This window comes from Colias croceus, chromosome 24 (genome assembly GCF_905220415.1).
Source record: "Colias croceus chromosome 24, ilColCroc2.1".
NCBI classification, from domain to species: domain Eukaryota; kingdom Metazoa; phylum Arthropoda; class Insecta; order Lepidoptera; family Pieridae; genus Colias; species Colias croceus.
In genome coordinates this window covers 1,577,471-1,649,559 of record NC_059560.1, presented here as the reverse complement: position 1 = coordinate 1,649,559, position 72,089 = coordinate 1,577,471, and the positions used below count along the sequence as shown (strand labels likewise).

Below are 72,089 nucleotides of genomic sequence, written 5' to 3'. Positions count from 1 at the left end.
CACTGATCGATTTTCTTTAAGGACAAGTAGGTGATCAGCCTTCTGTCTCCTGGCAGACCCAGACATTATTTTTTCTTCGTCTCCACCAGTAATCGAACCCAGGACCCATCGGTGCTACGCTCACGCGTCAACCACTGTACCAAGGAGGCGGTCGATTGCTCTTATACGTGGTATAAATCCAACAGACTGTTGAAAGTGGAAAGTTGTTTTTCGTGGGAATTTGAACATTTGATTGCTGAGAGCTAGCTCGCAAGAGCAACTTTTGTCTCCGCAACTATTTTGTCTCTCCCATCAACTCTACGGGCTAGTAAGAAAGTGCGCGCACGTAGCGACGCAACTTCCTATAGAGTTGATGGGAGAGACAAAATAGTTGCGGAGACAAAAGTTGCTCTTGCGCGCTAGCTCTTATGTTCGATGTAAAATCTATTGCAAATTTTAAAAGCTAGCGCGCAAGAGCAACTTTTGTCTCCGCAACTATTTTGTCTCTCCCATCAACTCTATGGGGAGTTGCGTCGCTACGTGCGCGCACTTTCTTACTAGCCCATAGAGGTGATGGGAGAGACAAAATAGTTGCGGAGACAAAAGTTGCTCTTGCGCACTAGCTCTAAGTCAACATCTATACAAATTGTTTAAAGATAAGGCAATCGATCTGTTTGTTTACTCGTCTGTATAGGTGTTATATCACTTCTACCCCAATAAACTATTATCATTATACCCTCAGTAAGAAAAATTAAACTAATCAACAGTCTTAAAAATCGTATTGTATAATTGTTATATATGTATAATATTTTGATTCATTTTTCAATTATTCATTCTGTATGTACTGCATTCTGCTTAAATATACAAAGAATAGGACAAAAATGAAGGATAAGTACTCAAAGATTGCTTTAAATAAAAATGCCACATTAGTTATATTATATTTAATTCACTGTCTTATCGTAATTACAACAGTACAATGTAATTCACGAAGATAGTCATCTACTATCAATAAATAACTTTGATATTTAGAATAGCTCTTAAACTAGCAATTACAAATACAATATGGCAACACTATACAAATTTATTCTAGTCCTTGGGTTGCTAGCGTGGAAAATGTAACCGTCAACGGTTTGGAGACAATTCTTTTTTTAAATAGTTTTATTCGTCTCTATTTTTTTAACGCTAGACGTTTGAAATATTGACATGATATTACAATTTTACAAACGTTAGATGACCACGATACAATGGATTTCGAGTTAAATGTATAGACCATTTTTTTATGCAGTTGGTTGGCAAAAGAACATGTTATTATTTGTGTCTTTACAAATCAGATTTATTTCAATATAGGAGTAAATCACAAAAAGGCCATACGGAATAAATTGACACAATATGAAATATTTGACATAATCGTGACGTCATAATTTTTGACATCTTTCTGATACTTGCCAGTACAAAAAATATGGTTTATACTTTTAAGTGTATCGAAAGCCAAGTTTCAAAACAACATAAAATCAATTATTCACTAAATATTTGGCAAAGCGTAACAGTTAAATATTAGAAATAAGTTATAAATTTAAGCTTAAATATATTATCTTACACGAAAAGCACAGTCATTTCAAATTGCGTCTAATTATTTACAATTGGCTAGCGCTTATGAGGATTAAAAATTGCTATTTACATAATATACAATGTGCAATGACAACGAATTTGTACGTTACATCTTACTACATAGAGACTAAAGTCCGTTAACACTCACAACACGTACGACTAGGCCGTTCTAGAAGTGTCTGGCCGCCGCGTCGCCCCCGCGAGCGGCTTCAAGCGGACACTACACTAGACTGGACAGCGGTGCTCGCGACGTGACCGGCGACGCGGGCAGCGGCTGCAGCTGCTGCGGCGCTTGCGGGGGGAAGTATACGCCGGAGTCGCTCGAGAACTGAGGATGTAGCGGCAAGGGCGTATGCGGCATCGTCGTGGGCCGCGACTCGTGGTACAGAATCGGCACACGGACTAGTCTCTGAGCTGCGTGAGCCATATTTGCTGCTTCTAGTTCAGCAGCCAGCTGCCTCTTCCATTTGTTCCTTCGATTCTGGAACCATATCTTAACCTGTGTTTCAGTGAGATGCAAGCTAGCCGCGAGGCCAGCACGCTCCGAGCTGCTTAAGTATCTCTTCATGTCAAACGTGGACTCCAGCTGGAAGACTTGGGACCTAGAGAATACGGTTCTCGTTTTCTTCTTCCGTTTCCCGAGATTCGCGTTGGGGTCGCGTTTTTCGTCTTTATCGAAATCGTCGCTTTCGTCGATGTCTGGGTCGGAGTCTTGTGGGTCTTGTTGTTGCGGGTAGAGCGCGGGGTGCAGGCGCGGGGAGCGGGGGGATGAGCGCGAAGGGGAGGGGGGTGAGGGGGCACGTGGTGGGCTGCGGGGGCGCGGGGAGCCTCCCGCTGAACCGTCCTCGTTGGTCGTGGAATCTTCTGGAACAAAATGATTTGATGAGTAAAATAAATGTTTGAAAGTAATGGTTTGATGAGTAAAAGAAATATGTCAGGGTTATGGTGTTAAGATGACGTCATTGGTGTAGAGTTTCATAATGCATAGGACGACGTGTTCACACTAGCTTTTGTGAAAGATTTAAGAAAGATTATTGGAATTTCATATGGATAACACGTTGAGTTCCTTTAAATAAATTTATTGGCAAAAATAAACAGCGTTTTATTTATTTGATTATCGTCATTAGCTGCATCAGCTCTATTAAATTCCTCTATGAAGTCTACTAACACCGCACGTGCAGCAAAAACGTATGATAAGCTAAAACAAACAGATACTAATCAGCTTAATAATAAACCTTGGCAAATCCGAGAAATCGTCTCCAATTAATGTTCATTTAGTGGAACTATTACTGGATTACGTTAAAAGGTTTCTAAACAAACGGACACGATTCGTATCCAATTACGATTGGTTTAATACGAAATAAATCTAATTGAAGGATTCCGCGTCTGTAATTAGGCAATTTCGCAGCTTTCATGTGTCGTGTTAGTTTTGAGGTTAGGAAATTGGATCGTGTCTGTCGATTCGAAAGCGATTAGGGATATCTGATAATGCATTTTTTCGTTTTCAGTTTGAGTAGGAATGCTTTTTTTTATTGGTTTTGACAAGGAATTTGGTTCATGTCGTAATCATACCGTTTAATCGGATCAATTTTTTAGTAATAAAAAGTTACTTGGTACTAAATTAGTTCAGTTTAGTTAAGGGCCCTTAGCCCCTTAGTAGGTGAAAGCGCCAAAATGGACTGTTTTCTATGAGCTATAATTGAAAATATTGAAGTTTTTTCGCACTGAAATTTCTAATATGTATTACAGAACGTATGTGTGATGGGATGACTGTTTGACTGAAAGTACTAAATATTTCCATTCAATAGCTGAATTTTCGCTGACCGCCTAACCCCCCTTAAGAAGTTGCGTAGCTTACCCAGAACTATGTTGTAATCTGTGCAGTGTCAAGGTACTGCAATAATTGACAATTTGATGTTAACCTGATAATAATTATCATTTGGATATTAGGATCTAATTGATCTAATAAATCCTTTAATTTTATAGCTTTAAATCCATTTGAAACACTAAACTGAAAAACGATCATGAAGCAGAAAACTGTTTCATTAAGTCCATCCCACTATTCAATTACTTTAAAAGAAGTCGTTATGGGAGTTGGAATGAAGTAACACACCTATATTTAAAGCTCTTAAACTGTAAAATAACTCTTATAAAGAACCTTAAAAAATAGGTTATCCATAAGTAGGTACTAATATTATAAACTCGAAAGTAGCAGCAGCAGTAGCAGTCTGTTTGCCTGTCTATCGGTCTGTTTTTCACGCCTAAATCACTGAACTAAAGTGGATGGAATTTGGTACAAATTTTAGTTTGACAACTAAAAAAGATATAGGATAGACTTTATCCCGGAAATTCCACGAGAACGAGAACTATGTGCGACTAGCAAGGCCGTTCGCGGAAATCTAAATCAATACAATATTACCCCTACTTCAATAAATAACCGTTAATATATTGAGTTAAAATATTAAGGCTATATTCGACAAAATATAACCATGGAGTTAAATTTACGCCATGACGAAGTGACAATGTTCTGATTTATTCAGATATTGAATTTCAAAATTCGAACACGACACGAAGGCGCGAAGCCGAATGTCATCAACGCGGTTGAATCACTACAATCGAACTGGGACGCATCCGCGCTTGACAGACAACAAAGCACTTTAAACCTTATTAACTAAGTCGAAAATCGCTTCTACGATTTGCACAACTTTTAAGACACCGTCCAATATAACTTGACACTTCGCTAATGCGTCAATGCAAGGCTAGGGGGGTCTCGCTAAATAGTCACCGCTAGCACTGATTCGCATTGATTTTAGAAGCCACACCAGGTAATCCTTTGTTACCGTTGGCTTGCTGTTTACACAAACGCTTACTAGTTAAGCAGTTTATGAGTTTATTATGCGTTGAGAATATTATTTAATTGAGTATTTTAACTCGCAAGAAATAATGAGATTAATTGAGCGGAAGAAGTGTTAACACTAAACCGTTTGTTGCTAATTGTGTTTATTGGCGTATATTAATAAAAATGTAAGCGTCAATTATAATTAAAATGAAAGCTCAGCTATGAGGTAAGAGTTTTATGTTACAGAGTTGATGAAAAAAGATTGACCAAGCAGACAGTTCAGTTGCCATAACAATAAAGTTCGATCAGAAAAAAAATAAAAGGCCAACAAATGCAGTGACAGCTATCCGAACAAACCACATTCGAAAATTAAAACAACCGCGACATCACCAAATGCCACATTGCTTTTGGCGCGAATGGCGATTAATGGGACTGGCGCGCGTGCGAGCGGGACGGGTATACGTTTGACAGTTCAGCGTCGCTATACGTATAAATGTTGTAGGACGGCAGAAAAGCATTGTTCGGTCGGTTTGGGCCGCGTGAAATGGCGTTCGCTTTGTTTTCCCCGGAGATGGGTTTTGGAAAATTAAAGCGAAATGAGCGGGGTTGAGAGAGCAGACGGGATGACGATTGCTTGTTTACCATAAATATAGCGCAGCAAAATGTGAGAAGTTACGTTTTGTACTTGAAACAAAAGATCTGTCTTATGTATGTCGGAAATTATTTTGCAAACTTTTTGCAATTGTAACATTTCGTGAAATGACATGGCGCCTCAGTTTTGCAGCTTACGATTGGGCCATTGTTTTAATACATACTTGTAAAGGTGAAGAGGAATTATGTAATCATGACGTTCACTTTATGTACACGACACAAAGGTTTTTGTGGTATTTTTTGCTACTTGTATTTTCCAGACAGATAATCAAAAAGATTTTTAAATAGAAATATGTATCCCTTTCAGTCCTGTGTGGAAGAGTTACTGGCAACATTAGCAATTTTAGCATAGCTGTAAAAAGCAATAATTTCTCTAATTTTCATTTTGCGTTATGGAAGAACATATTATTACGGAAAAGAAGGTAAATATTACATACTAGATTTCCGCCCCCGGCTTCGCCCGCGTTTTCAAAGGAAAACCCGCATAGTTCCCGTTTCCGTGGGATTTCCGAGATAAAATCCTATGTTTTAATCCAAAATACCCTCTATATATATGCTAAATTTCATTACAATCGGTTCAGTAGTATTTGCGTGAAATAGTAACAAACACACACACACACACATCTTCACAAACTTTAAATAAATAAAATAAGTAATATTACACACATAAAATACTACTTTAACCCTTTTTTCAGGTACGTTATTCAAAATAGCGATCGAAAATGTTCAATTCCTTCAAAGATTCCAATTCAAATGCGACCTAGGTATTTATTTATATTTAACTTCTATTACCTACCAAAACTAGAAAGCGCGTTATAAAATCACAACCATCGATTGGCCGAGGCCGTACAAATGCTAATCCGTGTCACTATGACATTCACTATCGTAGTGTTGCCATAATCCTACGTTACATAACTACTTAATACTTTTTAGTGTATTTTAGTTTATGACCTTAATACGAATGATACAATGTAGCGGCTATGGAGTTCTGGAAATTTGCGAATTTGTGTTAAGCCTGGCTTTATGTAAATTATGGAAAATATTTTCAGTATATATTTTGCTTAAGAAAGAGTTATATGATGGTTCTAATAAATATTGTAAGTAGGTACTATATATCCGCCCGCGGATCGCCCGCGTTTTCAAAGAAAAACTTGCATAGTTCCCGTTCTCGTGGAATTTCCCGGATAAAACCTATCCTGTGTGGTAATCCAAGCTATAATGAAATTTAGCACATATATACCCTCTATATATGTGCTAAATTTCATTGTAATCGGTTAAGTAGTATTTGCGTGAAAGAGTAACAAACACACAGACACACATGCTCACAAACATTCAAATGTTTAATATTAGTAGGATGTTAAAGCGAGTTTGATTCAAAAATATCTTCTCAACGAATGTATTATAGCATTTATAGCATAGCTTCATTATAAATCTTCTATGGTCTTTTAAATAAGTTCACAGATATTCTTACATTTTTCATGTAAGTATTATATTTTTGTTAATATTACTATGTAGTAATGTTACTATGTAGTAATATTAACAAAAATACTACTTTGGTATAGGTATGATTGTTATTTAAATATTATCAATAGACTATCGTAGACTAGGTACCTACCCCGATTCTGAAGTGACGCCTGGGATACTAGGAGTGAATTTTTGCAGTTTAGTCGATACATTAATTTTATAGAAACTTTTTATGTATAGGTAAGTACAAATATTAATTAATGGACGTTCGAGTCAGTGGGTCACGTAATGACCACCGCCCGTGGGCACTCATAAAGGATTTTTGTAGCGGTTTGTAAAAAAGGGTAACATTAACTACTGTGTCGATATTGACTGCTAGACTAGCTTCGAATGTTTCCACACGCATAGTTCAAGAATATTCATGGAAAAGAGATGTTTTACTAAGGTAAAAATAGCCTATAACCTATCCATCTCCAGACACAATAATCATAATAATATTATACGATTGCTCCATTCCGTCGAGAAAGTAAGAAGGAAAACGCAAACAATAAACTTATGTATGTTTTTTCTTTACAGGTCAAAAACTGTCTCTATATGCCAAATTCCACCCCAATCGATTCTATAGAGCCTCTGTTACGCGTGAATAAGAAACAGCTAAACGGACAGTCAGTTACTTTCTTTTATATTAATTAAATTTTTATTTAAATAGATTGAGCATAAAGTTCCAATATTTACCTCTAGGTGGAGTTCGTTCATGAGGTCTCTGCCAGTACCATGGCGCAGGCACGAGGCCTCCGTACCGACCGGCAAGCGCGCTCCACTGTGATATTAAGCCCAATCTGTAACAAATATTGATCTTTTGATTAATATATCTTCGAAATCTCTACGTATAAAAACAATAAATGTGCGTGTAAAATATGCTTATTTCGGTTGATTAAATTATTTCGAAAACATTTTCTATGGGAATCAATTCATTGTTATATTTTTCAACTCTAATCTCCAATAGTATTTAATTTCAATTCTTGTTTGGTTCAACTTATGAAAAATTAATTTGAATTACTCTACCTAGTCATAATGTAATAAGCAAAACATTAATTTTATTAAATTTCCCATCATCACTACACTACTAAAATAAAGTCGCTTTCTCTGTCCCTATGTCCCTTTGTATGCTTAAATCTTTAAAACTACGCAGTGGATTTTAATGCTGCTTTTTTAATATATAGAGTGTTTCAAAAGGAAGGTTTTAGTATATAATTTATTAGATTTTAGACAAAGCGGGCGAAGATGCGGGCGGTAACCTAGTTCTTTCATAAAGTGAAAAAAAAAAATTCATTTTTTTTTCTTTCATGAATGATGAGCATCTCACGTTCCGACGGCCAATCTCCGTGATGAGTGATGACATAACTTTAAAGCAACGTACATCAGATAAACCGAAACATGTAGTAAACCGTTATTTAAACTTGTATCATAAACACTACAGGATTATTTGGTTGTAACAATTAATCTCAAAATGTACTCGAACGATAAAAAATACATATACATAATATTTCCACCAGAGAGTAGGTACCTACCATACTCTTGACCACTTTTTTATTATACTACCCAGGCACGTCGTCTATATTTTTTACTAGCTGGTCCGCGCGGTTTCAACCCCGTGGATCCACTCATGTTGGTTTTAGCGTGATGATATATAGCCTATAACCTTCCTCGATAAATGGGCTATCTAACACTGAAAGAATTTTTCAAATCGGACCAGTTGTTACCGAGATTAGCGCGTTCAAAGAAACAAACAAACTCTTCAGCTTTATAATATTAGTACATATAGTATACATATTATACATATATAGATTAATCTTAGTCAGTCTGGACCATGGACAGACCAGGGACAAATGACTATTTAGGTTGTATAACTAACAATCATACATTATGACGATCTATTAACAGAAAATTAAATTACAATGCAATACAATGAAACCCTAACAGCTATCAAGTGATGCTAGTGTTTTGAGAACAATAAAGCTAACCAATCAACTGATAATGAGAGAGGGTCAATTGCCACACAGATACAATTAAATATTAAGCTGGCGACGTGAAATTTTGGTACATTGTAACGGTAGGAAATTCCTGCAATTAATTGATGAGGGTAAGTACTTATAAACTACTATCTATCTGTACACTTATTTTGCCTGCCCAGATTGATAATTTTGTTAGGTAGTTTAATTTTAAAATAACTGGTTTTCATAAATCATCGTCAAATATGAATGTCTAAACTCTAAAGGATATACAATAATTTTCCACTTTTATGATATTTAAAATATGTCTGTATACAAATATGTAGTTCCATAAATACCAATTATACAAAAACTACAACGCATATTAAGATGCAAGCATGTTCAGTGTATAAAACTACAATAGATTAACCCATTCAATCGTCAACTATACCAAAATAAAACACATTTCAAAGCAGTTCCAACATTTGTTCGCAAAAGGCATCAGTGTTGCCAGCCTAACAAATTCGAAAATGGAACAAGTGGTAGAAAAGTAATAAATCACTCCGGGAATAAAATGTAGCCATTTTCTTTTACTTTTTTCTTTTTTTCAAAGCGAATGTTCTCGGTTGTGACACGAACAAGCTTTCTCGCTTACTAGTCGTAGCTAGTCGATCAGATATCGTGGAAATATCGATAGAAACAAAGAGGATTGGAGGCGAGCTCACGGGACTGCTGGCTAGTGATGGAAGCGGTTATCGATGTGTGATCGATAGGTGAATTTGGGTTATTAATAAAAAAAGATTTATGAGTAACTCATTGCTCAAGCTGATTAGACAATTAGAAATATATTCATAATTTCTAATTGTCTAATCTGTTTGATATATTTTATATGCATTTAATAATTATAAAATGAATCCCTGGAGATCTCAATTTTTAGCAAATAATATTGATGTCAAATGGGCATCGACTATTGCATGATAATAAGTCAGATACACGACCAAAATCACGGGCGGGAAGATACTTATTAATTTAATGTCTAATACTTTAACGAATAAAGTACCTATATCATCATATTATATAAAACTGACTTTAATACTACGCAAAATAAACATTAAGCCAGTATATTTTTCACTATTAAACGCTTATCATTTTCCACGAAGATAAACACCACTATTCATAACAAAAAGGCACAACAGTACCATTAAAAAAAACAAAGAAACAATTATTTAAAAGGTAAAAAATTAAAGGCATAACTTGCTACATTCACTTTACGGTCGTAGCACGGCTACGTTGCTACGCGGTCTACGCCGTAGCACGTAGCCATTCTTATATGAAGCTACGACTTATTATCAAGAGCGTAGTCGTGTGTTATAAAGTTGTTTCTTTTTCCAATAATTTAATAAAATTAATATTTTTAATTAAGCAGTGTTTAACTTTTTTAATTTCAATTTTTTTTATTTTAATTTTTTATTCTTGTACGTTTTATCGAAGAATTTTATTCAATTGTTTCTGATAAAAACTTGCTTATATTTTCTTTAAATTTTCACCGTATCTTGCTATTAAAATGATATCACTACAGCTCTATAAAATAAATACCGACCTGCACAATTTTCCAATTTTAATCTCTAACGAAAGTAGAATCAATCTCAAAGATAAATTCTGATAAAACTCGAAAACATCGATAAGATCGCCCATCACTAATACTAACTACCAGTTTATCGATATCTTCGACAATACCGATTGGATGCTTTATCGTCAATAATTCAGCTCTCGATGGAAACACAAATGATTGTGTTGTTATGAGAAACACATTTCTGTTCGATTGCCTGTGAGTAATTAAAACGGAGTAATAAAGGGAATGAACACGTAAATATTATAAAAGAAATGTAGCGGAAACAGTATTCTACCCTTTTTATATTATCTGTTCGTAGAATCGAAGGATTTCTGCATTGTAGTAGGTATACTGTTTTTGTTACATTCATTTCCTAGATTTCAAGAGACAATTGCGAATGCTATATTATATTCGTAGAGGTATTTTACTCGTAGATTCAAAGCTTCTCAAACAATTTGCCTCTTTAAATAGCAATCTGTACCATAATTTAATAATCCCAAAGCCAAATTAAATTTAAAATCTCGCGCTTCTGCATGGAGTCAATAACGAGCTAAAAAAACCGAGTCGACCAATTTGCATTGGTCCCGCATTTAATCCCAGCAGGGAAGTTCCAAACTGAAATTCCATTACACGATAAAGTACTGCTTCCTTTAAAAGCGGAAAGGAAGAAGCCACGCAGTGATTGGTTGGCTCACCGCGCTCTGATTGGCCGTCTCATAACCCCGCCTCCCTCGAGGGGTATAAAAATCGATGCCCGTCACCCGCGCGTTTCTTTTTGCTGCGGCGCGTCTGCCCGACACTCCACACTTGTTACTAATAATAGCGTTTGTACTTTCTTTTATAGCATAAAGTGTTTACTTGTATCTGTTGTCTGTACAAGCGACACGGGAGCCTTTTGTTGGTAGATAGGGAGGTATTCTCGGACGCGTTTAAAAGCTTCTAAGAGATATCTTTTCGCTTATTCCTAGGTTCACGACGACAATAACGTAACGGCTATTCTCTAGAATAGGGCTTTTAACTGCTTAACTGTCAATATAACATAGTATATTATTATTTGCTCGTTTTAAGAGAATTCGAGTTTTAATGGCCGCTATTATGAAATAGTTTTACGAAAAATTTAAACGTTTGTGTTAAACACAAAGTATTGTATAAGCAAAACGTTTTCGGACAATTGTTATTTTGATACAATACGGGTTTATTGTACGCACGCTGTATGAAAATGAGACGATTTCAGTTTACTAATAACCAGACAGTTGTCCGCACTAAAAATACATTCAATTGTTAAAATCATTTCCAGAAAGGCAACCAGAACTCCTGTACCTATATTGAATTATTGCTCAGTTTGTAAAAAGAAATTTATTTATTGAATCTCTCTCACATAGACCCATAAATGTATCTAAAAACTTATTCCAATTAATATGTCAGAAACACTGAATATTTTACATATGTATTATGTATATATTATGTATCATACGCAAAAAAGGGAACATAGTAGTTTTTAACACCAAACTTCTTAAACTGTACATAGACCATACCATAGATCTACACAAGCATGGATTATCCTCCTTGTAAATTACCTCCTAAATGGTCCTCTCAGCTTGAATGTTACAACCTGACAGTAGCTTGGGAAAATGTCTCAAAGACCCTCCAAGGGAAATATAATCGAGAGAGGTGGAATAAAAAGTATGGTTGGTCCCTTTTGTAATGTTCTTACAGGCCTTGTTGGTAATCTTGTTTACAGATACACTAGATAAATAATTATAGACATGTATAGTGTATGTACATAGATAATTTTAACTACTACTTGATGGTAATAAATAATTGTAAAACTGAACATTTTGAATCGTGTTTCGGTACAACTATATTGAATTGTTGTTGAATTTTTATGATTTATGCAATTTCTTACTAGCCATATAGGTATCATTGACATAGGTATATTTGATTGATTTAAACAGATCGTATTGTACAGAGGAATAATAGAAACATATTTTACAAATCTAAAGAACCAATCAGGAAACGTCTATTTATTCCGAACATCTATTTAGAGCTCTTCCAACCACATACCAGATTATTCACAGTAAAATGTAATTTAACTATAAGCTTGGCCCAAATAAACTCATATTCCATAAATATTTGCAAGTATTATATCTATTACGAGAAACGTATTGAGAATCATTCTAAGTAATATGAATATTAAAGACATACAACGTTATGTATTTATATCATCTAAGGATACACACAGAACTTTATTGATATTAATGTTATATATTAAATATAAAATTGGTCCGAAACTACATCCCTGAGACACCCCTTTGATTTTATCGATTTCTTACCTTTAAACGAAACAAGTTTAATGAAAATGGGATTCCTTTGAGTTCTCATGACTGAGAATGTACTTATTTATATACATATCTGTTCTCTTAAGCAAGATTGAGATATTTCGGGAGATAAAACCGCATCCCTGCTACGTATAAACCCCTTAGCTTCTCCCCTCCGAATTCCTTAAAAATCCACAAATATATCAAATTCTCTTAAAGGATAACGCGAACTTCCCCTTATTTAAGTACCTTCCTCTAAGAATGCAGCCAATTATGTCCAAGTTTATACGCGGAGCGGATATTAATATTCTTGGCTCAATATGGTAATATATTTCTTCGCTCAATACGTTCTGAAAATATCTTGACATGGAAATAGGATTGCAGAGTAACATATCATAGAATTACATTTTCTCATCTATTTGCATATTGATATGAAAATAGACTTTACAATATCTATGTTCATATGATTATCTGTGGTCAGATGTAATCTACTGTACCAAATTTAAAATATATACCTACATATTACAAAAGATATAACGTAGATTGAAATTGCATTTCATATTCTACTAACATGATCTGGTATTCGAGATTAGATATTTTTATTGCAGATATCAAAAATCTACATAAATAACCTCAACTCTATATGTGTTTCAAATAGTATATTCATTTTTCAGCTCGATTGATCTATAGACACTAATACTATAAATCTGAACAGTTTGTTTGTTTTGTTAAACGTGCTAATCTCAGGAACATCGGGTTGGATAGGAAAATAATTCCAGTATTAAATTAGAATATAGTCAGTTTACAGATGGGTAAAGAAATAGAGATAAATTCACGAAATAGAGACAATTTGCGAGTAAAGCGCGGGAAACAGTACTTAAATACCTAATTTAGTAACTATAAATCTCCTACAACATTTGATTCAAAAAATGTATAATCGCTATTGCCTCTACTTTAAGCCAAACCCAGATCCATTATATTATTTGTATTTAAGAGGGTGAGTAGCCATCTCACCCTAAGGAGCAGTCTAAGATTCGACCCTCCCCATCTGGACCTATTAAGGGTATTTAGGGTCCCGTAAATATGTGTATAATCTGTGCTTTTTAACGCTTGTAATAAGGTTTCATTAGTTACTTTGATTTAGGGTTCCCCTTTCTAAATGGACGCGTTAAGGCGAACTTAGATACGAGGTTAAAGTCACTGCAGTATTGTAATTGAACGTGTGGTTACTCAAACTCAAATGTGTACCTACTCAACTATGTTTGCACGCACATTTGTAAATGTTATAACAACACATAGTTATCTTTATTTACTTGCTCTTAACTTCTAGAAATCGTATTCACTACAGCAATTGCTATTTAATAAGAATTTTAATAAAAAAAATTGTGCGTGTACACACGTAAGAAGTGAAACTTCTTTATGACCTTATTTTTCAAAAAATAATTTACTATATGCAACTTTACAGAAATACGTCGAATCGCGCGTGGTAGGGATAAGAAAAAGATGACGCGTACCTAACGGAAAAATGTCACGCGTAACGAAAAAATGTTACACTAAATTTTTTTCCAACCCCGATAAAGAAGTTTCACTTCAATAAATCTACGATAATCCGCTGTTGATAACAAAAAAATGTTTCTCTATAATACGAATGCTAATATTATTCATTGAAAACAATAAATAATTTATTTTAATAACACATGTTCATAATCAAAATTATAAAGACATTTCTTTTATTTCCATAAACAACTTCCATGTTTGCCGCGGGCTTCGAAAAAGTCGTACAATAAACATTTACAATACACAAACTAATTAACCAGAGCAAAAAGCTTTTTAAATCCCCTTATTTTATTTCTAAACATTTTTATATAATTATCCTTCTAAAATTACTTCATTAAGTTGATTTTTACAAGAGCGGACATTGTAGGAAAAAAAGTTGAAATGTCACAAAATGGAGGGAAACGTGACAGATGCTTTACATTATAAACAAAATGTCCGCTGTCACTGAAGGCGTAATTAAGATGCGAAGAGGGTGAGCTTGAAGACGTTTACTAGATTTTCTTTTGTTGTCTCGTAATTATTTAATCTGTTTATTTTAAGAGTTTCAAGAGCTTTAGATTGAGTAATACAATGATCATGGCGATACAATTTATGTTGAATATTTTCTGACGATTAATTCACTAATCTTGGGCATTAATAAAAAATTAAACAATTGCAAGTACTTAGTTATTTATTGAAAATATATTATATTTCAATATGCTATAAGTAGTTTCTATTTGCATATTTACATTCAGTTAAAACACTATTTTACCTCGAATATATTATCAAATCTTTATTGTAATACTAGTGGTCCAACCCGGCTTCGCCCGTAGTACATATTTCGCAACAAAAGGTAGCCTATGTCCTTTCTCGGGTATCAAAATATCTCCATACCAAATTTCATGCAAATTGGTTCAGTAGTTTAGGCGTGATTGAGTAACAGACAGACAGACAGACAGACAGAGTTACTTTCGCATTTATAATATTAGTATGGATTGTTTATAATACACGTTGCAACAAACAAGGAATACCTTCACATTTTAATATAGACATTTACACCCATAGACACGCATACGCGCATCACAATATTGTCAAACTACACACTGCCAACCCTAAAAAACACCATAATCAAAGCTACAAGGTAGTTACTTATCTGCACTGTAAAATCCGCGAATAAAATGACCCTTATCACGGTAAATGCGTATGGCTAGCCGCAGGGTCATGTAAACACGCGTTTGACGGCCACTCCATTTGTTTTGGTTACAATTTGTGAAAATCACGACCTTTTTTGTGAACTGCGTCTTCGCTAAGATTGCTGTTTGATGGATGACTTAGTTAGTTAGTCTATGGTTATAACACGCGTTTGACGGCCATTCCATTTGTTTTGGTTACAATTTGTGAAAATCACGACCTTTTTAGTGAACTGCGTCTTTGACAGTGTTAAGATTGCGAACTCAATTGCAAATGGCTTGATGGATAACTTCTAGGTAGTTAGTATGTGGTTATAGGTTGTTAAGAATGTACAGAGTAGCTTGTTACTCTGGTATTTATAGTCTGTTTATGGTAAAGATCGTGTTAAGAATTTTGAGCTGTGTAAAAGAAAGACCACTGAATGCACTTTGATAATTGCTACGCCTTTCCAATTTATAGTTTTTAACAAAAACCCAGGCTATAAAATTCGCTCTACAACTACGAGAAAAGGTGTTTATAATTTATCTATTTTTTATGACAATATTATGGGTTGAGTAAATATGAGTTAGAGGTTAGTAATAAGAATTTGCTGTAAGTTGTAACCAAGCTTATTTTGTTTTAGTAGATGAAATCTATACTAATATTATAAAGCTGAAGATTTTGTTTGTTTGTTTGAACGCGCTAATCTCGGGAACTACTGGTCCGATTAGAAAAATTATTTCGGTGTTAGATAGCTCATTTATCGAGGTAGGGTATGTATCATCACGCTACGACCTACAGGAGTGGAGCCACGGGGGTAAAACCGCGTGGAGCAGCTAGTTGGATATAAGCTTAATTATAGAATTAGGATGAACAGGTAGTTACACTTTTAATTCCTCACTAGGAAACAGAATTTAAAGTATAAGTACTGGCTTGCTTATGCATAAAACAGCTGAAACTAAAGTCGTTATGATCTATTGCTTGGCGACGGCAAACATTATCTGCCGTCGGGTTACGCGTAATCTACGAAGAGAAAAAATGTGCATGTATCGCAGTCATTTGCTTGAATCTGCTATTTGATTAATTAACTACCGCGTTCAAGAAATGACGACATTTAATTGAATGACTAAAGGACAGCTCGTCAAGTTATTTAATGTTAAAAAATTGTGAATATTACTAAAGAAAAATATATATAAGTAATTCTCTTGGTTAACGTATCACGTTACTAAATAAAATAACAAAATAAACAAAGTAATTTGACTAAGTTGAAACCATTTCAACTTAACTAATTATTTCGCTATGAATAGTGCTTAAAGCGAACAACTTGTATTGAAAGGATTTAACTGACTAGTTAAGTTTTAGCGGTCAGGTACTAGCTCCAGTCGTAGTTAAGTTTGTGCTTCGTTTGGTTCATACTTAGCTATGAGCTAGTTACTGGCTTATAATACTAATCCGAATATGAATACTCATCATTGTCTAATCTGTTATTCTGTGACTCCAGTTTCTTTTTTAAATTATCAGAATGGGTAAAATTCTTGTCTGTTCGCCAAATATTAATTAAATAACTTCATTTTTCAGTTTTTGAGTTATCGGTTATATAAGTACAAACTTTTTAATGAATGTTTCTCATTTTCTAAGAAATACCTAAAAGCTCATAATAGGTATAATAATATAAATTTTACCTTACATATTTGTTTAACATAAGTTATTTACTAAGAAAGAAAATTTACTAAAAACCATTCATAAAATATCCGAGCTATTTATACATATAAACAATCTCATTTAATTTTCACTCTATTTGTCCAGTTAATAATCCATGTAAACGAGGCATACGCCCATAAGCACAATCCAAGTTTAATTATGTAAAGCTTATCAATATCATAAGTTCAGAACTCGAATAGTGCTTCTGAGATTAAGGAATAAAATTTTAATAGTCTAGCTTAAAAATAATTTGAATATGGTGTTAAAGTCAAAGTAAGTGTTAATTTGTATATTATTTTATCAGAAAAATAATTTGTTTTAAAAAACTAATAAAATTATAATTTTAATTCCATCTCATCTTTTATTTTGATGCGATGCCTTCACGATACTCCCAAAAATACGATGCTCTGAAGTGGTATTCACAATTTTCCGAATTATCTGACATCTGGAATTCCTCGAATACCTACACTATACCTATATCTATACTATAATATTATAAAGCTAAAGAGTTTGTTTGTTTGAAAGCGCTAATCTCAGGAACTATAACTGGTCCGATTTGAAATATTCTTTCGGTGTTAGATAGCCCAATCATCGAGGAAGGCTATAGACTATAATATCATCACGCTATAGCTAAGACTAACAGGAGCGGAGCCACGCGAGTAAAACCGCATAGCACAGCTAGTGAGTTATAATAAGAGGACCTACCTCGACAACATAGCATCATTAGCGTTCCCAAAATGGTTAGCAGCGATCGCAGCTTCTAGAACATTCGAGTCCCTTCTCGGTTCCGCTCGGTTCAGGATCGAGCTGATCGAGAAACTTGTGTACGGAGCGCTTCCAGTAGCCTTCTCTTCTTTCTTTAGATCGTAGAACGGACTCTTCTGGTCTTTTCTAGAAGGTGAGGACGGTATATCCGGACTGCTGGCGCCAGATACAACGTTCACTTCGATGTCGTTGTCTTGAGATGAGACGGGGGAATCCATTGTTGTTCTAGCACCGCATTTTATTATTACCTGAAGGAGAAATGGTGTTAGGTACATTATTGGGTAGTAAAGAGAGTAATTAATTATCTTGTTAGAATTGAAAAATGTGGTTTTAAAAAACTGTTGCATTTAGCAATACTTCAAGAGTCAATTTTATTAAATGCCGTAAAAGATACAATACTATCTCATAAATGATTTCATATAGATTTAATAAAACATATTCTTCAATTAATAGCTGATCATCATCTTTCGAATATTTCATTAAAATCACTTCAATAGCTAATCTCTACATATTTTTCATTGTAACGTTTTCCTCTTTGTCGATCTTTTTCAATAAAACCCATACTTATCGGCTAATATTTTAACAAATACTATTATACATTGGAAGATAAAATCTCCAATATTCTCCCTCCTTATTTATTCATAGCAATGGGAAGAAATCTCCCTAATAACATCTTAATGCCCTAGGGACGTCTAAGAACAATAACGCACTTAAGAATACTGAATTATTGATAAAACAATGCGCTTTTACGTCCATTTGGATAGATTTAGTAGTATATTATTTAATTCATGATACTATTAGTGGTATAAATATTTTTATCTAAGGGCTGATTTTTCAATCCTTGGTTAAAACCACAGACTAATAATAATATACTACGTATACAAGTTAAAACTTATTCGTCGAATAACGTATTAAACTACCATTTCAAAAATGTATTCTCATTGCCCGTATTTTTCAAGTTTACAGGTGACATTTTAACATGTTCGTGTAAATATGTACTTTATTAGACGGATACATTTTAACCAGGGATTGAAAAATCGGCCCTAATCTAGACACGCGGCAGCGTGTCAAGCCGAGTTCAAGCGAAGAGAACTGGCGAGCAGCAGCCGTGTGTATATTTACACGAACCATTTCGAGCCACTTTTCACCCCCTTATAACTCGAAAACTATTTAAGTTATATCAACCAAATTTGGTACATATCAAGAGGACCTCAAGATAAACAAGAACCTTAAATTTCATAAATACAGATTAAACAGTTGCGTAGATATTAATATCCAAAAATCGCAATTTTTAAGACTGACTGACTTATAGACATATACAAAACCTAACCCACTTCCAGATGACCTAGAAAGTTCAAATTTTGTAATCAACTAGGTAATAGTGAGTGTACAAAGGAAAAAATCAGAAAATACTGAATTTATTTGTATTTAATTTTTTTTTCAATGACATAAATTTTGTTTGTATGGAAAAATGGAAAAGTTTAAAAAAAAAGAAAATAGTATATTCACCTTACTAGTCTTAAAAAATAGATCAAAACTAATCAGTGGCCGAAAAAAATTTTGAAATCCATCAATAAATGACTGAGATATAGATTATTGAAGTTTACATATTTTAGGACGAAACATCTGTAGATTCGAAGCGCCTATGACATCACACTCACTCGTGCTAGTATCGCTAGGGCGGATTACTTCGATTGCATGATTTCTTTATTCAAAACTGTTATTAAACGTAAAATAAAAGAAAATTGTAATAAAAATATTGCCTTTATTGCTCATACAGTTAAAAATAATATATAATTTTACATATTCACATTTATTTATTCTTTATTTATGAGTGTTTAGTTTAGTTTTAATTTCATTGTAAATAAATAAATAAATAAATAAAATCTTTATTTTGCTTTAAACATGGTATTCAATGGTGATACAATTATATTAATAAAGCACAAATATGTTTAGCCAATACAAGCATGCAAAAATAATTATCTACCATAAATGGTTTTTTTTTTTTTTTTTTTTTGTGTGGTGTTTCTCAATGTTAGCCAGAAGGGCTTCTACATTTTAACGCGGACGCGGGGGTGAACTGAAGGTTCACCCTGGTAGCGACATGCACAAGGGCGTCCCCCCTTGACGGGGACCACGAACCTCGGCTTGAGCTGTCGCTTGAGTGGAGGAGGCCAGAAGGGCCCTAATCGGACGGGGACCATAAATGGTGTAATGGAAGAAGGCTTCGTCGAAGGTCGAAATGATTTAATTTGCGTAATATTAATATGAGTGAAACATCTTTAGGCGCGTTTAGAGTAAAATTTCAAGATCGCGTCATGGCAATACCGTAACGTCATGGAGTAAGGCGACGATTCTTCTACAACGATCTTTGCATCTTGGTAATAGTGTGTGAGAGCACGCTTAACATGAGCATTAACTTAAACTGACCATCCGTTCAAAACCTGACATTGGCAGAATACGTCCTCACTAGGATCGGGAATTGCCATTTTAAAAAAAGAAGAAGAAGAATAGTGTGTGTACAAATTCACGCTGGATGTTTAGAAAATCATGTAATCTTTTAAACAGAAAACGAGTTTAAAAAAGTGCAGATAATGACGGGGCAATGTGCGCTGACATTCATAACATACAAGAAAATATAGAAAATAATACTAAACAAACCATACAGAGAAACCGCAAGAAAAAAAAATCGTATATAAAAAGTATTATATTTATAAAGTAAATCAAATTTGCAGAGTAATTTTCTGTACAAAAAGTAATGATATCCCACCAAAAACATAAATGTAAAAATTGGAGCCGAGTTCAATCGTTGACTTAATTTGCCAAAAAAAGAAATGAGATCTAAATGTGTGCCAAGTTCTGCAGACAGTCCAGAAATTTATTTACAAAGATGTATTAAGTTCTTAGGTTGACTGAAAACTCAATTGTTTTATTTTCCCTTAGAGAACAATGTTTATTCCAAAATATAACTTTTTTAATTTGAATAATTAAATTATTTTCACAAAGCAAGCAACTAATGACCTATTGAACCCCATAATTTGATGAGGCTAGTTTTTAGAACCTCACAAAATATAAACAGTATGTAAAACTAGCCTCATCAAATTATGGGGTTCAATAGGTCATTAGTTGCTTGCTTTGTGAAAATAATTTAATTATTCAAATTAAAAAAGTTATATTTTGGAATAAACATTGTTCTCTAAGGGAAAATAAAACAATTGAGTTTTCAGTCAACCTAAGAACTTAATACATCTTTGTAAATAAATTTCTGGACTGTCTGCAGAACTTGGCACACATTTAGATCTCATTTCTTTTTTTGGCAAATTAAGTCAACGATTGAACTCGGCTCCAATTTTTACATTTATGTTTTTGGTGGGATTCGAATAACCTGGTAGCATTCTCTGTATGTTATTTTATGGATGTCTACGAAAAACGATTGTACTATTGCGTAAAGCTTGACTCTATCAATTTTTTCTTAAATTTGCTGAAAGACCGAATTGATTCCTAAAGCGACAATTTGCTCACAACGCGTCGTGATCACAGTTTAAATTGTGAAATTTGTGTTATGGCTCTAATGAAAACGCACACAACGCGTTAGGACAGTCATAAAAAGACCACATAGCGACCTGCTCTGCAATTCAACCGCTAAACGTTGTCACAATGAAGAAGAGCCATGACGCATTCTGACCATGAATTGGTTTTTAATAATAACTGTAATGTAAAATGTTAACATTTATATAAAAATATATTGTTTCTAGAATTACAAAAGTGTTATATTTGTATGCCAGTTTGTTGGCAAATTGTGCGGACGTAATAAACGTAAACTTACAGGGCTTTATTGACTTTAATATTATAACATATCTATCCAAATAGTCTTTATAAAATATAGTGTTTGAGGGAATAAAAACAGCCTTTTCAGTTCTCTGTCTGATCATCATCATCATCATCTCTCTATCTGCTATCACCTAATTAATTTCAACAACAATTTCAGTATGTGCTTGTTATGCAGACAGACAACAACATAGATGTTCGTCAGAATTTGCAGCAAATTTCACATTAAAACCCTTAATTGGACCCTTAATTGGCTCCTTAATTCTGATCAACTGAAATTGCTCCGACCGCTGACCAACCGAGATTGTACCAATATTGCCCCTTCGGCAGATACGTGAGTAGCTGGCCTAAGATGATCTTAAAACTTAGCGCAAGTTTTATTAAATATCTAGTAGTTGAAGAGCCGCGTTATTTCCAGATGGTTACAAAAACCGATAATCAAAGTATGTGAATCAATAAAGTATCGGTTTCGTGCTCGCCTCACCGATTCACAACACCTGGTTCCGATTGAATATCGTGTTACTGAAACCAATCTAAAAGTATAAACAAATGCCGTGTTTCACACAAAATAACAATTTATATTGTATGAATAGCGAAAAATTGAATTGTAAATATGTTTTGATTGTTTGTAATTGTTAAAAAGGTGGCTATACAAAATGTTTTACACGTGTATTGTAGTTTTAATTGATTATTTTTGAAGTGGCGCGATGAAAGTAAAATTTCATCGCGTCAAGGCAAAACCGTCACGTCATGGGGTAAGGCGACGATTTTGGTATCTTTGAATCTTGCCAAAGTTTTACTTTTGACACGTGTGCTCGGTAGGTACCTACACACGTTCTTTTTTAGAAAGACTAAGCAAAAATTGTGCCTATAAGATGTAAAAATCGGATAAGTATATATGTTTGTATGTTTATCCAGTAGTTACAGTTAGTTTAAGGGAAAAATTGAGACCGTTTATTAACGACCCGTCTTCCCTACGACAGGTGCATTTTATCTACATCTTTTCTGCGGGTATAGCTAAGAAGGCAATCTAAAAACAAAGAATAAATCTTTAGTTGCAATTTAGGTATGGTTTTTATATTTCGTAGCATTTTTCCCAAGTATTTCTCGCATGAATATAGGACTTTAAATTTTTTAACAACCCATTCAGCGCAATATGACACTGCCAGTGCCGTGAATTGTGTATAGTGTAGTGCTTAATATATTCTTAGTTTTAGTTTTAAATTATTATATGTAGGTATGTTAGTTTGTAAGGTATTTATTCTATGGGTCTGTACAATTTATTGTCTGTTACCTGAATTAAATGTAATAAATAAATAACAAATAAATAAATAACAAGTTTCTTATAAACCGACAAAGAACAAATTACAAATGTATATTCTTTCGTAGACAATATCAAGGTGAATAAGACAATCTGGTTTTAACATAAGAGAAGTCTGCCTATAAAATATTCGAATGTACATAAACGTTAGAAATCAATTTCCCATCAATATTAAACATGATACCAATATTGAAACTCTAGCAGTGAATAATGCAGCAATAAACGCAAAGTGACCGATCAAATGGTTGGATCGCGCTCAAAAGCAAAGTGTAAATAATTTTAAATGAGCAGATTCACCGCGATGCTATCTCGGTATACGTAATGTATGTATGTTTTAATTTATTTGCTAGATTGTGTGGTAGTTATTGTTTGATTTTGTTTGTAATTTGTTTGTTGGAAAGGTTGAAAATGAGTAATTCATTATTGTTGTTGGCGAAAAGAAGTTGTGCTTTATTATACACTAGCTGCTCCGCGCGGTTTCACCCTCCCTCCTATTGGTCGTAGCGTGATGATATATAGCCTATAACCATCCTCGATAAATGGGCTATCTAACACTGAAAGAATTTTTCAAATCGGACCAGTAGTTCCCGAGATAAGTGCGTTCAAACAAACAAACTCTTCAGCTTTATAATATTAGTATAGATTATTTATTGAAACGAAGTGACATTTCAAAGATATTTAAAGTAGATATGTCTATTAGAATTGAAATCAATTTAAATCTATTACAGCATAGCCCTTGTAGCACTTAGCACTTTAGTATTCAAAATATTATATTTTACTAACTTATATTATTACAAACGCAATAATCGAAGCCTACTTTACCCCTTTACAAGCATCTAACTTAAACCTAATTTAACCATCAAACCGTCGTTCATATAAATATTAACAACCAAAACGCCCTAAAAATAACCCGCCAAAGGACGAAACTAATTTCCATGAACAATTAGAATATAAATGAAACAAAGTTTAACCCTTAACCGCTGTGATCAACTTGACAGATGGCCACTTGCTGATAAGATCATGCCGTAAACTTTACGACACCTAACCCTACTAATCGTGATGTCACACCGTCGGGCGACGCGTAGCATGCTTGGAATAATTATTCTTGACTAGCTTACCGCCCGCGGTTTCGCCCGCTTTGTCTAAAACCTAATAAATTATATAGGTTTTAATATATCTTCTTGAATCGCTCTATCTATTGAAAAAAACCGCATCAAAATCCGTTGCGTAGTTTTAAAGATTTAAGTATACATAGGGACAGGGAAAGCGACTTTGTTTTATACTATGTATGCGACGTAAGTACGACGAAAGTAACTCTGTCTGTCTGTCTGTTACTCAATCACGCCTTAACTACTGAACCAATTTGCATGAAATTTGGTATAGAGATATTTTGATACCCGAGATAGGACATAGGATAGGTTTTATCCCGGAAATCCCACGGGAACGGGAACTATGTGGGTTTTTCTTTGACTTCACGGGCAATGGCGCGGGTGGAAAGCTACTACTATAAGTTGATACAGATTCTTATAGGTGTATTCGTTGCTACAAAAATATCTATAAACTAATAAAATGCTATATGAATAATAAATGCTATATGATGACTCCCATAGTATATATTAATAAGATAAACTCACATTGACTCTACATCTATACATATAATAAATCTGTAGAAGGGTCAATTCTGTACATTGAAAATATTGAAAAAATAAATAGCAGGGGGTATTACTGGATCGATACCAAACTCAAATATGTGATTAAAAAATTTTTTGTCTGTCTTTCTGTCTGTGTGTCTGTCTGTCTGTCTGTATGTTCAGGCATCACGTGAAAACTAACGGTCCGATTTCGATGAAACTTGGTATAATTATACCTTATTATCCTGGGCATAAAATAGGATACTTTTTATCCCTGAAAAATACGTAGAAAAAATAAATCTTAATTTTTCCGCGCGGACGGAGTCGCGGGCGGAAGCTAGTTATTATAATAAAACTCTCTTTTCCATATTCTACTATAATAAACATATTATAGCATAAAATAAAGTCGCTGACTCTGTCTCTATAACCATTTGTACTTATGCTTAAATCTTTAAAACTACGCAACAGATTTTTATGCAGTTTTTTTAAGTAGATAGAGTTATTTACGACGAAGGTTTTAGTATATATTTTATTAGGTTTCAGACAAAGCGGGTGAAGCCGCGGGCGGAAAGCTAGTTGATTATAAATTTAAAATGTTGTTATTATTATCTCTCTGAAAGGTTACTATAGTCGTGTAGAATAGTCATATAAATATATACTTTATTCCTTTGTATATTTACAAGAATATTTGAAACTAGCTTCCGCCCGCGACTCCGTCCGCGCGGAAAAATTAAGATTTATTTTTTTCTACGTATTTTTCCGGGATAAAAAGTATCCTATTTTATGCCCAGGATAATAAGGTATAATTATGCCAAGTTTCATCGAACTCGAACTGTTAGTTTTCACGTGATGACAGACAGACAAAAAATTTTTTGATCACATATTTGGGTTTGGTATCAATCCAGTAACACCCCCTGGTATTTATTTTTTCAATATTTTCAATGTACAGAATTGACCCTTCTACAGTTTAGATATCCCAAATCCCAATTATGTATTAATGAATATATATGTACTTTTAATTTGTAATAAGCAGCAAATTTTTATTTTGTTAAATTTGTATTGTTAATTGTTATTGTTTTTTGCTGAAATAAATAGTTTTTTCATTATCAATTAAAAAAAATGCAGAACTGTTGCAACTCTATACAAAACTTAACAACCAAAACGCAAAAGGGTTAAAAAGTAACAACTTTGTTCATATAGCGGTACTAATTGTCCATTAGTTAATTAAAAACAATGTCAGCACAATCAAAAGTATGAATATTTATTAGACAAATTGCTTACGGTTATATTTCCTTATCTATTCACATGGCTGGGCCTTTCATTGTATATTACCTGAGTAGTTTTGTAGATAATCTATGAAAATTGATTGTATTTGATACGGTATATCCCTACTATATTATAATATTATAAATACGAAAATAACTCTGTATGTCTGTCTGTTTGTCTGTTACGCTTTCCCGCTCAAACCTCTCAACCGATTTTGATGAAATTTGGCACAGACAATCTTTAGACCCTGAGAAGGATGCATTTTATTGCGAAATATGTACCACGGGCGAAGCCGGTGCGGACCGCTACCGTAGTTACTTATAAGTTTTATGAGATAACTAGATTTCCGCCCGCGGCTTCGCCCGCGTTTGCAAAGGAAAACCCGCATAGTTCCCGTTCCCGTGGGATATCCGGGATAAAAATCCTATGTGTTAATCCAAGTTACCCTCTATATGTGTGCTAAATTTCATTGTAATCGGTTCAGTAGTTTTTACGTGAAAGAGTAACAAACAAACATCCATACATCCATACTTACAAACTTTCGCCTTTATAATATACTAGCGGTCCGCCCCGGCTTCGCCCGTGGTACATATTAACGTTTTCTCTACATAAGAACCATCCTCGTACTTCAAGGAATATAATAAAAAAAGAATTATCGAAATCGGTTCAGCCGTTCTCGAGTTATGGAATTACAACGAAAAGTGGCATTGATTTTTATATATTAGATATTAGACTTAAAACGGAGCGTGTGTCACGAGCACACGTGTCAGAAGTGAAACTTCTTTGCCAATATTCAAAGATACCAAAGAGATTCACCTCAAAAATGGTTTTTTATTAAATTATGATGTGTGACGTTCGATTAATTGAATAATTGGAAATCAAATCTTTTGTACGTATTTGCGCTTGATTTTTTTTTGTTACAAAAATAAATACATTTTTAAATAGAGCACATCAAATTTAATTTACTTTTAAAAGAGGCATTAAAATTAAATCTTAAAATACGAATAAGTATGTAGTTTATACGTTAAAGCATTATAAAATCATGCAAATAATTCAAAACATTTAGAATATTTATTAATTTTTATTTATAATACTAAAATTTAATTGTGACCAAAAATAAGTGTTAAATAAAAACCATGACCTTTTGACCTGTGTGAAAACTCCTGTGTATCATTAAATAAATTATAAAATTAGGCGATTAAATTGTGGCAATGTTAATTAAACGAAGTGGCCATTAATAACAAATAATTAAAATAACTAGTGTTGAGGGAGTTGTAAGTAATATTTTAGCTTAAAAGATTATAAACATAATAGTTTAATGATCGAATTTGCGTTTAAAGTACCTTTTATATAACCATTTTTTTTGTAATGTTCCAATTGTGCTTACAATTTTATTTCGTAGTTAAAATTAAAAATAACAGAGATTTCAACCTGCGTACAATGTACATAATATTATTGTAATATAGAAGTTTTGTACAAAATTAGATACTGCAGAAGATTTTTCCTATTTAACGCAGACTTTAAATTCCATAATATGTACATCTACAATATAAAAATGAATCACAAAATGTGTTGATAAGCGCATACGGCATAACTCGAGAACGGCTGAACCGATTTCGATAATTCTTTTTTTATTATATTTCTTGAAGTACGAGGATGGATCTTATGTAGAGAAAACGTAAACATGTACCACGGGCAAAGCCGGGGCGGACCGCTAGTCTACAATATAAAAATGAATCACAAAATGTGTTGGTAAGCGCATAACTCGAGAACCGCTAAACCGATATCGTTTATTCATTTTTTATTATATTCCTTGAAGTATGAGCAATGAGCATGGTTTTTATGGAGAGAAAACTTAAAGATATGCATCCGCCACAAGCGAAGCCGGGCGGACCGCCAGTCTTGAATAAAAAGAATCAAAGCTCTAACCTAAAAAGATTATTAAAAAGATTATTTAAGATAATCGGTTCCCGCTAGAACCAATGCTATTTTTTATTTGGTCATTATATATACATCATGGTTCGACTGATTGTAAGCGATCGCCGCCCATGAACATTTGCAAAGGCACAGAATAATAACTAGTAGATAGTCTGGAAAGGTAGGGCACGCTGACCGCTTTTACGACGACAGGAAAGAAAGAAAGGAAGGTTTAAACCTATCCTAGTTTAAAAGTCGGCAACGCATCTGCAGATTCCTTTTGTCATCAACTAATGAACCGCACATCATATGGTAATTATTTATACTTTATTTTTATTGTTTGTAACACGTTTTTAACCAGATTATGTGTGGTGTGGTGGAGTTGAAGACAGTAAATTATTTCTTTCTTTCTGTAAACATGTTCGGTGAATATGGGCGCTGGACTCGCTTTCGACTCCAGGCGACCGGACCGCTCCACAAGTCCAATTCATGCCATAGCGTGATCGACTAGGTATATTATGTTCTATAGTGATTTCAGGGATTGATTTTAAATTAATCTCCCTGTGCATTATCGCTCTATAAATTTTTGTTTCTTTTAATATAAATCTTATATATAAAAATGAATCCCAAAATGTGTTGGTAAGCGCATAACTTGAGAACGGCTTAACCGATTTCGTTAATTCTTTTTTTATAATATTCCTTGAAGTTCGAGGATGGTTCTTATGTAGAGAAAACGTGAATATGTACCACGGGCGAAGCCGGGGCGGACTGCTAGTAAGGCTATAAGTATTCTGTGAATGAATCCATATAAAATAAGGTCCTATGCAAAAATAGATTCTTTCTATAAAATCTTTAAATCTTTATACCGCTATATATCCATTTCTTTTTTATTTTTATCTATGAATGCTGCTTTAAATTTTATAGGTACTTATTCAAATAAAGAAATTTCAATTCCATCTTGGGTCACGTATAGTGCAATATAATGAATAGGTACCTAGGTCATCATATAGCATTTACTTGTTACCGACGGCTATCACCTTTTCACTTATAGAGGAGCCAACCTAAATATTTAAATATGTATTTATACAATATTTTAACTTACTGCATAATATATATTTACAATATATGAAATAACTTTAAAACCTCATTTAAGTAATTTTCGTAAACAATTCATTTATTTAATTTCATGACAATATAACACCAAAATTATGAGTTTAGATGAGTTATTAAAATTTCTTTGTAATTCCCATCTCGATCAAGAAAACTTTATATATTAATAGCGGTCCGCCCCGGCTTCGCTCGTGGTTCATATTTACGTTTTCTCTACGTAAGAACCATCCTCGTACTTCAAGGAATATAATAAAAAAAGAATTATCGAAATCGGTCCACCCGTTCACGCGTGATGCCGTGACAACGCGAAACGGGTTTCATTTTTATATATATAAATTTATACCTTGTTCTTGATGTTAATAAGTCTGGATTTATTATCTGCTCGTCTAGGTTTTTATCCTTTATTCCACTCCACCTGATGTATCTGACTCTACACGATGATTTTGTGTTTCTCTACAATATAGTTGTAGTTATAATAAATCTAACCTTTATTCATAAATGTCACTGTTAATTACACGGTTATGACATTCATACATGTATAGGTATTTTATTTATTTATTCCGTTATGTGCTTGTTTATAAGAACTAAAATATTATAACAAAAACGTCTTCGTTCCTATAATATTCTCAAATTACCTACAGAGAATTGGCGTAGCGGCGTCATAACTGAATGTACTTTAATGACAATTCTATTATAATAAGAATGATAAGAAGAGAAGATAAGAGTATATAAGATTGAGAATAATAAGAATGCATTTGATTCGGTTTGAACCAAAGGAATGATTGCGGTTTGGCTAGAGCCTATTTATGGTTGGTCAAAGATGAGAGAATTATTTCCAGTTTTAAATCCGGATAACACCGGTTTAATTCACACATATTTACCATTTGTAATATGCGTCGCTAAAAGCGAGAAGGTAACTGAATTTCTTTATCACTAAAATATATTTATTGCGACTAATTAGGAAGAAATTGCTGTAACATCTTAAGTCAAGTTTTATCAAAATACCAAGGTATATATTTTGTACCACCGTTCGTAACGCTCAAGATTGTTCCGTCACATTAATTTGTATTAATAGATAATAATTTACGTACCAAACAAACATAAATTCCTATGTTATCACACACACAACACAACGCTCACAGTCCGTTCCCGACACGCGTGTAGACACACGAATTTTGCTATGAAAACTGCCATCCACCCTTACAATTTAGGGCGGCACTATTCAAAGATCCCACCCCTTGAGAATCAACAAACCGACCCCTATCGCTGTCCTTTTCATACAAAAATACCCTAGCCACACGAATATTAACCCTAAATTGTTTTACATAAGGGTTTTTATGTAAAAAAAGGTGTCCATCGATTTTCAGCGTTGTAGGGTAACACAATTATAGGGATGTTACTTAGTACAGTTATAAGTACGGCAGAGATTTGAGGTGAAAAATTGTAAGTGCTTTTAGCATGATACCAGTTTATTAGCCGACGATCTAGTGCGGTTGGAGTTTATAGTTAAATGACCTGTTTTAACATTGTGCACGGAAAGGCAAAGTTTGCTCAATGAGGATTGAGGAGTAACTTTAATGTGACATTGTTTTATACGAATGTAATTAGTGTTATTATATTTTAGCGTATCCTCTTAGGCTTAAATAGTCTTACTGTCGTAATGGGAGCCTCTAATATTATTGGTACCTACTAATATAATTTTAAGGGGGTTACATAAAAAAATGGTAAACGAACGTTCAGTGATCCATTAATAAGTTTCAGGTTCTTAAGTCATCGATATTCTAAATTTTATCAAGTTTATTTTTTGGTTAATTGATAATTCATTATGGTATTCACATGAAGTTTGCACATTATGTATTAAATGAAAATGTCTTAAATAAATTTTAGAATTAACTCTTGATAATGTTTATAGAGATTTAAGTGGGGAATATGAGTCTTTCTAGGAAAGTCTTCAGATGACTCTACAATATGACTCTACATTCAACTCAGGAGGAGGAAGACCAAGCTTGTGGAATGATTATTTTTATTGATTTAATGTACGGTCTTCTACAAGATAGGAATAATACCCTAATATTAGCTAGATGCCGTTAATGTAGAGCATTCGATTTATCTTCAAGATTTGAGTTTTTATACATGGCATCGTAAGTAACAAATTTAAGAGAGGGAAAGTTCCATGACATTGATTGAATCTTGATCTTCTATGAAGCTACGACGACTATATTATTATGTTAATCCTGTATGTAAATTATCAGCATAGGTAACAAATTTTGTCCAAATCGGTCCAGACGTTTTTGCCTCTTTGAAGAATTCCTAATAACATAGATCGATCGATTTCTATTAAGTAGGTATTGGGTAGAAAGGAAAACAAACAAACACAGAAGTAAGTAGTACATAATGTTACTTACACGGTTTCACCTCAACGGTTAATAATTTATTGTTAGGTATTAGCTCGTTCAAACAAACAAACATCTTCAGCTTTATGATATTAGTATAGATAAAACCTAGTATAGTTTTATATTATCTGTGATTAAAACTGAAAAGAGAAAACATTTAACTGATCATTATTATTTCTAGAGTATTTGAATATTTACGGAAATCCCGAACAAAATTCTGTGAAGCAATACTTATGTACCTACTTAATACCTATTGACTAATCTATGTCAATACCTAAATAAAGGAACACGCCAGATCCAACCAAATCAGTAAAAGCATACCTACATCTTATCTACTACTAGCTGTTCCTCACGGTTTCACCCGCATTGCTCCGCTCCAGTTGGTCTTAGCGAGATGATATTTAGCCTTCCTCAATAAATAGGCTATCTAACACCGAAAGAATTTTTCAAATCGGGCCAGTAGTTCCTGAGATTAGCGCGTTTAAACAAACAATCAATCAAACAAACAAACTCTTCAGCTTTAAAATATTAGTATAGATTAATACATTAACAATAAAATCTATATATACGTAAATAACGTCGCCAATTTTTACCAATTCCTAATCCAAGTATACACAAATCCAAAGAATAGTACATAGGCATTAAATATTATAATAAAATCAGTTAGAAAATATTTTTTCAGCTGGTCTTGACTAAAAAGTGGTGTAGAAAAGCAGCTAGTAAGCTAATATATAATATTCTTCCCTTTTAGTTTAGTAAGTAATTTCAGTAGTTAGGACTTAGATAGACAACTATAAAATGCCTAAAAAGGCTAAATTTTATTTGCAAAAACATACAAAATTAAAGTCCGTTCGTTCAGAAATAAGCTCATTTATCAGTCTCCATAAACAAGCCGCATTTAAGAAACCATTGAAAGAAAAATTCGATAGAAGCTAATTGAATTAATTAGTCCGATTCGTGTTGTCAGAAATAACCGCGCCAAACAAAACAGATAACGGAAGCACGTCTTAATTTCACCCTTAACCATTCCTCCACCCTTTACGCCTGCGGCAACGACCAGTACTGTGAACAAATACCATAGATAGTAATAAAATATTTCGCTCAACATTACGTGCCACCATAGATTATAGAACGCGCGCTCAAATGGAACGCAGCAATGGATCGTGGTTTTACGTTATCTGTGGTTTTCGTTAAAAGGCGGGCAAATTAGACTAGTAGCCTCAGGTCTTTTCCGAGTGTCTGTAGGTACTTTCTAACGACTAATTTGGCATTATTGCCGTTGTAGAAGAGGGAGTGTGTCTTTATTGAATTTTTATTTTTTCGAATTTCATGTGTTTGTATTTTTTAAATAACTGATCTTTTGACGCAAGATTTTTTTGTATGATGTAACATGCTTCTTTACTTTGTAAGATGAAATAAAATAAAATTCAAATACTTGTGTATTGTTGTTTTATTTTTATTTAACTAAAGACCTAATCTGTTCGTACTTGGAAAAGTTATACTAGGTATAAGTATTCCATATTATAAACAAAATATACTGTTTCATATTATTAATTATTACCTATAATCATTTGTGTATAATATAGAATATATACTGAAAGTATGGATGTTGGTTTTTTATTTCTTGCAAAAACCACTGAACGGATTTTGATTACCTATAGGTACTTATCAGTGATGTAGCCTATGTACCAGACTAACATAATATAATATCTATGTACCTACTTATGTAATAAAAATGAGTCGCCAAATGTGTTACTAACCGCAAAACTCGAGAACGGCTGAACATGGGCTGAACCGATTTCGTTATTTCTTTTTTATATATTCCTTGATGAACGAGGATGGTTCTTATGGAGAGAAAACCTTAACATGTGTGGTAGATGTTAAGGTTTTCTCTCCGGGCGAGGTCGGGGCGGACCGCTAATAAGCTATAGAAAATATATACTTGCTTCCTGCGCGGCGGTTGAAACTGCGTGGTACAGCTTCTAATATGATTTGAAAACAGTCGTAAGATTGTATCTTGGAATATACTAGGTGAATAAATAATAAAAGATAATAATATTATAGTGAATATGCAGCAATTTTAAATAATTTTAAATAAGGTGTCTAATATTTAATTTCACTGCCATCTACCGACGAGTAGCGACATTAATATTTTAAATTCTTAACGCCATCTAGTATACATTTTCATAACTATTAGTATTCTCTTGAAATAATATTAATTATGTACAAATAAATAACAATAAAATTAACTATGGATCTTTAAACAGACTATTAACAACTATAGTTATTTAAATATGACTCCCACGAACAATTGGGGTTAAATAGCAAAATTCTGTATTACCTACTAAAATTGATTTCTGAAACGGATGGCGCCAGATGGCGCTTTTGCACATGGAATATAATATTATAGTAAAATATACAGGTGGATATTTTCAATGGGCCCTGATGAAAAATAACTTAAAATACCTATTCGAGATAGCGAAGAATTTTTAACATCGTTGCAGTAGTTTAATCATTACATACTAAAACAAAAATCTTTCATATTAATTGTAATATTAATGGTATCACAGATGGTATATATAGCTTCATGTTCCCGGCAGAACGAGTTATTTGTTAGCCTCCAGAAGACCAGTTAATACCAAAATCGCAAAACATTCTTAAGTTTGTTAAATCTATGAGATATAAGAAATATACGATAATATATTAATACACTATTCATAATCGGTCAAATAGTTTCCGAACTTATAAACAAAATATAATCCTCTTTAAAATATAAAAATCATCATAGCCTACTTGCCTTTAGACACAGAATTCTTAATAGTAGTTGTATATGTAGTATATTATTATGAGTCTGCGATAGTAGCTAAAGCCACTTTAGATATATGAATTACTAGCTGCGCTCCGCGGTTTTACCCGTGACTCCGCTTCTGTGGTCTTAGCGTGATGATAATAATATATATAGCCTTCCTCGATAAATGGGCTATCTAACACAAATATAATTTTTCAAATCGTATCAGTTGTTCCTGAGATTAGCGCGTTCAAACAAACAAACTCTTCAGCTTTATAATATTAGTACAGATAAGCATAGATTAAGTATATGAAATAAATAGAAAGGCATATAAAAAATAAAACAAAACAACTTGTTCAAAATACTTTATTCTCAACAACATTACGTATAAAACATTCTCACTGCGTCTATGTTAATTACAATGTACTAAAACCTAATAAATCATAAAATTGGACTTTCAAATGTACACGAGTACTTCTATGCGTAAATACATTCTTTTATTTACACTTAATTCGTTCATATTCAATTCCTATAACTTCATAACTAACTTATTGTAAAGTGATTATATCAAGCGGCAATTGACTTTTCAATATTTTCCGTCTTTTTACATTTTTTTTGTATAATTTTTCAAACTAAGAAACGGCAAATAAAAGGTAAAAACATTAGTCGATAGTTCTTTACATTTACAACTACTGCAAAATGTTTTGTTTAAACAAATCTTAACATAACTATACAACAAATAAAATATACACTTTTAGCTAGAGAGTATTCATAAGCTTTACATAATTCTAAAACAGCCAAAACATAATTTTTTAATATTTTTGAAGTTATACTTCTTTTGGCGCGATAGAGAAAAATGATGAGAGTGAATTTTTACGATGCGCGCGCACACCGACACCTAAATTTAACAGCATGAAGTTAGTTCTAGGTGGTATGAAAATTGATAACTATGTTCAAGTTGTATATTCTAGTATTTTCCATACGCCAAAGAAGTATAACTTCTAACGCGTACATAAGTACACACACTCTTTTTTTACATTTTATCCTACGAAGCTCGTTTTCAGTGGCAATACCAATATGCAAAAAAATCTTATAAATGACGTAGATTTTCACCAAAAGAGGGCCCTGTTACAAATTTTTAAATTGTGCGTATCGAAGGAAATATTTGAAAATGGAAGATGAAAAAAAGCTGCCAGAATTAAGTTTTTAATCTGTCAGAATTAAATGCTAGAAACCGCGCCAACAAAGAACAAATTTAAAAAACATTAAGCTATCTCAAATAGATAGGTAGCATGCTATTTCATTCGTACATATAAAAAAAAACATTTTAAATTCCCGCTTTAATTTTGTTCTCATCGGCACAGGTTATAAATGTAACTAAAATGATACACTAAAAGAAATAATAAATATGATCACAACGAAAAAAATCGTTCGTAGCATTGACTAGGTTATAGTTACCTAAAACAGACCTAAGTGCTTAAAATAAAACTTCTTTCACATCATTTTAAATGATATAATAAGTAAAAAGGTGTAGATAGGCTAATTAGCAACAATTTACTTGTCTCTTTTTCACGATAGCTAATCATGCCATCTCACTTTGACGACTAATCGTGTGTAAGTGTGCCGTGTTTGAAGATCGAACGTTGTTGGTAACCTATCTACACATTTTTACTTATAATATTATTGATTTTAGTACTAAAAGATTGCACAAAAGAGTGCTTATTTGAATATAATATTGACTTATGGTCAAAACAGCAAAAGCTAGTATATTAGATCATCATAATTTGCTAAATTTATTACCAAATCTCAAAGAAAATGTTGATTGAAACTAAAATTCATTTTGCCCTAAATTTATGACTATCGTGTTACCATGATAAGCTTATTTCAAATGTCATGATATCCCATTGTATGAGCATCACTATTATATAAAATATAGTGTTTATCAAATTTTTATTGTTAATATAAAAAAGCTGATTTAATCAAATCTATTTAAATTCATATTCATCAAAGTAGCATTATGAGGCGTGCTGTTCATATGAAGTGAAACTTTTTTAGTAAAAGGTCGCGTCATGGCAATACCGTCACGTCATGGATGCGGCGACGATTTTGGTATCTTTTAATCTTACCAAAGAAGTTTCACTTCTGACACGTGTGCTCAGCACACGTTTTTTTTTAATTTGTATGACACTACTTGACATATGAATGACTCATGACGTCACTATTTGAAAGCCTATCAAGCAAAATCGTGCAAATAAATATTGCCTTGTAGCTTGCAATGTTACGTGAAACTTTTTTTGAGAAAAATATTTTTATATATATTTTTTTAGATTTTCTAAATCTGAATGATTTGATTCAAGTAATTTACGATTTTATATAACGATACGAATAAATTTTAAAATCTCATTAATGAAAACTTTAAAATTTTGACACATTTACTTTTAATTATTTTTCGCACATCAAATTAAAAATCGTACTACATGTTTTTTACCATAGTTTTGAAGTAATTTAACCATTTTTTTTACAACAATCAACTTTATAATTTTCTTTTCAAATCTTACAGATTCTAGACCTTATTATATACATACAGAAAAAAATTTAAATTCCATCAATCTCAATTTATGTTTTTTCCTATTTTAGTTTAAATTTTATTCATAATATATTATAGTACATAGTACAAGCATTTAGTGAAGTTTTGTTATGATAAGTGTCAATATTCAATTAAATATAAAACTGAGCTAATGCCATTTTTAACGGCACGAACCATATTTATAACTACCCATTTATCAGTCGCTATAGGAACAGAAAATTTGGCACAGGCGAAAACTGGAAGCATGTAGTTTAACTGCTTAGCATTATTTAAAAGCGATTTGTAAATCATTTCACAAATATAAAACCTTTTTTGCCTACACTACAGTCCGCAAAAAAACCTAATAAGTCTTGATTTTTTTAGTTTACTATCTAGTCTAGTGCAATAAAGCTAGAAAAATGGATTTATGTAAAATAATATGACGATGAGTTAAAAAATTTAGTATGATTTGCAGCCATAGATTAAAAATACATATATGATTCAGGCAAAGTAATGACGAGATACATACACTACTTACAAATGAACATTTTTTTTTTACTTTTAATATATAAAATGTCAATAGATTAAACTTGGCTGTCAGAATATGCTTAACACGATGGTAACATTACATACAAGATTTTAGAAAACGTCGATTTACAACAACTAACGATGGATGGATTTCATATAATATATATTATATATATTATATTATAATATATATTTTGCAAATTATATTTACAAAGCTTATTTCGTACAAAATATATGCATTTTAACTTACAAGCCTCTTTAAAATTAAGACAGATTAGCGATTTGGTTAAAAAAACAGTCGAACAACCATCATTGTATACTGTCTCGAAATGTGCTGTACTAAATTATTTACAAACGCATGTACTTTAGAAATAAGAGGTAGTGTTAATGAAAGCTACGTAAACGAAACGATATATTTACAACGAAAACAAAAAAAAAAACAATTTAAATTACACAGTCGCAAAAAAATGTACTACAATTCATCTAAGTAGGTACATCGTGAGCAAAAATAAAAACAATGTCTTTTCGATTGCACAACGCGGGAAAGCGCGCCAACTGACAGATAAGCTGTCAAATTTGACACATGACGCACATCATGACCAACGTGATAATTGATGTGTCAAATTTTACACGTCACGTATGAACAGTTAGAACCACGTGGTATTTGATATGTCAAAATTGACACTTCACATATCACTGACGTCACTATATCAACAGCCAACTGTCAGATCAACGCGCCAACAACAAGAAAAAGGCGCGAACGAACAATTCGAATTTAGATTTTTTTAACTTTGACACTGGCAAACCGCTCATCGCCTTAACCGAAAAAAAAAACTTCGGACTCAACGTTCCGCGCGAGCTGTCAAATTTGACAGTTCAAAACGTCATCATCACGAGCGAATACAGGGCGTTCGCGGCCGATTTCAGAACGTAAGGCAGCGATCGTCAAGCGCTGTCCTCCGCGCGTTTGTCGCCTTTGCGCTTGTTGAGTTTCTTTTTGATATCCAGCAACATTTGCTCGAACGACATGTCGTCGTTGCGTCGTGGGGGGGGTATGGCGGCTTGACCGTGGAAAGCGCTCTCCGTGTATTTCGCTTCGAGACCATCTGTTGTGAATAAAATTGTATAGGTTTTAATTTATTTAATTTATTTATGATGATGGTTATAGATGATGGTATAGGTTTTAATTTATTTAATATATTTATGATGATGGAAAATTAAGATTTGTAGTAGAGTAAATTTGTAACACAACTTTTAACATAATTGTACGCTAACTTTTTTTTTAAATATGTGATATGAATTAAATACTTTGAAGCATACTTCTTTGGATGTAAACTTTAAAATATAAACATGCTTTAAAAACACATTATCAATATTATCTTCTTTTATTTTTACCATCAATTTGAACCAAAATTTATGACATAGATAGAAATTTAATAAAGTAACAGGCATCTATTAATTTTCATAAATAACAACAAACAAAATTTAAACAACAAATAAACCCGAAATAATTACCCAAATCCGCATAGCTCTGCCGGCAAAACGCCCGGCGGCCGCCAAAGCCGACGTCGTACTGCGGGAACGTGGCCGCCGCCTCCACCGCGGACCACGCGTCGCGCGGCCGCTGGTATGTGACGAAACCGTAGCGCGAACTACGATAAAATGGACCTTATTACCATTCAGATATACATATGGAGACGACACCGCCTACATCACTTATGTTCCACTCAACATACGCCATATGGCGTAACTGCACGCTCATTTTTTTATTGTTTTAAAGTTAAACGCATCAAATATGCCTTCGTGTGTGTTACGATATTGCACAAATAATACGGAAAAGTGCAAAGGAATTACTTTCATCGGTAAGTACCTAACTAGATAATAATTTTTAAAACTTAGTTAGAGCAATAAAATGGCGCACAGATTTTGTTCGTGGTGTCTCCTCCATACGAAGTAATATTATCCCAATGCTTATTACAAGTAATTAAGGACGAATTTACAAAGCACGTCTTACTTATATTAGCACGAACTGTGGTGGAAGATTCAACCTTATTCCAAGTACTTAAGAGTCGAATTTACACAGCATGGTAACGATTGATGGAACATTCAACCTTATTTCCAGGATTTAAGGACTGTTTTACAAAGTACGAAGGGTTCTGAATTGCGCTGGAATATTCATCCTTATTGGTATGAATGAAAGTCGGATTTACAGAGTACTAATGTTTGTGAATTGTCATAGAATAAATTCTACTTTATTTCAAAGACTTAAGGGCGGATTTACAAAGCACATGATAATGAATTATAATACATTAATACTTTAGCTTTGAAAGAATATTCAACTTTATTCGGATGACGAACAATGTACCAATTACATTTGCATAATATGTATATAAAATACGGAATTTAACTTTTTAAATAGAATCAATAGAATGTGGTGTGGCAGTTGGAAGAGCATATATAATTAGCAAGGAGATAGAAAAATAATTGTAATTCCAAAAATATATTAGTAAAGAAATGTTTTATTCACTCACCCATCCTCCTTACTATGAAGCCTGATTTCAGTGACCGGGCCGAATTTGGAGAATTGACTCCGCAACGACGACTTCGTTATGTCCTGCTCTAACCTTCCCACAAACACTATCCGTCTCTCTTCCACTGGAGTGTTGCTCTCTCTGGAAAATTCGAAATGATAATTTGTTTTTTATTTTATTGTAAATGTAGTAGTTTGCGACTTTTTTATGTCAGTAGGGAAAAATGTAGATATACGAATAGTAATTACACATAAATAAAGATTATTTTATTCATAACTATTATGAAAAAATAAAGACAAAGTACAGGACTTTTTATCCTATATTTGTATATTTTACTGTCAAAGACTTTTTAAACAGTTAATAGCTATAAATGATTTTGTTTTCCTTAAACTTAATTCAATATCAGTGAAATATAATAATTTCCTTGAAACATACCTATCTTCAGAGCTGAACGATTTCCTATAGGTCTTCTTCCTGGAATCATTTCTTCTGAAAGTGCTTGATGATCTTCGAGACTTAGATGACGACGCGCTCGAACTTGAGCCTGAAGACGAACTATAAAGAGAACATCATTTTAGTAATTTCATTAAGCTTTTATACAAATAAAAACAAAAAAATATCAATATATTATGGAGGCATCTCAATGACAACTTACCGTTATTAATAATCTGTAATAACATACTAATATCAGGCTTAAATGAAAAATATTGGCGCTACTACCACCTTACAATGATTGGTTAATATATGCTTACGACAAATTCGTGCATTATGATCGGTCAATTTATAAATGTAATGGCTAGTTAGTTACCTACTAATTAGGTTCTACCTATGCTATGTTGCATAGCAAAGCAAATAGCAAAATCGACTGTATTCTGTTAGAACAACATTCCAAATTCGTAAAGCCGCCACCCAAACACGTAAGTCTTAATTTTACCTTGAAGAAGTGGACGTGTCAGAGCTTTCCGACACTGTCGGTTTTCTTATCGGCGGCGTTAACGATTTCGTCATTTTCTTTTCGGCAAATTTTTGCGGACTAGGCTTCTTTTTAATTGGGCTTTTAGATTTAGTTTCAGCATACCTAGATCTTGAGCGAGAGCGGTTAGAACGGTAATCTCGGCGGATGGAAGGAGACCGCCTGGATCTGTATGGTGACCTAGACCGTCTTTTTCTTCGGTACGGCGAGTCAGACCGTCTGTAGCGCCTGAACCTTGTGCGAGATCTTGATCTGGTGCGACTTCTAGAACGTTTCCGTCTGTGGCCGCGTGAATGCGACCTAGACCGTCTGTATTTAACTTCGTGTCTATCTTTCGACCGGGAACGCGTCTCTTTGATCGGTGATTTCTCGCGTTTCGCCTCAGCTTTGTGCTTCACAGTTTCTTCTGGTTTCACCGCGACTTGCTTTCTCACTGGGCTTCCATCGCTCGACATTGACATGTCACTGTCGTTTCTCTTACGCGGCGATATTGATTGCTCTATATCCTCTTGTTTATCGACAACTTCAACTGTCAGTGGAGTGAACTCGACTGTAGAATCTGTTTGAATATTAATAGCTGCTGATTCTGGCCTCTTTCTATTCTTTTCCAAATGTAAAATAACTTTATCCTCGCCGTGTTCAGCTTTTTCGTCGTAATCGCGTACAATGGTCGGTTTGGCAAATTTGAATTCTTGTTTATGGACTGGTGATTTAGGCTTATGTTTTTGTTCCACGGTAGTACTATTTTGTACGACTGTAGGAGCTTTTTTCATCACGACATCTTGAATGCTAGCGAAAAGCGAATTGCTCGATATTTTCGTATCGACTTGTTTTCCAACGCTTTTTAAAGTAGCCGTGATGTCTTTGAATCTTTCTTCGTCTATTTTGATATCTGCAATTTTGTCTTCAGCTGTATTTCTATCATCTTTGATAGGGTCGAAAACGTTATGTTTGAGTACTGTATCGGATTTTCGTATTTTGAAGTTAATCGTCGCCTTACTCTCCTTTGGAGGAGAATGTGTTTTTGGTGGTTTAATTTCGTGTATGATTTCCGTTTGTTTAAACATATTTTCATCTGTGTTAGTACCAACACTGACTAAAATAATTTCATCATAATCTTTTGATGGAGTTTGAATTATTTCATTTGCTATCGGTATCGGTATTATGGGCTCTGTAGACATGCCAACAATTTTCAACATTTCAGCATCACTGATCAGAGGTTGTAGTTCGAGATTCTCAACTTTCGGTATTTTACTCATAACTATATCCTCATCTCTCTTCCGCATAGCTTCAGCCTTTTGTTTTTTGGTGTTCATCAGAATTTTCCTTGAAGCTTCTCTTATAGGATCGAAAATTTTCTTTGGACCTTCAGAATTCTCAGTACCCTTAGAGTTAGCTTCATCACTATTAGATTTTTGACTAATTACAGCTTTTGTAACTTTATCCAAATTGATGTTGCAAGGCATTTCAGGGAATATCGCTTCTGGACTTACTTGAGCCGAATTATTGTTTGAGCTTGCCCCACGACGTAACTTATACTCTTGGAGATTTAGTTTTTTCTTCTTTTGTGGCTGCTCAGTTTCAACAACAACACTCAAGGGCTCCGTAAGTGATATTTTACTATCATCATCGTGACTTCGTTTCTCAGACTTCACTGGAATATTTTGCGGCATTTGCATGTCTTTTTTATCCGTGAATAAAGCAGCATAGAAATCCTCTGGCTTGGATTCTTCTTCCTTAACTTTGTCAATGACTGGTTCGGGTTCCACAATATGTTTTGGTTGCTCCACCAATTTCTTTGTGGTAACCACATTTTCAACATTATTTACAACTGGTTTTTCATTAACACTACTAGATTTATGCTTTTCTATAATTTTTATTTTATGATTGTCCTTAGAATCACAGTTTTTAATTATAACTTCAGACTTATTTTTAATAGTTAACTTAATGCTACCATTAGAATTTTGACTACTTGCAGTATCACTTGCTTTAGAAGCACTTTTCACCATCACAGAACCGTTACTTTTATTATCGACACTATCATTCGAACCAAAATGTACTGGGGATACTTTTTTACGATAGTTTATGTTTGGATTTGGTTTGATTGTCTGTTTAGCACTAGTCTTCTTTTTAATGTCACTATCATCGTCACTAGTACGACTCACGTTCACAAGTTTATTTTTCTTAATGTCATTGCGCTTTTCACCTTCCTCATCACTACTCTGGTTGTAGATTATTTTCTTATTTTTACAGGATCTGTGCCTTGAGCTCAGTATCCTATTATTACTTGATAGAACTTCAGGTTTTAACAAACTCCGACCTCCCTTTATATTCGGCAGACTGTGCCTTTTTTTCGTGGAGCAATAGTCATGGTCAGAATGCACAGGACTTGGAGATCGTCTAATTGTTGAATTAATAGTCGACGGCATCTGTAATAAATGAAATAAAAAATAACAAGTTCCTTTAACGTTTTAGAAGTAACTTGCCATGCAGGTGATACTTACCAAAATTTGTCTCATCTTATTTTTGTTCAATTGAACTCCCGCGTCCTGTAAGCGCATGCCATTTGTCAAACTGCTGGGAACTTTAACTTTTGGTTCATTCACATTTACAACTGGTGTCTTGGTCTTAGTATTCAACTTCTCAGTTGCTTCAAACTGTTCAAGTAGCGAATTTAAATTATTCGCCTCCAGAACAGGTATGACGGTTTCATTGCACGATTCTATGTCGACAAAATCGTCTTCAGTTTTAACGTCATTTTCCTTTTTGACACTCGTCTTTTCGATACAAAAGTCGAGTACTCGCGGGGGTTTCGTCGTAATAGCTTTCGGTGGTATTGCTGGTTTTAAAATAGGTGATTGTTCAATACTACTTATTATTGATTCAATGGGCTTATCTATTTCCATGTCTTGAGGACACAGATCGTCTTCCTCTTTAACAGCATTAGCAGTTGATGTTGTTGTTGCACTGTTTGGCGTAATAAGGAAACTATTAACATCTTCCTCTGTCAGTGCTCTAGGTATATCATCACTCTTTGAACTATTATGTGATTTATCCTTATCATTCTCAAAGGACAAGTCTGACAAATCAAGATTCAAATCCTCAAAACTTAAGCAAGTTTTAGCATCTATATCTAGGCAGATGTTGTGCATTGGCGAGTGTGGTACAGAGCATGATCTTTGTACACTTTTTAATTTATTATAAGGTATGTCTTCTAATAAATATCTCTTCAAGTCCTCAATATTGGGCAGTACTTCAAGATCAGCCTCATTAAGAGGGACTTCTGGTTCCAATGGCTCTGTACCAACTGGAATATCTTTTACAGATTCAATAATTGCGGGAACTATCTCCTCCTCCACAACTTTATTTTCACTTGTATCTGCAAAGAATTCCTCTTCATTAGGATTCACTTTTGCTATCCGAAAATCAGGATCGTTTGGTAATTTCGTAGGTATTAACAAATCTTCCACTATAGCTGGTATCGTGGGTTCCTTGACATTTTTAATGAAATACTCATCAACATCTTGTACAACAGGTTCATCTTTGACTTCCAGTATATCCTTCTCTTTATTTTCTTTTATAAAATATTCATCGACATTTGAAACTACTGGCGTATCTAAATTTATACCTAGATTGTCTTGACATATACTGCCCTCTGAGTTCTGACGGTATCGGTAACGATTATCTGGTTCGGGATAGTTTGGTTTGTCTTCTACATTTAAATATTCTCCATCATCTATGGTATCATCGTTTGAATTTTCGTATTGTTCCTCTTGATCTTCCTCTTCTGAGGAACATTCCAGATCTAAGTCAGGATCAACAGCAAACACTTGAATGACGTCATAGTCTGCACCCTCTACTAGTGAGTTATCCTCCATAGAGTCAGCTTCCACCTCATGATCTGAAGAGTCTTGAGTCTTTTCATCAATAGATATTTCCTGTACATCTATGTTTTCATCTTCGTCTATACTTGAATCTTGACTTTGTGTTATGTTTATCTGAAAAGTTATTACACTTTCATCAATTGTTCTTTCACTATATTTATAGTACACACAGGCACACAACTTTGAAGATATACATATATTTATAGTTATTATAGTTTTAAAAGCTACCTTTTGATTTTGACTCCACAAATTGTTATCTTGGGGGTCCCAATATTCACCCTCATTGCTCTCCTCTTCATATTGGCTTGACGCTTGCTCCTGTGAATACTCCGGGCTATTTTGGTTACAACTACCCTCAGATGACAGGGATTCGCTCATTGAACGCATTATTTTATGACCAATAGTTCTATAACGAGCTTGATGATACATATTCAAAATATGTGACTCCATATCTGAAAATGAATTAATTTTATTAGGTATAGTTAGTTAACTTCAGGTGGCGCGTTTGTGAGGATATGGTATGTTAGCGCAAAATGATAATTTGTCAAAAAATTGTGATTCGTAACATATTGCGAAAAATTTAATACACTATTTACCTATATCAGTAGCAAAAATTTTATGCATTATTATTACTGTGATGTAATAAAATAAAATAAAAATAAATATGGATGCTTCAATCGGAATTAAATCTGGGGTCTATAACAGATAACAACTGTTTATGCATATGACCTTTACAAAGTAGGCTATGAAGGTTTACAAATTGAGGAAAATTTATAAATTCAAGTTCAAGGAGTTAAATACATCTTAAATGTAATGATTTAAGAAGCAATAAGTTGTTTTTTTTTTTTATTTTTTATTGAAGTGAAACTTCTTTGTCGGGGTTTGAAAAAAATTTAGTGTAACATTTTTTCGTTATGCCTGACATTTTTCCGTAACGCGCCATCTTTTCTTATCCCTACCACGCGTGATTCGACGTATTTCTGTAAAGTTGTATATAGTAAATTATTTTTTGAAAAATAAGGTCATAAAGAAGTTTCACTTCTTACGTGTGTACACTAGTACTCGCACACATTTATTTATTTATTTATTTATCTCTTGGTATTTATTGTAAATACTGGTTGAAATTTAAAAATAAACAAGTAAAAGAAATGACAATGTCATTCTTAACCCTTCAAAATCAGCTGACAAAATATCAAAAAATATTAAAAAAGTACAAAAATATTGAAACACCCAAATTTAAATTACTTCATCATTTTTTAAAGTGATCAACTGAATTTTATAGTCTAGAAAAACTAAATAAGAGGTAATTATGATTAAATTTACAATTTCATTATTGCTTTAAATAAAATTCATATAAAAAATAGTTTGGGTCCGTGAAATAAGTAAATATGTTATTAAAATGTGAAATTTTATGAGAAACAAATATTTATTAGAAAATATATTCCAACAATTTCTGCATTGTGTATGTCATGGTGCAGTCTATTTGTTTACATATAGAAAATGTATATAGATATCTTTCATTCCTCTTTGGTTTAAAGTCACTTTTTATTGACCATTTTTAAAGAAACACTAAACAGGTAAATTAGTTACAGAAATACACAGGTATGTTACATTCTGTTTAGCTTATCTGTCAGTTAAAACAGCAAGAATTGATTTCACAACTCCTGGATAATAGAGATAGCTAATCTGGCAGTAAGTTTAACAAAATAAAGTATTAAAATACATGTTAAAAAATTATTAGTTACCAGCGGCACGCCCCGGCTTCGTCTGTGGTACATATTTCGCAATAAAAGGTAGCCTATGTTCTTTCTCATGGTCTAAAGATTGTCAGTGCCAAATTTCATCAAAATCGGTTGAGAGGTTTAAGCGTGAAAGCATAACAGACAGACAGACAGAGTTACTTTCGCATTTATAATATTATAATAGGGATAGTTTTAGCGAATAGTGACATCAACTCTTACTTTCAAAGTTTAAGGGGCAGCAGATAACTATCAAAATAAATATTTATACAAAATATTAAATGTAATTAAATATGATGGATCGCAACAAATTATTATTGAACTCATTAACTCTCTTACTACAAACAAGTTCTGAATTATAGTTTATTATTTCTCAGTTATATTTAGATGAAAAATTTGCATATCATGTAGATAACCTATTTACTACTATACATAAACAAATTTTTAAAAATTGTTTTAATACTGCATTGTGCAATTTAAGCTTTTCCTGATAACATAAAATTACACAAAGCCGTCTTTTTCAAGTCACACATAATGTTTATCTTTTAATTTATAAATAAGCTGATTATATTTTATTTTAATCACAGAACTACTAAGTAGTAGTAAATTTGAAGATCCCTTTTTCACCATATTCTGAATTAAACATTAATCATGTTAAATAATTAATAACTCAGCCCCCGGAATCACAGACACAATAGAAAATCTATTGTGCTGTGGCCTGATCGGGCTGCTCTGGGCTCAATGGGTTAATCATCAAAGGTAAATAAGCAATATCTCATGTGTTTACTTGTGAAATGTCCAAAAATAAAGTTGTTGCATATAACCAATTCACCATCAAAATACTGCACCAATCTATTACAAGAATACTATGGAAAGTAGTTAATATAAACTGTCTGCTTCCTTGATAGCTTTGTAGCGGTGGAGTGCATTTCTAGCAGTCATAATAAATTGTAATTAATTGTAATAAATTGTATTCTTACTAACATAATTTTTAAGTTATTAATTGTTACTAACAAATTGAGTCCTAGTTACTTGAATAAATGAATAAATTATTATTATTATTAATACTTATATAGGTGTTTATTATAAATATACAACTATCAAGTAACATGCAAAAGTCATCTCACACATGGTCCAATTATGATATTATTTTAACTGAAAAAAAACTAACAATTGACATCATTAAGCATGTTTCACACATACAGTATGCACTAAATGTTTTCGGCTTCTTTTCTTAATAATAATAAAATGTGTACAGTTATCAGTGATCAGCAGTTTCATCACGATACTGTCAGTATAAGATAGGAGTTAAATTTTAACTGTCAAAATGTGAAAACAACCTAAAAGTCATGTGATCACAATGCATTTAAGACCTAAAGTCGTGACCGCGGGGTCTAAAACCTTTTTATTACTCCAGCTTTCGACACAGATAACGGTGATTGCGACCAGTGCAAAAAACCGCAGCAAAAAATTACACCAACGAGAAAGGTTAGGTCCGCTGACCGTTTCTATTAAAACAATAACTATGCACTAAATTCACATGATAAAGACTAAAACTAGGGATTAAAGGATTTCATTACACTAATTTACTGAAATAAGACACATTATGTAAAGAAAAATAAACAATGATATCGTGACACAAAATGCGCGCAATCCTAACCTTGATAACGAAAATGGTTGATATAAGTTTCTAGTTCAAGGTCCCGTGAAAATCGGAAAAGTCACATGAAGGCGTTACACAAACAAATCTGTAATATCATTGCAACCCGACCAGAAATCTATTTTAAGAAAACAACAGACGAAAAAAGCACTAACCTTAACAACCTCAAGTGACGGCTTTATCCATGTAATATTTTTATGGGTAATTTGCCGTAGTATGCACATAAAACACCGTCAGTAGCACACTTAAGAATCTTTTTAGCACTTTTAATCACAGCACTATCCACTAATTCTTTATTTTTTCCTAAAAAATTAACACTTTTCACGAAACATCACATGCTACAAACTTCACGCACGACAGCAAATTCCAATTTCTAATGTTGCCATTTCACAATCAAGCGTAAATGTCAATAATGCGTCAAAATTCTGCACTAAAATTCATTGATCATTCCACAATAAACGCTCATAAAACAAATAAAATACTGAATTAAATATTTCGTCCATATTATACATTTTTTATTAAATTTAACACGTTAAACTTCATTTTAAAATTTAATTGTACATCGTGCTTATAAGTTTTGACATTTCCACTACAATCTGCAATTAATAGCATACGCGCAGCCACATGTGCACTACAATGGCACCACACAATACACATCACATTGCTGTTTGTCCTTATGTTTGTCTAATTAATAATAATTTTTCACATTACGATATCCTATGTAGTTAACAGTAGTAAAAAATCCATCCCGGACTGAATCCATTTTGGGTTTATATTTCCGTGCATTTTGAACGGAATAATAATTTATTGTCTGTTTAAATTTAAAAAAAAAATCTATTTGGAATAAATTTGAAATGTTCGAATATCCGCATTTTAATTTATAAATTTTAATACACGCTTGTCGTTCAAAATATTCATCACACTGTGATCACACTTGCTCAGTATTCATCACTCATTCAACGTTACTGTATTATTGTGCTAGGTACCTACGTATTTTTGCATAATTCTCTATGATAAAATATAAAATTACAGCCAGTAACTATATGTACTTACTTAGTTATTTAAAAAAACTATTATAAATTTCCACCTCCTTTTCCACGCTCCAATGGAATAATGTTGTAATATTAAATGGTTAACTATAACGACGATATTTAATTAATGATAAACTAAAGACGAACGGACAAGGTAATTCTTTTTTCTTTTTTATAAAATAAATCTTATCCATAAGTAAAAAATATATTTTATGAACTATGAATTTAAATGTAGAGACACATCCACAAGGATAAAATGTTGAATTCTGTTGTTGTTTAAAAGTTAATACTCACATACGTTACAACGCGTTTTGCCTGTATTTTAATGGCAGGCATTACCAGTTTTAATCTTTAAATCGTGCATCCAATTTTGTAATATATATATAGGCACTTCACAACACTTAACATGATCACAATCCACATATTTAGTGTATAAAAACATCCTTCAATATAGTATACCTACCTAGACACAAAGTTCAGGTACACCAAAAATCCAAAAAGTCGTTACACGCTCATGTTTCAATTTCAAATCTTAATACTGATTGCCAAATCCGTTTTAACCCAAAAAGAGTCTTCATTTGTTTCTATTAAATACCTAACTTCATTGAAACAATAGGTACTTTTTACCTGTACGTTCTTAGAAATACAGATGTGACTCAAACGTCGGCAACCGATAAAGGGAATATTTTTTATTGTTATCTGTAAACACAGTAAACACGAATTATGATAGGTAAATGAGAATTACGTTAAAACGTAGTTTTTGTAGATGTAAATTATAGATTAGTGAGACTATTTGACGGTAGCATTTGCTTTTACAGAAAAAGGCATAGGTAAGGAACATAAGTAGATCTAACTTCTATTTAGATGCCGCGATAATTGACTGCACATTTGCACATTTTTTTTTATTTTTTTTATTTTTTTTTTTTTTATTTTTTTTTTTGAGTGGGGAAATCTTGCATAGATACCCACGGCCTCCGGGGGAAAGGGCCGCGGGTTATGTCGGATTCTTACCGACCAAAACCCCACTGTGTTCCGTCAAGCCACATAAACGACGGGGCCACGGGTATAGGTAGAATTCGTCCGTGACCCCATCAGCAGCTGCCCGTCTCCAGGCCAACACAAACTATGAGCCCGCCAGCTCTAACCTTATAGGGCGGCGTGAGCGGAACACGTCTCACGCTGCCTCATCTCACCGGACGATGGACTAAATCCCGGCCCGCTCCATCGCCCGGCGCCCTTCGTTAAGGAGGCTGGTTGCGGCCGCGTAAATCAGCCGCAACGCGACGACGACGCCCAATAGGACGTCGGCGCCGGATCGGGTCTGCGTGAGGATCCCTCTCGCGAACCCGCTCCGCCTCCTCTTTCCGCGAGATCACGTCCTCGGAGAACGTGATCACCGCGCGCCAGGATCTGTCGCTACCCACCATTGCGCGAACAATGGAGGGCAGAGAGAGATCCGACCCGACGACCGCGACCAAGCGAGCACGAGGCTCGACCCACGCGGGGCACACGGCAAGAGTATGATCTGCCGTGTCCTCCGGGCAGGCGCACCAGTGGCAAGCCATGCTGGGCTCCCTCCTCGCGACTTTACACAGGTACCGCCCGAAGCAACCGTGCCCGGACAGTACCTGTGTAAGGCGGAAGGTTATGGCCCCATGCCGCCTGTCGCACCACTCTTGCAGAACCGGTCGAATCGCTGCGACCGTCCGCTCTCCAGCGCTGGGCTCTTCAAGCCGGCGCTCCCACTCCCGGAACCGCCGATCGATAGCCTCAGCCCTCCACTGCTCGACCTCCTCGTAGGATGGGTTGACTCCAAGCGACTTAGACGTTGAGACGCGGCGATACACGTCCGCAAGCATCTCGGCGTCCAGTTCCCACGGGGGAACCACAGAATACCTACTCAATAGTAGCTAATTCTACTACTTTTCGCCCGCGTCTTTGCCCGCTTTTTCAAAGGAAAACCCGCATAGTTCCCGTTCCCGTGGGATTTCCGGGATAAAACCTATCCTATATGTTAATCTAAGTTACCCTCTATATGTGTGCTAAATTTCATTATAATCGGTTAAGTAGTTTATTCGTGAAAACCATACATACATACATACAAACCTTTCCTCTTTATAATATTAGTATAGACAACGTGATCTATAGTATAATAATTTATAGTCTAAATATCCTATTTGTGTTCATTACTAACGTTATGAAAAATATTGCATACTTACTATAAACTTTTCTATTCATTCAAACCAATGTAGGTATTAGTCAATCAAACTAGGTAGGTAGGTACATTTCATGAATTTATTTGTTATCTTAACACCATCCATTTGTAATTATGTAAAAATTAAAAAAAAAATTGTATCTATGTACTTAGTTACGAAAGTTAACTTTTCATCAAGTTAACGAACAACTATTCAAAAATATACCGATTGTTTTGGTTAGGTACTCATTCACCATTGTCTTATCTAAAATGTAAATCTTTGTTATCTCTCTAATCCTCTTTTACCCATCTGTCTAAAGTAACCAAATCATTGAAGTAAATTGCAGTCAATTGTACGAAGTTTAAAACTCAATGATCAAAATAAGTTGTAAAATTTACCCTATATCTAGTTATAGTACACTAGCTATAACTGAAGATGTCATTTTAATAAAAAAAAATGTCCTTTGATGTAACTAATTGACTAAATCTTATTTTTATTATAGTATTCTGTATATTGTAAACATACTCCTCTACTAACATGGTCTACTAATAAGTAATAGCTATTGTTAATGTGATACTGTGTTTGTATGTTTGCACTTTTTTAGTCGCAAATGCAGATTTTATATTATCCTTTTTTGTCTGGAGATAGGAATAGGACTTAGGAGGCTTGAGAGTGACAATATAGGCTACTCATTTCTGCAATAAAATATTATAAAAAATTACTCCCATAGAAAAATCCGATATAATGCGTCTTTAAATTACTCCTTTTGTAAATTCCGATAGATGGCGCTATATTTAATAACTCAGCCCCCGGAATCACAGACACAATAGAAAATTTATTGTGTCGTGGACCGATCGGGCCGCTGGGTGCACAATGGGTTAAAAAGTGACATGTATGGACTATAGCAATTTTATTTTACTACGCAGGCCAGTAGCTATCTATAAACTTAAAAATTAATATGTTTTAAGATGTCGCCAAGCAGCACTGATACGTTAGAAATTATAAGAGAGGAGCAGTTGACACCAGCCGACTCCAACATTTTGCATCAGGAAAAAGCTGATGATGCGCAGGATTTGGTACAAGCATGTCCTTGTAAAGGTAATGTAGGCAAGAGGAATAAATTAATAATATAGTATTCTGAATGGTTTAAAACCTGTTCAACAGTTTTTTGAAATTTTATTACAAACTAGCTTCCGCCCTCGACTCCGTCCGCGTGGATGTCGGTCTTCGCGTGGATGGTTTATTCCTCCATTTTGAGTAACTCTGACAATGACATCTTATAAATATCTATTGGACCCAAATACGGTTAGGCCTATAATAATACGCAACGTGTGTTCGCGGTTCTAATTAATTATCTTCAGTTCTCTTCAAGTTATTTAATATATTTTGATACAAAATAAAAGGTTAAAAAATTAGCTACCACTGAGCCTTTTTTTCTCTCTACGTCTATAGCTTGGCAAGTTATAGTCAATTATCGGTTTTTTATTTCTCCTGAACTGTTGTGTTTTTGCAGTTATCATTTTATTCTCCGGGGACGGTGATAAGTATTACACCTTTTACCAATAATTATGTAAAATCCATAAAAATGAAATATCTACAGGTCGAATAATCCATGACCTTGAAGAAAAACATCATAAAGAAATTCAGAAGTTACTAAAAGAAAAGGAGGAAGCGCTCACAGCAGATTTCCAAGAACGTTTGGAGAAAGAAATAAAGCTTTTGAAAGATAGATTTGACTATATTTTACAGTGAGTAATATAATTGAAATGAATCTTAGTAGATTAAAAAAACGTTGTGTGGTTTTATGAAACCACGGTAAAAGTGAAACTTACGATAACTATCGTACGTCACGCGACATGCGCTACACACACCAAAAAGTTTGAGACGATGCCGCGATGTAATAAAAGTTTCACTTTAACAAGGTTAGCTAGTGTTGTGAAGCGCTTGTTATGTTATGTATTTTTTAAATAACTGACGCGCCCCGTGAAATTTTACGCAAAATTCTTATATTAGTTGTCTTATTCAGACTTATCATACTGGGTTTTTTCGACATTTTTGTATAAAATATGCTTTCTCGTTGTTATTTCTTGATGTATGTTGCTTGGTAACAATTATTTATTGAAGTGAAAACTTCTTTAGCGGCGTTGGGTATAAAATCTTAAACTCGCGTCAGGACACGTGGCCTGATCGAAAAAGCGTAAGACGGATTTTTTTTTAGCCCTTATATTCCATGCGTAAGACGGATACCATTCCAAAATATCAAACATGCTGAACGTTAATAATCAAGTTTTCACTTCTGCCGGCACTCCCGGAGTGCAACCCGTCTTTTTTTATTCAAATTTTTTAATTGTTTGTATTATATCAGTTTTATCGAGTCCAGTTTTTTTCTATCGATCTTAACAAGCTTGTAGCTCTAATAATAATTATATTGTACGTTTTTAATTTACATTTTTTCACACAATCACTGTACCAAATAAACACAGAAATGAACAAATACGAACCTCCCACATGATGAGGGAAGCACATAGAGAAAGAAAGGAAAAGATATCGGCCCTTCAAACCCAACTAGAGTGTAAGAACTTGGCTGGTCTGATGTTTGTTATGTGCTCTGAGAGGAGGAAGAGCAAATTGGAGAAGTTAAGGATTGTTGAAGGTTATTTTAAAGCTAATATTCATAGACCTTTTTTGATTAGTTAAAATGTGATTGGAGCGAAAATAAGGTTACGATAAGTGGGCTGAGATTAAGGCCCGCATTAATAAACCGATCTCAGAATTGAATATGCTCCTACGTAAAAATTTGAGCTGCTACGCTACCTATACTATATACAAAGCTTGAGCTGTCACTGGACGTAATTTACATGTGAATACAAAATATAGTTTAATATTAATCTTTTTAGATTACACAAAATACATAAACGCCTTACAGCACATTCTCTCCGAGAGTCAGGAATTAATTCTAAACCTATCTAGAGGCTACAAAACCGCCGCTAGAGTAGACCATGAGTGGAAAAATAAGATGAATAAGGTTATAAAAGAGGTAAGATATAATTATGTTTTCTGGATAAATAGATATGCAAATTATAATATGTACTTTACAAAAAAAACATAACATATTAAAAATATATTATATACCTACAGAACGAAAACTATCGTCAAAGAATTCGTATCCGGTATCGGCTTCGAAAGTATATATATGACGTCGTGTTGTGACGTCAAAATTAGTCTCTTTTACTAATGGCAGGGCCGGGGCTCTATTCAAATTCCCATATAAATGCTTCCGATGACTTCCAAATACTTTGATAATAGTTTTCGTTTTCCGCTTCTAAACAGAGTAACAATATAATTATACCATGCATAACACGTTCACACAGTTAAAAATTATCAAATTTTATAAATACGCTGACATACCTAATCGAAGAAAGTTAGCCTTAAAAATTACGTAAATATCACAAACTTTTCTAAGAGCTAGCGCGCAAGAGCAACTTTTGTCTCCGCAACTATTTTGTCTCTCCCATCAGCTCTATGGGGAGTTGCGTCGCTACGTGTGCGCACTTTCTTACTAGCCCATAGAGTTGATGGGAGAGACAATATAGTTGCGGAGACAAAAATTGATCTTGCGCGCTAGCTCTTATATTACATTCAATGACGACACAAATTGTCAATTTCAATGCTCCTCTTATGTTTAGTTACTCTTTTTTTGCAATTTTAATGCAATCGTTTGTTATATTGTCTATTTAAATCATTAATTTTATATAATTTAGTTCCAGAACTTTGTATATCATTATGCGGGTGGAACTCCCGAGACGAACCAATATTTTTTCGATCTACCTTCACTTATGAAAACAAAAGCTCCTATACAAGATGATCCTAAGGAAGATCCTTGTGAAATTGAAGAAAAAAGTGAGGAAGGTTAGTTTTGTTTTTTTAGAGAGATTATATTTTATAGTAATTGTAATTTGTAAGCAATTGTGGTATTGTAAGTGTAAACTGTAAAGAAACCTATTAATAAACTAGCGGTCCGCCCCGGCTTCGCCCGTGGTACCTACATACATGTTTAAACTATCCTATCTCTCAAGTTGGATCGAACTGCACTTGGTGTGCGAATTTTATTATAATCGGTTAAGTGGTTTAGGAGTCCATTGAGGACAAACATTGTGTCACGAGATTTATATATATTAAGATTATAGTTCTCAAAATAACAGAGACTGATGTACCACACGAGAAAAATTGGTGGGAAATGCTAGATGGGGAAAACCCACCGTTCATTATTTTTGGTGATATGGCGGAATTTCAACCTCCCCAGAGGAGGGAAGTGTTGAAGAATGTTAAAGCCGCTAAAACTGCGCCACCTAAATGGAAAGATTATGGTAAGAGAGTAATTTTATTTAATCAACTAGCTTCCGCCCGCGACTCCGTCCGCGCGGATGTCGGTCTTTGCGTGGATGGTTTATTTCTCCATTTTGAGTAACTCGGACAATGACATCTTATAAATATCTATTGGACCCAAATACGGCTAGGTCTATAATAATACGCAACGTGTGTTCGCGGTACCTACTACAGAACAACGTCTATGGATAACTGAAAAATTGAGATTAATTTTTTTTCTACGTATTTTTCCAGGATAAAAAGTATCCTATTTTACGCCCAGGATAATAAGGTATAATTATACCAAGTTTCATCGAAATCGAACCGGTAGTTTTCACGTGATGTCTGCACATACAGACAGACAGACAGACAGACAGACAGACAGACAGACAGACAAAAATTTTTTTAATCACATATTTGGGTTTGGTATCGATCCAGTAACACCCCCTGCTAGTTATTTTTTCAATATTTTCAATGTACAGAATTGACCCTTCTACAGATTTATTATATGTATATAGATTAATATTGCATTGCATGTATTTCTAAAATAAAACTTGCGTGTGCCAAATCATAATGATGTATGTAAGGATGTATGGATTCACGAAATATGACTTTTTTTTGTTAAAGTCAAAAAACTAAATAAAGAAGGAAAGAAAGAAAATACATTGATTTTAATGTTAAAATAAAATAACTTAGGCTTTTTACTTAAATTCAAACCGATATGACATTTTTTTATTTTATTAGACTTGTATTAGAATTAACTGGACCGATTGACTTCAATTTTGTGAATAATTTCACGAGTATTTTAAATTTTTTACTCCGGGCAGAAATTGGGAAATTTTAACTTCGTATACATATGGGTTTTTAGTCCAAGCGGATAATTTTACCGATAGTATATTTTAGCTGAATATTTTTCAAATATTTGCAGTATTCAGCGATATGTTCCTGCATTCGAACTGTTTGCATCTCGACACAATAAAAGATGAATATGTAAAGCATCAACCCACTGGAGCTAAATGGGAGTGCCAAAACGTACAGACGGAACGACAGTCGTTTAGATTTGGTGTAAGTTATATTAATTATTATGTATTTAATGAAAATTATAATAATTTTAGATATGATTTAATATTTTTTCGGATGAATAAATGTCACTTGAGATACCGATGGCAATTTGCAACCGACTTCAATAAGGAAGAAAGAAAAGATTCTTAATTCGACTGTATTTTTTGTGTTTGTTTCCTCAGAGCTTTCGACTGGGTGAACCGATTTTGATGATTCTTTTTTATTTGAAAGCTGGTGCATCTCATGTTGTTTCAATTCAATTTGGACTAGTTCTAATAATTTGAAGTCAGTTTTGTTTCTGTTAAAAATTATTAATAGCCGTAGATTATGCCTCGAACGGACATTATTTTTTATTAGACTTTTTTAATAGACTTTGCTACTACTACAAAATAATATTTCACAACCCGAATTTAATAAAAAAAAATCATTTAAGTTATAAAATAATGTAAACAGTCAGATATAAGTCACCATCGACCCACTGCCAGTGTGGATGTAAGAGGTACAATGGGCTCCATATTAAAAATTATGTAAGTAACTAATTATTCACTTCTTAGCTATCGTAACACTTGTAACAAATTTATTTTTGTGCTACCCTCGTAGCACAAAAATAAATTTGGCCCATAAAAAGATTGCTCAATCACTATACGAGATGTGTTTTTCCTTACATTCTAATACATTTTGCGAATTTATTTTCTAATATTTTTATCAAATATCGTCGCCTTAGTCCATGACGTGACGGTATTGCCATGACGTGACGTTGATTTCGCAACGCCCTTAAAGTAGTTTCATTTCAAAAATTTCAAACAATATTTTAGCACTTCAAGCGTATTGCCTCAAGCTATAACAAAAGCTACGTTACTTGGTGCAAGGGATTCTATGGAAATTGCTTCTACTACAAGATTGGTATGATTATGTACATACTGACGTTTTAGGTTTAATGTATTCTAGGATTCTGATGTTATAGATTCCCTTTTTTACCTATATGTTTTTATTTTTATACAGGGTGTCCCACTGTTGGTACACTTAGCTCAAAGGAAGTTATAGTTTTGCATACGCTGAGTACGTAAAAAATACTTGTAAAATTCCAGACGCATTCTTTTTTCAAACAGATGAATTCGTAAAACTCTATGTGTACACCCATAACAAGCAACCCGCCCAACTTTGCCACCAGCACGTGAGCTATCGTTTAAGATTATGTTTTCATAGACAAAATGCTCACATTAGCGAAGCATCCCGGCTGCGCGAAGCTAGAGAAGAAAACATGGATTTTCAGGAAAAGTTAGGCAAAAAGTTTTTTACGTAATTTTTTTGTTTAAAATTTTTTTACGTTATCAGTGTATGCAAAACTACAAGTCCCTTCGCGCTTAGAAATTAGTATACCAATAGTGGGACACCCTGTAGTACGGGAGCTAGCAACGTTTAAAAAAAAGTCATTTTAGTATAGTTGGGTTTTTGATATACTGTTTCTCTTGCTATTTCGGTTAGAGTCCGGGCTGTCTGGCTGGCCGCAGTGGTTGCGTTTATTAGTGCGCATCTTATCTGCACAGGAAAATATCCTTAATTTAAAGTCATTTTTTAACGCGTAATTTTCAATCTTTTGCCTTTAGATAGATCCATCAGACATAATTTTTTTATTGCAAGACGTTTTTTTCGTTGTAAAATAGGTGCCATACGCAATTTTTATTTCAATATAACTAAAATGTCATCGAAATAAGTGAAATTACATCAACATGAGTCCGCTTAAAAGGTAAGTAATAACTTTATTATTTATATTATATTATCCTTTTTAGGGTTCCGTAGCCAAAATGGCAAAAACGGAACCCTTATAGTTTCGTCATGTCCGTCTGTCCGTCTGTCCGTCTGTCACAGCCGATTTACTCGGAAACTATAAGTACTACAGTGATGAAATTTGATGGGAATATGTGTTGTATGAACCGCTACAAAAATATGACACTAAATAGTAAAAAAAAGAATTGGGGGTGGGGCCCCCCATACATGTAACTGAGGGATGAAATTTTTTTTTTCGATGTACATACCCGTGTGGGGTATCAATGGAAAGGTCTTTTAAAATGATATAAAGTTTTCTAAAAAACATTTTTCTTAAAGTGAACGGTTTTTGAGATATCAGCTCTCAAAGTCGTAAAAAGTATGTCCCCCCCCCCTCTATTTTTATAACTACGGGGTATAAAATTCTAAAAAAAATAGAGGTGATGCATGCTAATTAACTCTTTCAACGATTTTTGGTTTGATCAAAGTATCTCTTATAGTTTTTGAGATAGGTTGATTTAACTGTAATTTATTATATTTGCTGCTACGGAACCCTTTGTGCGCGAGCCCGACTCGCACTTGGCCGGTTTTTAATACTTATATTGAATAATTAGTAAACTAATATTTTTAATAGATGGTTTCATATTTATTACACTTTTGGGTATAAATATGAATTTGATGATATTTGTATTTTCTAGTGTTTGATTTTACGCGAGTATTATACATTTTGAAATTAAAGACTTGGGAAAATAATACAATGAATAAATCGCGTTTAAAATCCGTTAAAAAGTCTTTAATTTCTTGATGAAATTTGGTTTTTATCAAGTTTACATTAACGTCCTATTTGAGGTTCGTTGGGAAAAAGGAGGCGATATGGTAGATTGTTGCAAAAAAACTGTAAATAGTAAAATGAATATTATATATAGTATAAGTAACACAGTGATTACTTATCCTTCACTGGGACTCATGTTGATGGAATTTCACTTATTTCGATGATATTTTAATTATATTGAAATAAAAATTGCGTCTGGCACCTATTTAACAACGAAAAAAACGTCTTGCAATAAAAAATGTATGTCTAATGGATCTATCTAAAGGCTAAAGATTAAAAATTACGCGTTAAAAAATGACTTTAAATTAAGGATATTTTCCTGTGCAGATAAGATGCGCACTATTAAACGCAACCACTGCGGCCAGCCAGACAGCCCGTACTGTAACCGAAATAGCAAGAGGAACAGCATATCAAAGAACCAACTATACTAAAATGCTCACTTGTCAACGTTGCTACCTCCTAGAATACTGTATAATAGGTATCAAGTTGAGTGACAGAACGAATCTAGAATCTACCTACTATTTTTTTAAATTCCTGATTTAGTTAGTATCCATGTCATATTTAAATTTATTTCTTAATTATAAATAAATAACTAGTAAGAACCTTTTACAGCGAGAAAGGCACAGACAGTCAACAGAACCAGCAAAAGTTGTCTTGAATGTTGGAAAAAGGATTGTAAGTTTAAATTTTCACTTATTCAATTAATTACTATGAAACGTAAAATTACAAAAATACTCAAATTATATCTATTTTAAAATTTATTGTCTATAAACTTGCTGTTCACACATTTTCAGGATTCGCTGTTTAGTGAAATGAACGAAGAGGACCATGATGAAGAATTGCATTCGAAGTAATTATATTATAATTACTAGCTGCTCCGCGCGGTTTCACCCCCGTGGCTCCACTCCTGTTGGTCGTAGCGTGATGATATATAGCCTATAGCCTTCCTCGATAAATGAGCTATCTAACACCGAAAGAATTTTTCAAATCGGACCAGTAGTTCCCGAGATTAGCGCGTTCAAACAAATATTTGTATTTTTTATTTCATACTAAAAGGAATAATTGAAAAAATGAGTCAATTTGTAGAGATCAGATCAAAAGTTATAGAACTTCTTTCTCTGAAAGTTTCAATAGTTCTTTAAAATTTATTACGTAGGCGGTAGGTATGCACTTGATATCTATTACAATTTCGTAAGATTATATTGTAAGTATGATGATAATTTAAACCTTTTAAAATCCTATAATATATATGGGCTATTAAGACTTTAATACTTCTTATTGAAAACAGAGAATCATCGAAGGTAGAGGACGAAGAAAATGCAGAAGAATCAGTGTCAGCTTTGGGGTAAACTTAATTTCTAGAATATACTTATATAATTTTAAAAATAAATCTTAATCAAATACAAAACAAGCTTGTTAACAAAACTTAGAAATCCATACTAATATTATAAACTGTCTGTCTGTCTGTTACTCAATCACGCCTTAACTAATGAACCAATTTGCATGAAATTTGGTATAGAGATATTTTGATAACCGAGAAAGGACATAGGCTACTTTTTACCCCGGGAAATAGGATAGGTTTTATCCCGGAATTCCCACGGGAACGAGATCTATGCGGGTTTTTCTTTGACTGCGCAGGCGAAGCTGCGGTTGGAAAGCTAGTATTCTATAACTCTAATTTTGTAAGGTTTATGGCCTCTATCACCACTTTTTGATAATGACTCTGATGAGCTAACTTATTTTTTGGTAATTTTTTCAATCATACGAAATTTGTATGATTTTAATTGACAGATACGCTAATTAGCACATTTCAAGCTGTGAAAACGGCCATGTTTTACAATAGTAACTAATAATATATATTTTCATACATCGCTTTCACAGGAGCTTACACAACGATAGCATGGATATGATAGCAACACATGTGCCTGACAAAGATCATACAATTCATTATGAAAAGGTAAGATTTTATGAATTTTCCATATTTGAAAATTATTCTTAGGTTTAAAAATATTTATAGCTAAAAATCGAAAAAATATTTATCTTAACTTTATAGAGGGGTTCGCCAAGGAACTGCTTTGGGTCCGGTACCTATCATTTTCTTAATATTTTTATTGGGTAATGCATTTTTACGGTGTGTTCTAGTTGACCCTCGCAAATTATCTACTTACGAGCATTTTTCCTCATTTTTGCATAATTTTTTTCATAGATGTTCCGCTCTTTCCTCGATGTTTCTCCGGCTATAAATTTCCTATATGAATAGTATCTAAAACCATCCAACATTGATTTAATACGAACCTACAATACCCTATAATTAACTCAAAAAATATATTCCAGACATGTCCAATGGAAAAGTGCCAACGTATGAAGATGGACTCGTTCATACGAACACTACCACCGTATATGCACGCGAATCCGTTCACACACTTTGAGCAGACATTTGACGAATATGAGCCGTGTACACCTGGTGAGTACATACATACATACATCAACATACACAGATATAAAAACAAGTTCAAAATGATAACTGCGTTAAAAAGAACCGACTTCAAACTTGCACTTGCAACATTTACAAATACAGACAAAAATGCTCGTAAAATAAAAACTACTGGGCCTATCCGAATATAATTTTTATGGGACCAATTCGATACCATCCCGCATCGAACAAAAAAAGAATCACGTAAATCGGTTCAGAAACCTCGGAGTAATCAGTGTACATACATAAAAAAACATACCGGCCGAATTGATAACCTCCTCCTTTTTTTGAAGTCGGTTAATTAAAACAATGTTTTACAATCATTTACTAAAGATGGAAGTCAATTTGGACCAGCAGATGAATATGCTTTTAGCCATTAATATATCTCTTTGGACAGTACAGCCATGCGCAAAGAACTACTATTTTGAAAGTGTTTCAGCATAAGCATATTACTGCGGATTATTTTGAAAAAGTGTGGAATATATTACAATAAATGAATAGATGATAACGCGTCTAATCTAAGAATATATTTTGATAAATGAATGAACTATAGTTTGTAAGTCATTAACTATTTCATAGTAATTCCTAACAAATATATTACAGAACAACTAGAAATCCTCAAAAAGAGGATAGAAGAAAAGACCAAAAAGGAAAAAGTAGATTTCGATATAACTGAAGATAATTTATCTGATTGGCCGAATCCCATAGACGGAATAGCTGTACAGACTTCGGATATATCTCTCTCTCTCCCACCCTGTACTTGCAGGGATGGGGAACAATCTGGATCGTCTGTATCGAGTATTCAGAATGTGTTTAATTGTGAGCATTTTGTTGGATTTTCTATATTTATTTTTTATAGAGGATTTCGTTGTTTGGAACGATTTCATTTAAAGAGAATTGTAGCGTAGCGTAGCGGTTAGGTTTGGTAAAGATGCTACATCACACTTAACTTCGGCAATTGATTTAAATTTAGAGGCAATTCAGTTTTTCAATTAAATGCATTTGCTGAGTAGTTCTTTCACTGTCACTTTTTTTATTAATTCTTATGGTTTCTCTTTTATGGTAATATCATTTTGGTGTAGATCATGTAATATTTTCCATTTATAAAACTCATCTAATTTCAGTGGCAGATTTATTACCAGTTAAAGAGAAACTGGATAAAATAAACCAAGAATGTTTCTATCATGACGGTATTGACTTCAAGAGATTCGAAGTTATTGGACAAGATAGTGAACACAAAGTGTAAATCTTTTTCTGTTGCGTTCTGTGTATCCCTATTGTTTTTATCCATCGCTACGTTTAGTGTCACTTGTTTGCGTATTGAATCGACAATATTGATAACATCATCATGATAATCGTCATTTCAATAAGTTACATTAATTATTATTAAATCATCATCAACATCAAAACCTACATCGATTTTCATCATCATCACCATCACCATCATCATCATACGAAATGATAAATTCTAATGAAAACTTATATAATATGTTAACAGTGAACTTAATGAAAGTACCTTCGCTGAAGATCGAGTTGCCCAAATTAAGAAAATTTTGAAACACCATCCCAGCCTATGTGAAATATTCCAAGCCAATATTCGTTAAAGTAAATAAAACTAATGTCGCTTCACATGTGTATAACTTTATTTCTAATGTACAATACATTACAAATTAAACTAATAAAAACATTATATTATTGACTTAGCTCAAAAAGGCACCCGAAAGAAGCAATTGGACAAACATTTTGTAATTTGACAAAGTTAAATAATAATTATCAATGATTTACAAAACAATATACCTAAAACTTTTTATTCTGTATTAGTTAAAATAGTTTATATTTTGAATAAAATTCATTTTGCTAATATCATTTATCTCTTTTTGTATCGAATTCGCTATAGTCATGACATTATTTCCTGACTCACTATCTATGTACTCTTCGTTATCGAGTAACGCATCAAAAGTTCGCTGATCTATAATTTCTATTTCTTTAAAAACTTCAGATTTCACATTTTCAATTTTAGGTGGTTCTTTTGTAAACTCCTCTGATGCAACTTCGGTTATACTAGGCTTAGATAAAGATTTAATTACGTCTACTTTGGGAATTGGAATTTTAGATTCTTCCAATCTAAATACTTTAATAGGTTCCTCTGATTTGGACACTTCATATTCTACTGCTTTAGCGACTTTTGTAGGATCTTCTTTCTTCGGATCTTTAAGAAACCCATCTATTTTTGGTTGTTTAATAGATTCATCTAACTTTACTGATTCGACTTGTTTAGGAGTTTTATTAAAGTCTTCTAGCTTGGGTATTTTGCTGGCTGACTCAGAAGTTTTTACAAGCAGTGGTTTATTTGGTGCGTTCACAATATCATCGAGTTTTGGAGAAGGTGGTTCCGTTTCGAATGGAATAACAAGACTGTTCTGTAACGCTTCTATCTCTTTACGTCTAGATTGTTTTCGTTCCAACTGCTTTTGTAATTCATCAATTCTTTCTTCTTTTAGTTTAATTAATCTGTCAAGATGGTCTACCTGTAAAATGTACATTTTTAAGGAATTCAAACTATGTACAGTACCGTAATAGTTATTGAACACAAATTACGTTTTTAAAGTGTTAAAATGGCTAATAATAATTAATGTAGACCTAAATAAAATATCTTAACCTATAAAACCCTAACAGTTTGCCTTAAATTGTTCTGTACGAAATTCTCTTTGATATAAAAGATTATCCAAATTAAATTAATACCTTTTGTTTAAGCACTTCTATAGAATCCTTCGTATCCTTTAGCTCCTGCTTCAGCGTCATATAAGACTCATAACTGACGACCTTCTGTTGTATGGTCTCCAATACACCATTCACTCTTGACTTCACGGGGACAACAAGCACATGTTCTATAAAACAGATATCATATTGTATTAAACTTATCTCTTAAGTGTTTCATTGTTATTCTTTAACTAGCTGTGCCCCGCGGTTTTACTCGCATTGCTCCGCTCCTGTTGGTCTTAGCGTGATGATATAACCTATAGACTTCGTCGATAAATGGCCAATCTAACACCGAAATAATTTTTCAAATCGGACCAGGAGTTCTTGAGATTAGCGCGTTCAAACAAATAATATACGTATAATATTAGTATAGATTCAATGTCTTAAAGTAGCATTTATTCCAGTTTGACAAAAAATGACAACGCTACATCGTGTAGCGCCATCACTTTCCCACACCGGAAATAATACTGCTTTAAGACGTCACGATAACCAAAGAGGTAAAGAATAAAGATACACCTTCGTCTCCACAAGCCTCGTAGTAACTGCCGCCGCTGGAAACATTTTGTTCAGGATTCGTACTTCTGTTCAGTTCTTCGTCGTGTCGAATTTTATCTCTCACTGAAAAAAATACAATATTTGAATATCTCAAATTATACTGCACTTCAGATTAAAAATATTCTTTTGTAGGTAGGAAATTTAGCTAGTTACTCCGCTATCCGATATATTCGGCTGTATATCCATGACAGAAGGCCGGACGGCCTTTTTTAACATCTTTGCGTATCATAAATAGAATCAATAAGCCTGCTTTATAATATGAAAACGAAAAGACGACCCGCTATTCATAAATAAAGTTATACGGTATACCTGATATCAGTGACGAATCAAAAGGAAGGTAGTGAAATTTAAAAACAACTCACCCTAATCTATACTAATATTATAAAGCTGAAGAGTTTGTTTGTTTGTTTGAACGCGCTAATCTCAGGAACTACTGGTCCGATTTGAAAAATTATTTCGGTGTTAGATAGCCCATTTATCGAGGAAGGCTATAGGCTATATACATATCATCACGCTAAGATCAACAGGAGCGGAGCCGCGAGGAACAGCTAGTCTTAAATACTTACGAAAAGTTTATCCATTAGGGTCTCAGCACACATATGGGATCGGAAAGGGATCGTAACCGTATCGCCTCGAGCCGTTCAGAATGGTTTGTATTAAACTCCCTACTGCAACGCACACTAATCGGAATAGTAACGTAATCGCCTCCCCTCGGAACAGGCTCCGAACTTGCAATTCCAGTGCTAACGGCTCATCGTCCCCGCGCTTACGTCTCTCCGTCCACGCGCTTACGTGTCTGCCTGCTACGACTTGCCGTAGTTACCGTTTTTAGGCGTAACGCCGGTGTCGCCTAGCCGTAGCCGAGTTGACGTACAGGCGCTGCTGATACGCTTTCGTCACGTGCATACGGTAGGTTGACGCCTGGTTGACAGCGAGGCGAAAGGCGTTACGGTTACGATCCCTTTCCGATCCCATATGTGTGCTGAGACCTTTATTCGAAAGGGTAAAAACATTGAATCCGTAGATGTTAGCCAATAGATTCTTACCCATTATCAGTACTCTTTCAATAACCCCAGGTGCACAATTAGCCAACTGCTCCATAGTATTACAGCACAGGTTTAACTTCAGTTTCTTCAGCACTTTCCTATTTAACGTCATCCAATTGTTTAGTTTCAACGAATGACTATTTCTCGGGGGGTAGTTGTGCATCTCTACTAGCTTCGGATAGTGCACGCTTAGGATTTCTGCTAAAAGTACTGTAAAGGCAGAAAATCTTCATTATAAATAAATATCTGCAGGTGATCCTTAAATATTTTGTAATGAAGGCACTCCGCAAGCTTGGCTAAACTAGAAAGTCTGTTCAGAATAAGGAGGAGGTTTTCAATCCGACTTGTATTTCTTCGACTGATTATTAGTATATTTAGTATTGTAGCTATAAAAACGACGTGTGGCACTCGGGGACTGCCGCGGTAAAGCTATTGCATGCTATGCCTTCAAACCACACCTCCGCCCGTCGGAGTGGGGAGCGTGAGGTTTTTTCGTTACGGAATTTCTCGATTCGGTCCCCGCGCTCAAGACCCGCGATAGAAGCTATGCAATAGCATAAAAATACGAGTAGGTGTTACATAAGCTTCTTAGATATTGAACTTTTTTTGAGTGCTTATAACATCTTTAACAATAACCAGTTTATCTAGAAGATGAGTTCAATGCTCGACATGTACGACGCGTAAACCTGATCAATTATTTTCGAAAATTGTGTGAAGCAAATCATATACATAATACACATATACTAATATTATAAAACTGCAGAGTTTGTTAGTTTGTTTGAACGCGCTATTCTAGGGAACTACTGGTCCGATTTGAAAAATTCTTTCTGTGTTAGATACCTCATTTATCGAGGAAGGCTATAGCTATATAATATCATTACACTACGACCAACAGGTGAAACCGCGCGGAGCAGCTTAATATTATAAAACTGAAGAGTTTATTTGTTTGTTTGAACGCGCTAATCTCACAAACTAACTGGTTCGATCTGAAAAATTCTTTCGGTGTTGGATAGCCCATTTATCGAAGAATGGCTATATATCATCACGCTAAGACCAACAGAAGCGGAGCCACGAGGGTGAAACTACGGAGCGCAGCTAGTGTATTATATGAGGTCGCAATGCTTATACAACCTTCGCAAAAAGTATACCACTTCATACCTAATATTGTCTAAGATAATTATCGTCTTGTACAAAATACTTTCATAAAACTTCGTATGAATTAATAGCTAAGTACCTAATCAATCAATATGCTGATTCTGCTACTTGGAATAACATTGGTACATAATTATAGTACATACTACTGAGCGCAATCAAAAATTCTATCTCCGTTGAATATTTGCGTGATCCCTAAGGTTTATAGACTATATTATAATATACACTATATAATATATTACGAATCCTGGGCTACGTCATAAATTATGAGTACCTGCATCAGAAAAATCCCTGTTAATTTTCTTAGTTGGTCGCGATAATTTAAAAGTATCGACCCAAGCTAGTACTGACTCAATTTCGGATAGCGGTATTGGACTTTCTATAGATGACATTGTGTATTAAAAATGTGTATTTTTATATAATTTTATTATCAATAATTGATTGCTATACGTTAAGAATTTCGTGTGTCGTAATGCCATGAAAATGATTTTGACAGTATGTCGCCAGTAGTATATTTCAAGAGGACTCAAAAAGATTTTATGCTAAACAAACCGATTTACAATTTCCACAATTCCAATTACTTTTTACCTAAGCTTTTTACAATTTTTTTGCACTATGCGTAGTTACAAACCTTTAAATAAATAATATTAACATAATTATCAAGAAATAATTGGCACTTTTATTGTCAATTATTTACAAATATGAATTAATTGATAAACTTGTATCGTATTAGCACTGACACAAAAAATATAATGAGCACAAATCAACACACCCATTTAGTGTGTATTTAGCGTTAAAGCAATACATTTAAATATACAAATAATAATATAATTAAGGTTTTCTTAGAACGGACGCGGCAAATTGAGCGCGTCATTCTGAGAAAATAGCTTTCTATTCGCCGTTACTGCAAAATGCAGTCATTTTGTTTATGACCGTCGATTTATACATGACACGCTCGCAAAACTGTAAATGTAAACACTCTTGATAATCAGTACTTACAAAGTTTCTAGTATTTTTCAAAACCAGAGAAGGAAATTATTAAAAAAAGAGCGTGTGTACGAACCAAGGTACGAACACACGTGTCAGAAAAACCTGAAACCTTCTTTGGCAATATTCAAAGGTACAAAAATCGTCTACTCTCAACACGACTAATGAAGTTTGACTTCAAAAAGCTCAAAAAATCTGGAATGATGCACACGCGTTGCTCTGAAACAATTACGATAATGGACCTTCAAGAAAAATAACTACATGTCCACTTATTCCGGCAAAGCATTCGCAATAGGTACCTACTTATTTTATATGCTTGAATGTGTGGACGGTAATGACCATTTCGCCTGTTTCTTTTCTTAATCTGCCTAAAAAATGATAAAAAAGACTAGCTCTACGATTCCCAATTATTGAAATAACTCGTGTCGCTGAATGTTGTAGCTCACTGGTGAAATACTTTACCAAATCGATTTAATACTTCCGGGCCTTATTTGGTACAAACAAACAAACAAGAAAATGTTAGTATAGCCGATGTAACCTTCAAAGTCAGTGACCGCTAAGCCGGCAAACACAATATTGTAAACAGTTTTCTACTCTTAAATAACGAATGACAACTTTGCGTTGTTTCCTATTAACATGTATATGAGAATTACTAGCTGTTTTATTGGAATGACTATAGAATACAAAATAGCATACTAAGTAAGTATAGTATGTATGTACCTAAATCGACGATTGATAAAATGATAATTGACTCACGATCTGCTTTATTCCTAATAGCAATTGCCAATTACCTATACGTCAATTATTTATTTGAGACAAATTAATATATATGTATAAAAGGGTATAAAGGCAATTTGAATTTGAATAACACCGATATTAGGTAAATCCACAAAGAATTTAAATGTCATAATGATGATTAAAAATCCACGAATGAATCTATTTGATATTCCTAACTTAATTCCTAATGAACTATTATAATTTTCAGCCAAAGATCAACAAACAAAAACAAACTTTCGAATTCGAATTAATTTACAAAAGAATACAAAAAGAAATTATTGACTTACGACAACTTATCTTATACGGAAAGTGTTATGCAATAATGCAGAACATCTTTATAGAAAGCTTGAAAGATACTATGAGTTATGTTCGACAATTTCGAGATGCACTTATGTTTAACGGTAATCACATCTTATGCAACTTGTTTTGACTTATGGCCAGTGAAATTTCGCTTGCTAATTGTTTTTAACAGGCGCTAAAATTTGCTTAGAGAGTATAATAATATGTACTTCTATGGGGCTGTCCATTAATCACGCGAGGCTCGAAAGTGGGGGGAGGGGTCCATCAAAACATCACGAAATATCACAAGGGGGAGGGGGGGGTAAAGTAATATATCACGTGTATTTATTTTTCGACAAGCGCGCGATACCTACTCAACCGAAAAGCGGCGTTACAATATGTATGTATTTATTTTTAGTCAAACGCGTACAACTTGTTCGCATATCTTTCATTATTTTTATGTCATTTAAAAACAAACTGCAATCTTTCTGTCTACCTCTGTACGTTTATTATAGTAGTCTTTAATTTACTATAATAAAATTAGATGATACTTATACCAGTATTTTTTTATAAATAAAAAAATTGCTTCTTTGCAGGTACGAAAAAATACACGTGATATAGAGGGGAGGGGGGACGGGTAGTCTTAAACCTCACCACGTATCACCAAGGGGGAGGGGGGGTCAAAAAATACCAAAAAAAAAAACATCACGTGATTAATGGATGGCCCCTATTCAAAATACTGGGGGGATTTGTATGTTTTATTTTGATAGATTTTTTAGAGGACTGACTAATTGACCTGCGAACAGTAGGTAATAATTTCTTGAGCCTAGGTAACTACACCAAGATTTTATTCTCAGTGATGCAAAAAAATTACATCACTATCTGATGTGGTCACAATATTATGTGGTACATACAGAATAACAAAAATGATGTCACCCACCATCTTAAAAAATATGAAACAGACAAAAATGTGCCAGCTTTACTGTCTCTACATGCCATGTCGCAAGATTCTGAACAAAAATTCAAAATAATGCATTCTTACAAACTTGATCAGTCTTAAAAAACTGATGAACCAACATTTTTAATTACATTACGACGAGCAAAAAACATCTGCTTCTACCATAAATCATAAAAATTAAAATATTCAACTATTTCATGTCAACTTAAGTTTTGTTGAGTCACCAATTTGTACTTTTGTTAAAAAAGCATTAAAACCTAAATCGAAAAATAAATTACATGAAACCGTGACTCTTGTTCATAGAGTCGTTTTTCGCAAACCACATGGATACAAAAATGTTGCTTTTCACACCACATTCTCGTACAGCCACATCCACACTTATATCTTTGGAATAAGGATCATTTTGGCATGATATTTAGTATGTTTTATTTTGTAAGGCTTTGTCGACCAGTGTAACCTACACCTCGAAAGACAGTTTCTGTTAAAATCTCAGAAAGTTTGCACGTGGAACTTGGAAGTGAAATCTCTTGTTAAATAGTGAGTGACTTTCTTTTATTATTACTCGTATATAATATAGTCTTGATAATTTATACAGGATGCTTTATTTGTGATCGGAAAAAAAAACATTTTCGCTCTATTTTTTATGGGTAAAATTTTTTACAAAATTTTTTATTTGTACAAAAAATTATTAACCTATTTTGTATTTTATAACATATAGTTTTTGTATAATGTTTATTAAGTTTTCAAATAATCTTATCAAAATATTATAATCAATGACATTCGACGTCCGGGTATTCCCAGATCCTAAGAATTCCAAGAATCAAATATACGGGTCTTCTCGTAAGAATTTACATAATAATGACAATATTATGTAGTTGTAGTTATATCAATGAATAAAAAATATGTAAACATAAACATCAATACAATTTAAAAGTAACATTATAAATTAAGCTTTCCTGACACCCAATCACGTGAAAACGGCTGAATAGATCTTGATGAGATTTACATAATATTTATATGTATTAAATTGTATATTATATTATATTTATACATAATAAGTTAAATTGTATTTTTGTTTGCATACATTATCTAAATGCCAAATATAATATGCGAGATTAAATAAATATTTTATCAATAATTTATAGAAGGATTATTTATTTGGTCAACCTTAGATCCACACACAGACACATTATTATAGTTATAGAATATTAAATACTTCCAAATCAACTTTCCATTTCTATTCTGTGACTTTCGCTAGCCTTTGATTTCATTGAATACCACAGACTATCCTATTTAGGACGCGGTAATGATAAAAACTTGTTGCCTTGCCTGTTGCCTTGTTTATCATATGGTGCCCAAACTTGGATCTTTAACCACATTACCACGTCAAAAATACGCACGTGCCAACGGTCTATGGAAAGAAGTATCCTTGGCATCAAGACCAAAGACAAAGTCAACAGCACAAAAATCAGAGCAAAAACCAAAGTAATAGACGTGTTACAACATGCACATGCTTAAAATGGAAATGGGCTGGACATATCGCCCGCTACTCCGAAGATAGATGGCCAAAAAGGGTCACGAAATGGATAGGCCCAGGATCCAAGAGACAGAAAGGCAGACCAAGGGCTCGCTGGGCTGATGATATTCTACAATTGACAGGCAAAGACTGGATGAAGGCAGCTGGAAACAGGAGGAAATGGGGACAGTTGGAGGAGGCCTATACCCGAAAGGGGCCAGGACATTTAACCTAACTGCATGTTTAATATTTTCATGTATTATGTATCTTTTGTTGTAAACTGTATCTAAATGTCATGGATTATAAAGGCTAAATAAATAAATAAATAATGATAAAAACTATTAATATGATATTTTTCAAGAAGAAATTAGGTTCTTTACTATGGTTTGTCATGGCAAAAGATAAAATACTTATGGTAGTAGCTTACTACTTGTTTAACCGGTATATTGAATACTAGCTTACCGCCCGCAGCTTCGCCCGCTTTGTCTAAAACCTAATAAATTATATACTAAAACCTTCCTCTTGAATCACTCTAAAAAAACCGCATCAAAATCCGTTGCGTACC

The 72,089-nt window shown here is 33.7% G+C and overlaps 5 protein-coding genes across 5 annotated transcripts in view; 2 read left to right on the top strand and 3 right to left on the bottom strand.

Annotated features, from left to right (window-relative positions):
- Positions 1-911: 911 nt before the first annotated feature.
- LOC123702921 (homeobox protein HMX3-B-like) lies at positions 912-29,911 on the bottom strand. The gene is made up of 4 exons (XM_045650772.1): positions 29,799-29,911; positions 17,575-17,882; positions 7,277-7,380; positions 912-2,451 (listed from the first exon to the last, which is right to left on the bottom strand). The coding sequence occupies exons 2-4, from the start codon at positions 17,850-17,852 to the stop codon at positions 1,808-1,810; spliced, it is 1,026 nt and encodes a 341-aa protein (XP_045506728.1). The 5' UTR covers positions 17,853-17,882; positions 29,799-29,911; the 3' UTR covers positions 912-1,807.
- Positions 29,912-34,868: 4,957 nt separating this feature from the next.
- Positions 34,869-48,112, bottom strand: LOC123702699. The gene is made up of 8 exons (XM_045650479.1): positions 47,925-48,112; positions 44,599-44,822; positions 42,991-44,484; positions 40,448-42,915; positions 39,949-40,068; positions 39,514-39,654; positions 38,498-38,634; positions 34,869-38,088 (listed from the first exon to the last, which is right to left on the bottom strand). The coding sequence occupies exons 2-8, from the start codon at positions 44,818-44,820 to the stop codon at positions 37,928-37,930; spliced, it is 4,743 nt and encodes a 1,580-aa protein (XP_045506435.1). The 5' UTR covers positions 44,821-44,822; positions 47,925-48,112; the 3' UTR covers positions 34,869-37,927.
- Positions 45,610-63,098, top strand: LOC123702701. Its single transcript, XM_045650480.1, has 18 exons — positions 45,610-45,673; positions 51,964-52,093; positions 52,596-52,743; positions 53,479-53,648; positions 53,893-54,032; positions 54,757-54,904; positions 55,198-55,362; positions 56,289-56,425; positions 56,876-56,949; positions 57,238-57,325; positions 59,634-59,696; positions 59,816-59,871; positions 60,310-60,366; positions 60,903-60,978; positions 61,356-61,485; positions 62,098-62,313; positions 62,619-62,736; positions 62,993-63,098. Exons 2-18 carry the CDS (start codon positions 51,964-51,966, stop codon positions 63,096-63,098), a joined length of 2,022 nt encoding a protein of 673 aa, XP_045506436.1. The 5' UTR covers positions 45,610-45,673.
- Positions 63,099-63,120: 22 nt separating this feature from the next.
- Positions 63,121-67,463, bottom strand: LOC123702614 (sperm flagellar protein 1-like). The gene is made up of 6 exons (XM_045650373.1): positions 67,282-67,463; positions 65,856-66,065; positions 64,771-64,872; positions 64,237-64,382; positions 63,328-64,022; positions 63,121-63,142 (listed from the first exon to the last, which is right to left on the bottom strand). The coding sequence occupies exons 1-6, from the start codon at positions 67,397-67,399 to the stop codon at positions 63,121-63,123; spliced, it is 1,293 nt and encodes a 430-aa protein (XP_045506329.1). The 5' UTR covers positions 67,400-67,463.
- A 3,017-nt stretch (positions 67,464-70,480) lies between these two features.
- Positions 70,481-72,089, top strand: part of LOC123702841 (retinol dehydrogenase 14) — a 7,982-nt gene continuing 6,373 nt past the window's right edge. The window contains exon 1 of the mRNA XM_045650658.1: positions 70,481-70,545. The gene's annotated coding sequence lies outside the window, so the exon portion shown is untranslated. The remainder of the gene's footprint in view (positions 70,546-72,089) is intronic.

What these genes read in the sequence shown, in the direction of transcription:
- LOC123702699 (XM_045650479.1), bottom strand. Translation starts at nt 44,820, where the DNA reads ATGGAGTCACATATTTTGAATATGTATCATCAAGCTCGTTATAGAACT. An exon ending in CTTCATAGTAAGGAGGATGG is followed by an intron (nt 38,635 to 39,513) that starts GTGAGTGAATAA and finishes ATTTTATCGTAG; the next exon opens with TTCGCGCTACGGTTTCGTCA. An exon ending in GCAGAGCTATGCGGATTTGG is followed by an intron (nt 38,089 to 38,497) that starts GTAATTATTTCG and finishes TATTCACAACAG; the next exon opens with ATGGTCTCGAAGCGAAATAC.
- LOC123702701 (XM_045650480.1), top strand. Translation starts at nt 51,964, where the DNA reads ATGTCGCCAAGCAGCACTGATACGTTAGAAATTATAAGAGAGGAGCAG. An exon ending in TTGCTTCTACTACAAGATTG is followed by an intron (nt 57,326 to 59,633) that starts GTATGATTATGT and finishes AACCTTTTACAG; the next exon opens with CGAGAAAGGCACAGACAGTC. An exon ending in GATGAAGAATTGCATTCGAA is followed by an intron (nt 59,872 to 60,309) that starts GTAATTATATTA and finishes TATTGAAAACAG; the next exon opens with AGAATCATCGAAGGTAGAGG.
- LOC123702921 (XM_045650772.1), bottom strand. Translation starts at nt 17,852, where the DNA reads ATGGATTCCCCCGTCTCATCTCAAGACAACGACATCGAAGTGAACGTT. An exon ending in AATGATGCTATGTTGTCGAG is followed by an intron (nt 7,381 to 17,574) that starts GTAGGTCCTCTT and finishes TATTTGTTACAG; the next exon opens with ATTGGGCTTAATATCACAGT. An exon ending in TGAACGAACTCCACCTAGAG is followed by an intron (nt 2,452 to 7,276) that starts GTAAATATTGGA and finishes ATTTTGTTCCAG; the next exon opens with AAGATTCCACGACCAACGAG.
- LOC123702614 (XM_045650373.1), bottom strand. Translation starts at nt 67,399, where the DNA reads ATGTCATCTATAGAAAGTCCAATACCGCTATCCGAAATTGAGTCAGTA. An exon ending in CGAGGCTTGTGGAGACGAAG is followed by an intron (nt 64,383 to 64,770) that starts GTGTATCTTTAT and finishes TCTGTTTTATAG; the next exon opens with AACATGTGCTTGTTGTCCCC. An exon ending in TAGAAGTGCTTAAACAAAAG is followed by an intron (nt 64,023 to 64,236) that starts GTATTAATTTAA and finishes TACATTTTACAG; the next exon opens with GTAGACCATCTTGACAGATT.